The following is a 60,952-nucleotide window of genomic DNA, read 5'->3' as shown; positions in this document are numbered from 1 at the left end:
AACTTCTGCAATTATATTTAAGAATATATCTTCTCGGGGCCGGCGAGGTGGCGCTAGAGATAAGGTGTCTGCCTTGCAAGCACTAGCCAAGGAAGGACCACGGTTCGATCCCCCGGTGTCCCATATGGTCCCCCCAAGCCAGGGGCAATTTCTGAGCGCTTAGCAAGGAGTAACCCCTGAGCATCAAACGGGTGTGGCCCAAAAAAACAAACAAACAACAAAAAAACAAACAAACAAAAAACAAAGAAGAATAAATCTTCTCATGCTGGAGCGATAGCACAGTGGTAGAGGTTTGCCTTGCACTCGGCCAATCCAGGATGAACCTGGTTCAATCTCCAGCATCTCATATGGTCCCCCTAGCCAGGAGCAATTTCTGAGCACATAGCCAGGAATAATCCCTGAGCATCACTAGATGTGGCCCAAACAGACCTTCTCCCAAAGAATATATCTTCTTTGCTTTTTTTGTTTTTGTGTTTTGGGGGGCCACACCCAGCGGTGCTCAAGGGTTACTCCTGGCTATCTGCTCAGAAATAGCTCCTGGCAGGCTCAGTGGACCATATGGGACGCCGGGATTCGAACCAATCACCTTAGGTCCTGGATCGGCTGCTTGCAAGGCAAACACCGCTGTGCTATCTCTCCAGCCCCATATGTCTTCTTTGTTTCTCCATTGGAACATAAGTTGTTCTGGAATTCAGGGGTTCATACAAAGCAGGCACTAAATAAGCACTAAGTCAAATAAATTTGGGCCTGAAACTGGAGATAAAGCTCATGGCACAGTGTCTACTTTTTATGTATGAGGTCCTGGAATAGATCTCCAACAGTAACAATAAGATATCTCTTTGTGCTTCTCACACTCAAATAATTACTGCTAGCAAATAACCTGAAAGAAACTGGCTCTGGAGTTTGATCAACCCTGTCCCTGGGGAAATAAAAATCACGTTTCAATTAGTTGAGCAGAATCTCTTTAATTGAAAGGTATTTGCACCTGCCACTCTTGAACACAAAGAAGTCAATGAATTCTTGACACTTTCTCAGGAGTTTGTAAAGGTGCTTGAGGCATATCAACCACACTGGCACAGTCAACTTATTCTAGTGACACGATTTCTTTATAAAGTGGATTGGTAAGTAAGTACATAGCTGAACTCCCTTGCTTACTGTGAGTTAGTTGTCTTTTGTGCCATTCATCCTTAATTCCAATAAGCAGAATGTCCACACCATAAAACCAACCTCTTGATGACCATCCCCTTGGGCTGGAGTCATACCCATCTCTATAGCTGAACCCAAGGTTGAATGCAGAGTCCAAGAATCTGTTGCCTGTAGAAAAGCACTTGCTTTGATCTTCACCTTGTGCACTTTCAGAATAGTAAGGAGCTCATTAAGATGTTAACTTTTGCTCTCAGAAGGTCATTTCTTTAGTTCTGTTCAGAGTCCAATTGGTTGAGTAACTTTATGATTAGGCTGTTGAGTTGCTTAAGGTCATCTATGTCCTTTTTCTCAGCTGTGAGTCTTCTTGATACATCATCCATCTGGTTTCCAGTTTGAACTTCAAAATGGAAAACAGACCATGGTGCATTAGTTTCCAACAGAGTCCATTGGAAGGTCTTCTTGAAAATACCCTGATCCAGAATTCCATACAGTCCAGAACCCCAGGAGAAAAATTGCTGAAGATTAGAGTCTACTATCAGATAAATTATTTTTTTTACAAACTAGGTGTCATCCTAAATTTTAGCAGAATACTGGCAAATATTTTTGCTTATGAACTACCAAAGGAAATGACCAGCATGCCTGAATATCTCCAGAGAAAGAACTAGAATGTCTCATTTTGAGATTTATTCCCAGAAAAAATGATTCTTTTTCCTCATTTTGTAAATAAGTTTTTCGGGGGGTGGTGGTGATGGTGTGTGTGACTGTGTGTGTGTGTGTGTGTGTGTGTGTGTGTGTGTGTGTGTTTTAATTAAAAAGAAAGAACACTGTTGGCCTACAATGACTATATAATAACTTCCATTCAGACCACCAAAAGCAGGAGGACAATATTTGCCAAGTAGACAAAGTCCCTGGTAATACAATAATTTAGGGAATTTTGAGAAAATTTATCAGAGTTAAAATATGTCTAAGAAATTTAATTAAAAAGGACAAGCAGCAGGAGGGTGTTTGCCTTTCATTTAAAGTAATATATATATATATAGTTTTGTTTTTGGGTCACACCTGGCAGTGCTCAGGGGTTACTCCTGGCTCCACACTCAGAAATCGCTCCTGGCAGACTCGGGGGATCATATGGGATGCCGAGATTCAAAATCACCATCCTTTTGCATGCAAGGCAAATACCTTCATGCTATCTCTCCAGCCCCTCACTTAAAGTAATATTTAATAACATTCCAAGCATCTAGGATTCTCTGGAACATACATCTTGTCCACTGACAACTGCTTTCAGGGCTAAAAACCTCCACATAATAATCTATTCTTTAAGTCTGTTGGTCCTTTTTAGATTAAAGAATGTAGTCAATATAAAAACAGTCTTATTTATCTTGTAGAAAAATGTTAGAATTATTAGGGGCCAGAGCAATAGGTAAGGTACTTGCCTTACTTGTGGCTAACCTAGGTTTGATTTCCTGTATCCCATACAGTCCCCTAGGCCTATCAAGGGTGTTCCCTGAGCAGATCTAGGAGTAAACCATGAGCACTGCCAAGTGTAACCCAAAAAATAAAAACAAATGTCAGAATTATAGCTTGGGTTTGATTGTCAGCACATACACACACATAAACACACTTAAAGTTGTCAAACACGCACACTGGACACATACAAAACCAGAATTATAAAGGATCCAGGTTCTGCACTTCAATAAAAAAAAAATGCAAACTCTCTTCCTTTCAGCAAAGTTTTCTGGTTCAAGATGAGCATAAATCAGGTTCATTCCTAGCTGCCCGTGGCAACTCTGGTCTTGCATTGAATTTGCAAGACTCTGGTCTTGCATTTGAATCTTCTGCATGCTCCCCCTCTCCCCCACAATACTTTATTCTTAGTTCTTAGGTTGTGGAGGGCAGTAGAACTCAAGGCTAATTTCTCAAAGTGTGACTCCCAAATTTGCCACCTGATTAGCCAGCCACACATAGATAAATAGAGTGGTCCTTAGTCTTTCATTAGGATAACAGAAATATCTGAGTCTACCCTGAGCTATAGAAAGAGGATTTAAGGTAATAAATTAGGGTGTTTGGCACATTGTTCAATGAAACTTTGTACTTTTTAGTCACCTCTTCTTTGTTTTTTTCCTTAATATGACTTTGCCCTGAAATATAAAACTTTAGAAGCTAATATAAAATAATCTAATATTTTACAAAAAGGGTAATAAAAATGTACAAGAATCTCTGGCGTCCATAAGTGTGGTGTGAGCCCTGATTCAACATGTCTACATGCTATGTGACTTGGACATGCTATTTCATCTTGCTCAGCCTCCCTTTCAACATTGACAAAAGCAGAATAGCAAGAAGTCCAACACTAAAGAGGGCATAAGGACTTGTGGCAAACAGACATCAAGTGCTTAAAAATATTTCCCAGGACAGTCAGGCCCCATCTGGTGCATTTTTAATGATCATTGCCCTGGAGTTTAATTACAGAGGCTTCCTCTCTCTCTCTCTCTCTCTCTCTCTCTCTCTCTCTCTCTCTCTCTCTCTCTCTCTCTCTCTCTCTCTCTCTCTCTCTCTCTCTCTCCTCTCTCTCTCTCTCTCTCTCTCTCTCCCTCTCTCTCTCTCTCTCTCTCTCTCTCTCACACACACACACACACACACACACAATGTTCTTTTGAGTGACTCCTCTTGCGTACAGGCACATCACTGGTTCCCTACTGGTTCTACTGGTTAACCTACGGTTCAACTCAGCCATTGTTCATAGAGGCCTTGATCCTGATCTAATATTTCCTAATCATCATCTATGTGTTCTCTCAAGTCTTGCAGTCTAGGTTTAACCCTTCTCTTATTGAAGGTTAGCTATGCTAGAGTATTCTTGCTGGGAGAGAAAATGGGTAAGATCTGTTGGGGGTATTGGTATAAGGAAGTGGTGACATATCTTGTGAACCAATCAGGAGTCTCCAGCATCTACAGCAGCCAAAGGGTGGGGGCTGCTGAGGGATTGAGGGGTGACACTTGGGATACAGAGAATCTAGCTGGGATGGGAGGACCTGAGTAGACCTGGGTCACCATTCATAAACATAACCGGGACAAGGCAGAAGAGCTTCCAAAGCAAGCTGCCAGCCCAGTCAGTCACACCCAGAAGACACTGGTTTTCTTATAGCTTCAAACCCGCCTCCCAGGGCCTCTCCTGTAGTGACAGCTGGGGAAGAATTTGAAACCTGATGGTGACTGATGTGACAAAAATGAATTGGTGGTGAAATGGATGTGGGTGGAGACCCGAAATTAGACAAAGCCCATCAGAGACTTAAAGTGAGAAACCAACATGCTAGAACATTTCACTAGCAGATTTGAGAACCATGTGAACACAAGGAGTGACAGATGTGACCCATGTCCTTACCTATGAGACTGATCACAAAGGAGACCAGTGCCAGGCTGACAATCAACACAAGGATCAGCCCCACAAGAAGCAGGCCAGATCTTCTGTGTCCTGAGCTTCTTCTAACAGGGATTTTCTCCTCTAGAGCTGACACAAAAAACAAATAGCAAAGATGACAAAACTTATCAGCACTTATGAAACACCCCCATTATTAAGGATGGGAGAAAGGGGCACACCCATTTCATTCTGTTTACGAGTGTCACTGGGCTGGGTGCACTTTGGTATTAATTTGAATCTGCTGACTCCAGTTCATCCTTCTAGTTGATTTACAAAGGTCTCTCAAGATGGTGGCAACACTAAAAAGGGAGACTTGGATATTTCCTTGGGGTGTGAGTGGGAAGGAGGAAGAGAATAAAGAAGTCCAGGAATAAATGCTTTACTTCTAGCGGGGATGGTTTTAATCCCTGGTACCACATGGTCCCCTGTGCCTTTCAAGAGTCACCTTAGCACTGAACCTAGAGTAATCACTAAGCACTTCTGGGTGTTACCCAAGAAAAGGTAAGGGGTGAGAGTGATAAAGGCTCTGCAGCCCTCCACTCAGTGTTCCCTCCTAAGTAGCAGGTCAAACATTGTGGTATTTGATAGGAACCTTCTTTCCATGGAGAAATGTACATAGAGCTGCCTACATCTTCTGAAACAAACAAGATGGCCCAAGTCAACCTATAGAAGTAAAGTCAAGACAACTTATAGAAGTGGCCATATATGATCAGGTCCCCAGACCCCAGGTATTCCCACCCATTTGGGAAGAAGTGTGGGAGAGACTGGGAGAGATGGGAAGGGCAAACCCCTGAAAAGAGGAGAAACAGATTGTGATGCTGTTGGTCTTTAGTTGGCCCCTCCCAGTGACTGTGGCTATGTTTTGCCCCTTCCTTTGACACTTTGAAGACCAACAATTTATGCTTTACTGTAGTTATTTCCTGCTCTCCAGGAAATTCTTCTGGAAAAGACACAGGAATTAGGAAACCATGCCTCAAGTTTCCCTTACACTTAATCAATAAGTATTTTAAAATATATAAATGTGTAGAATTTTTTTCTAAGTAGGCAATTGTTAAAGTAGATTTTATTTTCTGAGACAATCTGGCACCAGCAGTGATTTGAAAGCCCCCCAAAAGCAGACCAAGAGGATTCCCAAATTCCTGCAAGCTCCATCCTTCTCCAGGCAAAGAAACTTAGTACCTTCTCAGAACCCAGAGCTAGATTTTCCTGAGGAACCAGCAAACTCTGATTTGATAAAGATCCAGAAGTCAAAAACACAAACTGTCCAATGACCAAAGAGCATTTCCCAAGCACAGAGGTTGCTAATGCCACATTTCCCACCACTACCACACCCACAGAGTCAGATTAACCCTTGCAAAGCCACCTTGAAGCTAGGAAGCACCCCAAATCTGAGAGGGGCACACATACAGAAGAGCTGCTGTGATCCACCAGGACTGAGGGTGAGTTTGTGCAAGTCGTTTAAGGAATTCACAACGTAAAGTTTTCTCTCTTCAAGAATGCCATCAGAGCCACTGTCCTGGAAAGAATGGTTCATTATTCCTGGGGAAAAAGAAGAGAGAGAGATAGAAGAGAGAGGGGGGGCTAAGTCCATATTTTACATGTGAGAGGTAAATTTGATCACCAGAATTACATAGTCCCCCCAAAACCATAGGGAGTAGCCTTCAAGCACCACCAGGTGTGTCCCCCCCCTCCGCCCCTCCCAAAAAACACATGCTGGGTGGGGCAGCTCATCTTTAGACGAATCATAGCCAGCCAGTAGCTACATAAGCACAAAAGGAACCACCCATAAATATTGTTTTCTACTCAAGGTTAGAAAGGCTTAGATTGTGTCCATCAGAAAATGCTCCCTTCTATGGAAGCCTTGGCCACTATTCTTTTTCTTCTGCCTGCCAGGAATTTCCTAGTCAAGCATGTTGCTGAATTTCAAGACTTGCATACCCTTTATGCCCAGTCTTATCTGAACATGTGCTTTTCTCCGTGTGCATGTTGCATATGTGCATATCTGCATATGTGACTTCCTTATTGTCTTGATTCTGTCTACAAATTTCTTGGGTCTGTTTTTATTTTAGGATTGATTTTATTTTCTCTTTCATTACATGGTTTATAGTCTGACGAAATGTCTACAAACCCTAGTACAAGATGATTATGGACACAGGGAAAGATAAAATTAAGCTAGTCAGCTTGAGGCCATAATGATCCTGAGAGCAAAGACTATAACTATGAACATTCTAATTGCATGAGGTGTTAGCACAAAGCTGTAATTTTTATGTTCTCTCTTATTATGGTATATTAGTTCCTGCAACCAAACACGGGCATCCTTTAGCCATGAGGTGCTCACTATGAGTCCCCAAGAAAAAAATCTTAGCATATTAGAATGCTTCAAAGAGGGAACCTAAAGCCACATAGATGCTGGACTCCAGAATCTCTGAGATCTCTTGCCCCTGAGCTTCCATAGATTAAGGTCACTTGCAGAATAAATAATTTTGGAATTGAGATGATAACACAACTTTTTTTTCTCAGGGGAGAGCGCGAACGCAGACCCTCACTACCACAAATTATGCAGACGAGTTTCCCACATTTGGGGAAATCGCAGGGGTCAGCACATCCGAAGTGCAATGGGTGAGCCTCGCTCTGGGGAAACCACCTTCGTGATCATGGTATCTCCCCTGCCAGGTAAGTATGATAACATAACTTTTAACACTGGAAAATCAGGGCCCGAGTGGTAACACAAAAGTAGGGAATTTGCCTTGCACATAGCCGACCCATGACCGACACTGGTTTGAATCCTGGCATCCTGTATTGTCCCCTGAGCCTGCCAGGAAGTACTTCTGAGCGCAGAGCCAGGAAAAAAACCCTGAGCATTGTCAAAAATAGAAATGAATGAATAAATAAATAAACAAACAAACACTGGAAAATTAAAATGGCCTAAAATTTTTGGGGTTGACTTGGTTCTATTTCGTTTTGGGGTCACAGTCAACAATGCTCAGGACTTGCTTGGGATCAAATCCGGGTTTATCATATGCAAAGTAAGCCTTGGCCTCTCTTTTATATCCCCAGCTTCTAGAATAGTTTTGTTGTGCACAACAAAAAATGTGCAAACACTTTACTCTAAAAAAAAAAAGAAAAAAAGAAGTCCTGGGGCTGGAACGATAGTACAATTGGTAGGGTACCTTGCCTTGCACGCAGCCAACCTGGGTTGGATTCCCAGTATCTCATATGGTTCCCCGAACCTATAAGGGGTGATTTCTGAGCTCAGAGACAGGAGTAACCTTGAGTGTTGCCGGGTATGACCTCAAAAAACAAATAAACAAAATAATAATTATATAAATAAAATTCTAGGGGCCAGAGCAATGGCACAAGTGGTAGGGCATCTGCCTTGTATGTGCTAACCTAGGACAAATCCCCCAGCTTCCCATGTGGTCCCCCAAGCCAGGAGCAATTTTTGAATGCATAGCCAGAAGTAACCCCTGAGCGTCACTAGATGTGGCCCAAAAATAAAAAAAAAAAATCTAAAAATAGAAGACTTAAGGTGGTTGCACAGAGTAGGGTGCCTTTTTTTTTTTTTTTTTACACATGATTGTTCTGGGTTTGATCCCTGGCACTATATATGCACACACACACACACACACACACACACACACACACACACACACACACACACACACACCATTGCTCAACACTACCAGTAGTATTTCTTGTACCAGAGCCAGGAGTAAACCCTCAGCACAGCTAGATATGGTGAAAAAAAAAGAAAAGAAAAGAAAAGAAAGGAAAGGAAAAAATTGGAAGGAAGGAAGGTAGGAAGGAAAGAGGGAAGGAAGGAAGGAAGGAAGAGAGGGAGGGAGGGAGGGAGGGAAGGAGGAGAGAGGGAGGGAGGGAAAGAAAAGAAGAAAAGGAAGGAAGGAAGAAAGAAAGGAAGAAAAGAAGAAAAACAATCTACAATAAGCTGTATAAGTGGGGAGCAGTTCCACTAGCATTACGGGGGTAAAGGAGGGAGATAAGGATGCATGCTGGGAACAGGGGTGGAGAAAAGACAAAACTGGTGGTGGGAATGCCCCTCATTCATTGTCACTATGTGCCTTAAATATTACTGTGAAAGGTTTGTAATTCACCTTTACCACAATAAAAATTAAAAAAGAAAAGAAAAAGGAAAGAGAGAGAAGAAAGAAAGAACGAGAAAGAGAGAGAAAGAAAGAAAGAAAGAAAGAAAGAAAGAAAGAAAGAAAGAAAGAAAGAAAGAAAGAAAGAAAGAAAAAGAGAAAGAAAGACAGACAGAAAGAAAGAAAGAAAGAAAGAAAGAAAGAAAGAAGAGAAAGAAAGAAACAAAAATAAAGAAAGAAAGAAAGAAAGAAAGAAAGAAAGAAAGAAAGAAAGAAAGAAAGAAAGAAAGAAAGAAAGAAAGAAAGAAAGAAAGAAAGAAGAGAAAGAAAGAAAAGAGAAAAGAAGAAAGGGATGGAAGGAAAGAAAAAGGGAAAAGAGGTTCAAGAAAGAAAAAAATTCCAAAGTCTAAGAAAATGTTTTCTCTTCCATGATTATCTCCTTTTATAAAATGAACCTAGTTGTGGTAGAGTATTCTTTGATCAGAAAAGTAAATTAAGATTATTCTAGATTAGCCTTTGCATAAATGAGGAACTGGCACTCACAAGGTAAAAATCCTACTTTTGCCAGTAGTAGTGCTAGAACCAAGCCTTTTGCTTTTGAGTTGCTTGTGCTGCCTGTATTCCCACAGGTCCTTTTAAATCTTTCAGGATTAATCTCAAATCTCACTTTCTCTAAAAATCCCCACTCTTTCCTTCCCATGAAAGAATCTTGAACATTCGTCTGTCAGACCAATCATAATACCTTCTTGCATTTGTTGCATAGACTCTCCTCAATAGATTGAAAAAAATTTTTGGCTTTTTTTTTTTTTTGAGGAGGGGGGGTCATCACACTCAGCAGTGCTTAGAGGTTATTCCTGGCTCTGTACTCAAAAGTTTCTCCTAGCAGGCTCAGGGGACCATATGAGATGCCGGGATTCGAACCAGGTCTGTCCTGTGTTGGCCAAGTGCAAAGCAAACACCCTACTGTGCTATCTCTCTGGCCCCAGACTGAAACATTTCTGTTGTTTGATATCTTTTGGCTTGGGAGTCACACGCCCAGCTATGCTCTGAGCTTACTTTAAACTATATGTTCGGGAATTATTCCTGGCAATACTTGAGGAACCATATATGGTACTGAAAATTGAACTACAGTTGGCCACAAGCAAGACAAGCACTTTACCTGCTCTACTGTGTCTCCAGATCTTTGACTAAAAAATTCTTTAGGGTCAGGCACCCATTCTAATCTTCAGATGCTCAGTCCTGAGTTTGAAGCCAGTGACATATCGAATTGGAAAACCTAAAATATTGTATTAAAGATTTAAATATTACCATGTTCAAGAGCATTTGAGGCAGCAAATTATATGCACATTGACTGAAATAAAATGGGCCAAAATCTTCATATGATTGGACATTTAACTCAATGGTAGAGTATGTGTCTCGCTTGGATGAGACCCTGCCTCTGATCTCTTGCACAGCAAAAAAAAAAAAAAAAAAAAAAAAGGGCCAGCAGATAGACAGCATTAGGGCATTTGCCTTGCGTGCTGCCAACCCAGGACTGACCGAAGATGGTTCAATTCTTAGCATCCCATATGGTCCCTGGAGCCTGCCAGGGTGATTTCTGAGCTCAGAGCCTGAGTGTTGCCTGGTGTGACCCAAAAACCAAAATAAATAAATAAATAAATAAATAAATAAATAAAAAACTTTATGATCTTTATCTGAATTTTAAAGTCAATGCAAAGGTCTAAGTTTGACTACATGGAGTTGTTTGCTATTTTTATCTCATTAACATCTAAGAATTTTTCTTTAACCCCCAAAGGATGTAGAAAAATATGATAATAAAAACCACATCAGAAAAGGAGGGAAAGTACCTTGAGTACCAAAAGAAGATTCAAACAAAGATATCAATCACTGACTAAACAGCTGAACTACAGATCTAAAGTATTAAAGCCCAATAAACTAACAATTTCCTATGAATATCTAGAAGTTCCTAGTACAAAATGTATTCCCAAGGGCCTAGGATGTGGCTCAAGGATAGAACACATGCCTTGCATGCTGAGAACTGGCTTTAATTCCTTACAAAAGAGTAAGATTTAAAAATGCTACCCCTCCTTGGGGCCAGAGTGATGGCACAGTTTAGAGAGTTTGCCTTGCATGCCACCAACCCAGGACAGACCTGGGTTTGATTCCCGGCATCCCATATGGTCCTTGAGCCTGCCAGGAACGATTTCTGAGTGCAGAGCCAGGTATGGCCCAAAACCCTAAATAAATAAATAAATAAATAAATAAATAAATAAATAAATAAATAAATAAATAAATAAAATATATCCCCAAATCCTAGCAAATGAAAATGAGTTTAATAGCCAATATTTTATTTTTTCGACTTTATTTTTGTTTTGTATACTAATGTTTATATAAAAGAACATGTAATTTTCTAGGTATTTATGAAAGGATGTTACTGAAGCAATAAAGTATTGACATTACTAAATTTTAGATATATGCTAATGAGCATTCCTAAGTGAATGATTTGAAGTGACCCCCAAAGCCCACAAAAATGAAACATGAAGTAACATGGGACTTTTGAGATCAACCCAATCTTACCCTTCTAAGGTCCAGAAAGGCTGGCTAATGTTTAGTCACAGACTTCTACCTCATTTTTTTAGAAATATATTATAATCTTTTATACCTTATTATCCTAAATACTAATATTTGATGCAGAATAAAACTTATATGTGTCACATCATAGATTCATGCTGCCAAAGGCAGTTTCTATTTCAGGCACAGTGACTGATACAAGGTTCATTCTGGGATCTCTGACTTAATATCCATAAGCTTTAGCTTCCCCTTTAGGAATGTAATTACTATCACTTAAATGTCATACCGAGGCTTAATCAACATTGACACAAACTTGCTAGAAAATCATAGCCACAAACACTGACTTAAGAACAGTGCGGCTAATAAAAATCTCCAAATTACTGGCCGTGCTACTGACTCAAAAGGTGACTCAAAGCAACATCAAATCCAGAGCACCAAGAAAACCATTTAGAAAGAGCTATGAATTGCCCTACAAGGCAATGCCTTCCATTGGGTGGAAGACATAGAGATGAACATAGATACAATTTTAATGTCTTCATCAGTGAAATGCAGCATGCAAAATAAAGAATAGAAAAAACTAGTTGAGATGTAAGAAGCCTGCAAATGACTGCAAGTAAAGTCATGTGGCCTGAAACCAGGCAGGCAGCTGTCAGATCCCAGTTGTTACTATCTTTGGCATCTCTTCCTGAGGGCATGTTGGCACAATCAGCAGGACTGGAAAGGCCACAGGGTTGCTAAATTTTGCATCCTACTGACTAACTCAACTCCTGTGTACAAATATTTCACCAAGTAATCCTGACCAAGCAGCATCCTTTTGACAGGTCCCTTTCTGATAGTTGGAGCTGAAACATGTAAGTAACTTTCTATTCCCTCAGTTTAAATTAATGCTAGCAGCGGATTACTTTTTGCTGTTAAGAAGATGATAACAAATAAAGTTCTCGATGAAAAACTGCTTTGCTTTTTAAAATTTTTTCCCATAGATGCTTGGTATGAAATCACAGAAATTATTCATGCCAGTGTTGCCTGCCACAAGATCAGAATTGTCATAATAAGGATTAATTCAAAGCTAATGGGAGGCTTTATTAGGTGAGTCATGGTGATTTGTTCTTTAATTCCATTTCAGAGTCAGTGCCTCTTCACATTCAGGAAACAATTTTTTTAAATCAAGACTAAATCATTTCTATTAAAAATTAAAAGTATAGGGGCTGGAGAGATAGTATAATGGGTAAGGCTCTTGGCTTGCACCAGCTGACCTGGATTTGATCTCCAGCATCTTGTATGGTCCCCGGAGCACCACCAGAGTAATTCCTGAGTGCAGAGCCATTAGCAACCCCTGAGCATAATATGATATCAACCCAAAACATTTTTAAACATCAATTAATTTTTTAAAAGTTAAAAGCACAGAGCACATGCGACAAAATACAAAATACAAAATACAAAAAAACTCAGGAATCAGAATTCAGTCTTGGTAGAGTAATAACATGCAAATTACTTACAAAGTGTGAACTTCGCCTCCTCAGTTGCCAAGGAAAAAAACAAAATAAAATAAGCTTTTTAGAAGCAACTATAATAAAACTTATAAGTATGAGCTAGTAGATCTTCTCTGCCTTCCTTCAGCACACGTCCACCCCTACCTGGCCCATTGACTCAGCATGTAACCCTTGGTCTATATTTAGTGTCATTCAGCTAAGCAGTTTAAGAGACAAAATGCTGACTTCTTAAAATAATGGCTAATATTTTTAGTGAATATGCTATTAAAACTATGATGTGGGAAGGGGAGGAAAAAAAACACCATCTCCTGATTCAATTGGTGACTGATAAGTTTGTAATTGGATGGAAGATATTGTCCTTATTTGACCAAGACCATTGTCAGCTGTCACAGTTCCAGGAATTTTCCATGGAATGCTCTTATATATAAATATCCTGGAGCCAGATCGGGCTGCCACCTGACAACAAACTTGTACAGGACTTAGAGCAACCAGAGAACTGCAATAGACAAGGACAGATTAAGGTGGCACAGATCCTTGGGGGGTGATGGCAGATTGGAGGACTTCTAGGGTTTCCAGCAGCTGCCCACTCCCCCACAGAACTATGGCTAACAACAACAACAACAACAACAACAACAAAGACACAAGGGCTGTGGGTAACGGATGCCCTTTGTCTCATCTGCTTCCTTTCTTCTTTGAAGGAAGGTTTCATTATTGGAGTTTATATCCTCTGCCTTTGACAGGAATGTCAGTCTTTCTCTTATGTGATGCTATCACACCCATGCCAAGGAGCTTCTGCCCCCTGGTGTACATAGACGATGCTACAGTGAGGAGGAGCTGTGAATTCCCAAAAGCCCTTGATTCCAGAATCCCAGACAACAGGAGACTAAAGATTAGGTGATAAACTATAGGCAATCCTGTCAAATCCTTTCCACTGCCATGATTAACAGAACATTATTCATCCTGGGAGCATGTTAGATGTCAATTAGAAAAAACTCTGGGGTTGGAGAGATAGCACAGTGGTAGGGCGTTTGCCTTGCAAGTGGCTGACCCAGGACGGTGGTTCAAATCCCAGCATCCTGGGACCGTTGAGGTGGCACTAGAGGTAAGGTTTCTGTCTTGCAAGCGCTAGCCAAAGAAGGATCGCTGTTCGATCCCCCGGTGTCCCATATGGTCCCCCCAAGCCAGGGACAATTTCTGAGCGCTTAGCCAGGAGTAACCCCTGAGCATCAAATGGGTGTGGCCCAAAAAACAAAAACAAACAAACAAAAATCCCAGCATCCCATCTGGTCCCCCGTGCCTGCCAGGAGCAATTTCTGAGCAGAGCCAGAAGTAACCTCTGAGCGCTGCCGGGTGTGACCCAAAACAAAAACAAAAAAAAAAAAGGAAAAGGAAGGAAGGACGGAAGGAAGGAAGAAGGAAGGAAGGAAGGAAGGAAGGAAAGGAAGGAAGGAAGGAAGGAAGGAAGGAAGGAAGGAAGGAAGCAAGGAAGGGGTGGGAGGGAGGGAGGGAGGGAGGGAGGGAGGGGAGGGAAAGGAGGGAGGGAGGGAGGGAGGAGAAAGAAGGAAGGATGGAAGGAAGGGAAGGAAGGGATAGGAAGGAAGGAAGGGAAGGAAGGAAGGAAAGGAGAGAGAGAAAGAAAGAAGAAGAAAGAAAGAAAGAAAGAATGAAGAAAGAAAGAAAGAAAGAGAAGAAAGAAAGAAAGAAAGAAAGAAAGAAGAAGAAAAGGAAAGTAAGGAAGGAAGGAAGGAGAAGGAAGGAAGGAAGGAAGGAAGGAAGGAAGGAAGGAAAGGAAGGAAGGAAGGAAGGAAGGAAGGAAGGAAGGAAGGAAGGAAGGAAGAAAGGAAAGAAAGAAGAAAGAGAAAGTAAGTTTACTCTAGCTCAAAAGAGAGTACAAGGGTTAGAGTGCTTGCTTTGCCTGTGGCCTGACCTGGGGTTCAATTCCCAGCACTGCATATAGTCCTCCAAACATCATCAAGGGGTCATTCCTGAACAAAGCCAGAAATAGATCCAGAGCACTGCATGGTGTAGCCCAAGTCGTACAGGAAGGAAGGAAGGAAGAAGGAAGGAAGGAAGGAAGGAAGGAAGGAAGGAAGGAAGGAAGGAAGGAAGGAAGGAAGGAAGGAAGGAAGGGAAGAGGAAGGAAGGAAGGAAGGAAGTGAGGAATGAAGGAAGGAAGGAAGGAAGGAAGGAAGGAAGGGAGGGGGAGGGGAGGGAAGGGAAGGGAAGGGGAGGGGGAGGGGGAAGGGAAGGGGAGGGGAGGGGAAGGGGAAGGGAAGGGAGGGTAGGGGAGGGAAGGGAAGGGAGGGAGGGAAGGGAAGAAAACGATTGCTTCACAAAATTTTATGTTTATATTCAGTATACATTACAGCTTACTTGGGGAGAAAAAAAACCTGGTCATTTTCTTTAGCTTCTCTGTTACCAATTCATGAAGACAAATATAATTTGTAACACTTTCCTCAGACTCACTATACATTAAGCACAGATTCAAATGCTACAAAATAATAAATCTCTAAGGGGCAGGTGGGTTCAATCAATACAGGTTCAATCCCCAATTACCATAACGGTCGCCCAAGGTTGTCAAGAGTGATTCCTGAGCACAGACTCAGGAGTAACCCACTGAGCCCCACTGAGTGTGGCCCCCCCCACTTCTGAAAAACAAAGTGTCAGCATTTTCTTTTTCACCATTGTGTCCAATTTTTTTGCTTTTTGTTTGATTTTGTTTGGGGAACCACATTCATTTGGGTTTGGGGGCTACTCCAAACTCTGTTGGTAGAGGGCGACAGGGCTAGAAGATGATCTCAGGTAGGGGTCCACAAACTTTTTAAACAGGGGGCCAGTTTACTGTCCCTCAGACCATTGGAGGGTCTGACTATAGTAAAAACAAAACTTATGAACAAATTCTTATGCACACTGCTTATATCTTATTTTGCAATGAAGAAACAAAACAGATACAAATACAATATGTGACCCGCGGGCCATAGTTTGAGGACCACTGATTCTCAGGCCTCCCACATGCAAAGCAATGCACTCAGCCCTTTGAGTTATCACTCTGGCCCTATGCCTACTTTTAAAATAGTATCTTCCAAATACCTGACATGTCTTAAAGACCTATCCTTTCCCGAAATTACATAAAATATATCCTTAGAGAAAGCAATAAAATAGCTTCTATTTGGACAACTATATAATTCTCCTTCAAAGATGAAGAAAATGTAGTTCGGAGGGGCCGGGTAAGGTGGCGCTGGAGGTAAGGTGTCCTGCCTTGCAAGCGCTAGCCAAGGAAGGACCGTGGTTCGATCCCCCGGCGTCCCATATGGTCCCCCCCCCAAGCCAGGGGCGATTTCTGAGCACATAGCCAGGAGTAACCCCTGAGCGTCAACTGGGTGTGGCCCAAAAACCAAAAAAAAAAAAAAAAAAAAGAAAATGTAGTTCAAGAAATTATATGAAACTCAAATTCTAAGTGATAGGGCTGATATATAAAATTAAATCTCACACCAAGGTTTAATTCAAGGGATAAGAGAGATGACTCGATGGGCTGAGCACATGCTTTGTACTCAGGAGGCCCGGGTTCAGTGCCCTGTACCTGAATGCTACCAGAAGAAACCCTGGAGATACGCAAGCAAAGACATAGGAATAGCCCTCAGTGTAGGTATACCCCAACTCCAAAGCAAGATCAACCATATTTTATAGTGAAGGGAAGTAGTTGATATTTTTGTTGGTTGTTTGGGGGCTTTGTTGTTGTTGTTGGATTGTTTTTTGTTGATGTTATTTTGTTTGTTTTTTCATTGAGGTTCTCAGTAGTGCTGAAGCTATTCCTGGTTTTGTGCTCTGAAGTGAATGAACCCTAGCAGTGCTTAAGGGAACCTCTGTAGTGTCAAAAATTCAAACTGGGGGTTGGCCACATGTAAGGCAAGTACCTTAACCTCTTTACTATCTCTCTGTTCCCTAACCTCAAATTTATTTGTACAGTTTGTGAGGAGTCAAACAGTTGATGAGCAAAGTGAGATACTGTTTGGAGAGCTGTTTGTGAGCAAAGTAAGATATCCCACCTTACTTGGGGCTGGGCAGAGAGAACCAATTTAGCTTTGGTTTGGGGGAGTCACACCCAGTGATTGCTCCTAAGGTTGGAACAGTGTCAGGAGTGGGATCCAGGTCATCCAGCAGCAGTTAGGGGCATCCAGAGCTGCACCAAACAATGTCTGTGAATCAAATGGTACTAAGGTTTGCAATAGCACCTGCAAAGCAACACCTTGATCCAGAGACTACCTCTTTGACCCCACTTTTCATCTTTTATCCTTAAAGCAAAATGTTTTTCCGATTTTTCTTGTTTATTGTGTAGGTAGGTACTAATGTAGAACTCTCACAGGTAAAGAAGCATGAATTAACTTCTGAGAAAGTGAGATATACCTGTATTCTCAAACTGATCGAGAGCCATTTTAAGTATTTCTTGCCTTTTCTTTCATTTTTATCTCACCTTATCCAGATTCAACTCCAGGAAGTTCAGAATCAAAAGACTCGAGTCAGTCATAAGTTGCTTGATTCAAAACTAATGATTACCTTAATATAAAAACAATTTTAAATGAGGGGCCATTAAGGTTTCTTCCGAAGCAGCAAGGCTAACCAAGAACCATGCAGTGAGCTGCTGTATCATCACATAGTTTTACTTTCAAGGAACTCATTCCCAGTAGTCCTTGTCTGGCAATTACCCATCAATTGTATGAATAAAAAGGCACTCATCTATGAATTTAATATGCAGACTAGCACTTACTTATCTGCTCTTCCTCCCCAAACTCCAGGCACAAAGATAATTAAAATAAAAGTCTAGTGTAGGAAAGAGAGCCTCCCTTGCTGACAGACCCAGAATAGAATGTCCCCCCAGAATCACCAGACATAGCCTAGTAAACCTTCAACCATCATGCAATTTCTGGTGGCCTGAGACCAGCCCCCACAACCATTAGGCCCAAGCAGTGCCCCATCCCCATGCCCAAGTATTGAACTTCCCGACTCTTTATGACCATTATGTGACCCCAGGACCTCATGAGCACTGCTTGAAAGGCCTCCGGATTCATTCCCCCCTTGAAAAATGGACCTAAATGATCAAAACATTAAACAAGGGTCTGGAGTGATGATACAGCAGGTAAGGCACTTGCCTTGCATCCAGCCAACCAAGGCTTAAACACCAGCATTCCATATGGTTCCTCAAGTACACCCAGAAATAATTTCTGAGTGCAAAGCCAGGAGTAACATCTGAGCATTGCCATGAATGATCCAAAAACAAACAAACAAAAAAAATAATATTTAACAGGATTTAAACCAATATTACTTTTTTTTTTTTTTTTTTTTTTTTTGGTTTTTGGGCCACACCAGCGTTGCTCAGGGGTGACTCCTGGCTGTCTGCTCAGAAATAGCTCCTGGCAGACACGGGGGACCATATGGGACACCGGGATTCGAACCAACCACCTTTGGTCCTGGATTGGCTGCTTGCAAGGCAAATGCCACAGTGCTATCTCTCTGGGCCCCAATATTACATTTTTTATATTCAATATTTCCCTCTCTACACTGAATAAAGAGTTGGTGATTTATACATGTCCCAGCAGACCCTAGCTGATGTCTGACCTTGTAGAATTGAGACAGATTCAGGAACTGGAAGCCACGGTGAAGCATGAAGTTTAATAACAGTAGGCAATTTAGCAGTAGACAAATATGAAAACAATAGATAAAAGGGAGCACTATTTGTTACATAAGTCATCTCATAAGAAAAATACATGACTGGGCCATCGAACTAAGACACTGGGTTCTGGATGTAACAGAACCCAGTCCCATCGCCAGCACCACATATAGTCTCTTAGAGATTCCCATGTATAAAACTAGTAATAAGCTCTGCATACTGCGAGGTATGGCCCAAAGCCCCATTCCCAATCCCCCCAAAAAAGAAAAAAAGAAGTCTTGATATAAATAAAACCCAAATACCTAGTTTCTCATAGTTTTATATAAAAAAAAAATGTGTGAATATGCAAGGGGAAGATAGGATGATCGAGAATTTTAAAGTATTTTCCAGATTGAGGAGCACACCATAGCACAATATTATATAATTTAGAGAACTAGAAATAGCAATTCTGAAAGTATTTTGGTTTTTTTTTGTTTTGTTTTGTTTTTGGATCACACCTGGCTGTGCTAAGGGGTTACTCCTGGCTCTACACTCAGAAATCACTCCTGGCAGGCTCAGGGGACCATATGGGATGCTGGGATTCGAACCACTGTCCTTTTGTATGCAAGGCAAATGCCCTACCTCCATGCCATCTCTCCTGCCCCACAATTCTGAAAGTCTTAAAAAAAAAAAGAAAAAAAAAGAAAGAAACCAGGGGCCGGAGAGCACAGCAGAAGGGCGTTTACTTGCATGCAGAAGGATTGTGTTCGAATCCCGGCATCCCACATGGTCCCAAGCCTACCAGGGGCGATTTCTGAGTCTTGAGCTAGGAGCAACCCGAGCAATGCCGGATGTGACCCAAAAACAAAAATAAAGATATAAATAAAATAAAATAAATTGAAAAAACAAGCCAGACACACTAAAACATCCGATATGATAACCTTGTAATTAGAACCATGACAAAATTTTCTAATTTTTCTTTCTTTGGGGCAAAAGGGGTCATACCCAGTGATGCTCAGGGTTTACTCCTGGATCTGCACTCAGGAATCATTTCAGGCTGTGCTTGGGGAAATTCCTAGTTTTATTTTCTACCTAGAATTTTATATCCCAAGTCACACTATCTCTTAGATATATGGTCTCAAAACATCTGAGCTCCTGAGTAGTACTACTCAGGAGTAGTAATTTCCAGAGTTACAGAAGATTGGTTTCATTTTAACAAAAAATAAGGCATAAGGCCCAGGTATATGGGTTTCACTAACCTAGGTCGGATCATGGTTTGATTCCCCCGGAATCCCGTATGGTCCCCCCCAAGCTAGGAGCGATTTCTGAGCACATAGCCAGGAGTAACCCGAGCGTCACTGGGTGTGGCCCAAAAAGCAAAATAAAAAGTCCAAGTCCTTAAAATGTCACTTATATTCTAATCTATGAATTTAAAATTTTAGATAACACCTGGTGGAGGGTTCTAATTCACTGGAAATAGATAACACAAATCAGAGCTCAGGTTTTTATTTGTTCTCTCAGCTGTTATTCCCATATGGCAGCTAATGATTTGCAATTATGGGATACATCAGATTATCAAATTACTAAAGCTGGAAGGTATGTTAAATATCTTTGATAATTTTGGGGAGAATTGTTTTTTTTGGTTTTTGGGCCACATCTGGTGACTCAGGAGATACTCCTGGCTTTACACTCAGAAATCACTCCTGGCTTGGGGAACCATATGGGATGCTGGGGGATTGAACCACGGTTCATCCTGGGTCAGCTGTGTACAAGGCAAACACCCTACCACTGCACCATCTGTGGCCGTATCTTTCATAATTTTTGATGCCTCTTTCTACAACATATACTGTCCCCTACTCATATTTCATTACCATCTTCCACACTAATAACTTGGTGGGCAGGGCAGGATTTGGACCACATCTGGCAGTGCTCAGAGCTTTGCACTCAGAATTTATGGTGGAGCTCAAATGACCATATGGGATATCAAAGATTGAACTTGAGTTGGACATATGCAAGGCATCGAGCACCTTATGTTCTATCCAGCCTCCAGAATGTACAAATTCTAAATTACATGTTGCGTGTAATCTTGACAGTTTCCTAAAAAAATTCCAATGAGCTGCTAAAATAAGTTTCCATAGTTAAAAAAAAAAAAAATCACCTCAGGGGCCAGTGACTTTTTGTAAAGGGTTAAGACAAATAAATGCCTTACATAAAGCCAGTCCTGGCTCAATGTCCAGGACATTTCCAAAACATTGCAGAATACATTGCTGTTGTGCTCCCAGCACCAGGATTCCTGGGAGGGGTCCATGGCCACAAATTTATAAACACCTCCAAACCAGTCAAAAGTCACTTTACAAAAAGCACAGAGCTAGCTCAATAAGCACCCATTGCATACATATAACTGGAGTTATTATCCCTCCATGTGACCCGCTGAGGATCACTGGAAACAATCCCTGAGTAGAGCCAGTAGCCCCTGAAGTCCCCAAATACAAACCCAATAGATTGCTATCCTTTTCCCCACACATATGTTCATGTTTCTAAACTACACCCTCATCTGGATTCATTCTAGGGCCACACAAAGTGTGCTCAGGGGGCTACATCTGGGCTGGTGATGGGCTTCAGAAAAAAAACTTCCTGCATGCAAAGCAAGCACCGTAGACCATGGATCAACCTCTCTAGTTGCTGGCTTCAATATTAGAGCTCTATCAGATACATTTTCCTCCCATTAGAAAAGAAGCACTTTTTTGAGTGAAAAGATCTTTATTTCAAAGTAAAGCACAAAAAGTCACATACAGAAGATATAATTAGTGTCCCCATTTGTGGGCAAATGTGGCAAACAGGCAAGTGTTGATTGAACACTAACTCCCTCCAAAAGACGGACTCGATTTGTAAGATCTGGTATGATTCCTTTTGTTGATTTCAATAACAAAAGTATTAGTATTTAGATGTAAAATTACAGGGACTTTCCCAGAACTAGTTCCCCCAAATGAGCTGAGAGCCCATTTGTTTAAAATCTTAAATTTACATTATATTGGACCTATTATTGTAACCACAGTGTAAGAAGTTCAGATCTTTTTTTTTTTTTTTGCTTTTGAGTCACACCTAGCTGTGCTCAGGGGTTACTCCTGGCTCTATGCTCAGAAATCACTCCTGGCAAGCTCGGGAGACCATATGGGATACCAAGGATTGAACCCAGGTCAGCTGCATGCAAGGCAAATGCCCTACCGCTGTGCTATCATTCCAGTCCCTCAGAATTGTATTTAATAGATTTTTAATCAAGAAAAATAGCCTATTTTGCATTTATCATAAATAGGAAATGACCAAACATTACAAACACTTTATCATGTTTACTGATTATATTTACAGAATATTCAATCATTGTAACCCTCCATTTGCAATATTTTTACATAAATATAACCCGTGCTACAAAATCTATGTTGACCCAAGATAAAAATTGTTTTACAGAGTTTAAATATATTAGAAGTTACAAAAAAAATAAAATAAAAACTGGAAATTAGAGTAGTCTTCAAGTGCAGAAAATCTAGAAGAATTCTCCCACGTCTGCTCTCTTATCTCTACATTTGCTTCGAGCTTTTGTTCGGGCTTTAAAAGCTGCAGAATTATACAAATGCTAAAATGAAAAGAAAATATTCAGGTGAGCCCAAAACTTGAAATCCTTAAACAAATAAATCATAAAGGAAGAAATTAAAACCTAGGGGCTATACTTTGCAATGATCCTGGGGACCCTGGGGATACGACCAGTAAAGGGAGTCAAGGATCCCCTGAGCTCCAGGGATCACAACATCTGACTCATCTCTCCAGCCCTAAAAGTTTATGAATCGTACCACAGGAACCAAGGAGATAGCACAAGAGCTGAAGTGCAGGCTGTGAGACCCCTGAGCACTGTACCCAAGCCTCCAAGTACAGCTGTGTATGGGGCCCCTAAACCTAAAACAAAATCAACCAACCATGCTGTCTATGAAAAGTGAAATTCCATTGTATATAAAAGGAAAATTTTAATTGTAAAACCTAATGCTTTCAATTACTTGAGTTATGTGCTTTCATTCAATACTTCAAATGAAGAATAAAAAAAATAATAGCTTTAGAAGTTGGTAATACAGATCAAACTTATAATTTGGCTTGTATTTTGAAAATTTATCAGAAAAAAACTCAAGTCACATCCACTCAGATGGAAAAGGATCAATAATAACAAATGTTTCTAACCTAGAAATTAGAACCATCAAACAATGCCCCACTATGAGAATTTATAGTCATTCTGTAGAAAAGTTTGGTGGATGCTTAAATTTTTTTTTTTTTTTTTTTTTTTTTTTAAATTTTTATTTTTAATTATGAGAACAAGGGTGCAAAGTAAGAGGACAAGGTAAAGTTACAGTGGAAGGACAATCACCCATAACATAATTCTCAGAAGTCCCCTTGCTGATATATTAACTTTGAAATTTCAGCCAAAGAACATTAAGATAAATAACACAGAATCCATGTACAATTACTTTGTCCCTCAAGTCCCCAGATTGTAATACATTATAATATTTCTTAACAGTACACAAGGCAATCTAAAGCCATAAAACTTACGTAACTCGGATGCTTAAATTTTTATCTGGTTTTGGTTCTCTAGTATTTAAATATGGCTGTTCTTTTGAGTCAAATCAAGTGGTGGTGGGGCAAATCCCAACTCTGGGACCTGGGCTCTTAGGGAGTAAACCAGGCCTCCTATATACAAAGCATTCACTTATCACTGTGAGCTATTTCCCAACCCTGTAGCTTAAAATTTAAAAATAAAATGGCTATGTAACTCAGTAATTTCACTCCAAGGTATTCAGCTCAATGAAATAAGAAGCTACAATTAGCTTATTGTTATGAGGAATATTATCTGGCCATACTATCTGAGCTGTGCTTAGGGATTAGTGCTGGTCTGTGCAGAGGGACAGAGTGCCATGATCAGCCATGATCAAGCCAGGTTCAATGCAAGAACATAAACCCCTGTACTACCTACCTCTCTCTGATCCCAAACATGGTATTCAATAAAGTACCCCCCCCCACTTTTAATACACAAATGTTTATAATAGTGATCTTCACGGAGTCCCAAAATATTAAACATTAAAATATTAAAGCTGAAATGTAAAACTACACAAATGGAAACAATATAAAAACAATTCATGCTAAGAGGGTAAAACTTTTAATACACAATTCAATCAAGTCCAGCTATTATGCCTAAATGAAACATCACAAGCCCCCCCACCTGCCCCACTCCAGCCACCCAAACTCACAGCTAAAAATCAGTATGGTAGACTCAAACTTCCAAGTCTACTTTGCTTTAATACACCTACCCTTTCAAAACGAGGAATCTTCATTGTTTTAAGTGTTGCAGCATCAAGCATCACAGGTGGTCCGAGTTCAAATACATTGCGAAGGAATTCATTTGACTTGAGTAAAAGAAAAAGGGAATAGGCTGTTTTGTTTTTCATATTCTTTTATAAAGTGAAATTTAATGGATGTTACGTGAACCTGATAAATATGAACTTAGGTCATGTATTTTCTACTTCTCTTATTTTTAATCTTTGACTACATAGGGTGTTCAGGGTAACAACAAAATGCTGGGGATGGAACTCGGGGCTCCCACATTCAAAGCACATATTTCAGCTCTTTGAGCTCTCTGCCCTCCCTGCCACTTTGTTTTTCATGAGATAAAGTATTTCTAGATTCCTTGAATCCAAGATCATGCCACACTACTTGCTTTCAAACAAGAGACTTATATAATGCAAAAATAAAATAAAAATTTTAATTGTGCTCTCAAAAATTAAATCTACTTAATCCATATCCTGTTGAGAGCATTCTATATATTCAATGAACTCAAAAACTGAATAAGTGAACCAACTGCTCCCTAATTTAAAAGCAAACATCTATTATCCACTTACCTGCAAGTGATACTGCATCCCAGATCCAAGAACCTCCTTAAAGGTATCATAGGTATGTTTTTTGACCCAGCAATCAATGTACATCCTTTCAGGACCAAATTTAACCGTTTCTGTTGGAAAATCCCGTTCCTAGACAATCAAAGAAAAAGATGTATAAAATGATTTAAAACAGCCTAAGGAGATCCTACATGAACTCAACTTTCTAAAAAAGCCACAGAATAAGATTAGAATTTTTACATGACAGTAAGATACTCAGAATGTTATAATAGAGCCTGTAAAACAAAAATTCTTTGATGAAAGAACTCAACATATCAGACCATAACTGTCTTATCATCTTCATCTACCCAATTCCTTTCTGTCTCAGCAAAATGTATGATTACAGACTGGTGTGTGGTTTGGGCCAGTAATTCAACCTGTCTGGGTATGCTCTATTGCCTGCCAAATGGAGCCACCCATACCAATACCAGAGGGTTATTTTAAGTGTGAGACAGAGCATCCATGGAAGACAGTCAAGTCTGCTATAGCAGTGCAAAAAGAAAAGATTATAGGACCAGAGTAATAGAACAATTAGCAGGGCATTTGCCTTACACGTAGCCAAACCAGATTCAATTCCCAAAATTCCTTATGGTTCACCAAGAGTAATTCTTGCATGCAGGACCAGGAGTAACCCCTAAGGATAGACAGGTGGGACCCAAAATCAAACCAAAAAGCAGTCCTTATTTCGTAAAACCTAAGACACCAGGAATGAACTCATGCATACTTCTCTACTTCTCTTTCCTAAATCAGAGATTTAGATTCATACCCTTTGCCCCCTTTCATAAGTCACTATGTATTCAAATAGGCCTCACTGGTTCCTTCTATTAAACTGCCTCAAGTACCTGAAACAATACAAGTATCGCCCCTATCCCCATAATCTAGGGATCAATTATCTTCCCTTCCCACAATATACATATGGGAAAAAAAGAGTCAAACACACCATCTATTCCAGGGTCTCAAACTCAATTTACCTGGGGGCCACAGGAGGCAAAGTCAGGGCGAGGCAGGGCCGCATAAGGGATTTCGCTTACCGAATATTCGCAATAAAAAATCGCAAAAAATCGCATCAAACATTTGCATACCCCGAACAGAACTGCTTGGGGTACGCGAATATTTAGTGTAATTTTTTTCTTACTAATGAGATTTTAATTGCGATTATTCGGTAAGCAAATAATCGAGAATACTGCGATATTTGAAGGCCGGCCACGGGCCACAAAATGTTGTACCGAGGGCCGCAAAGGGACTGCGGGCCGAGAGTTTGAGACACTTGATCTACTCCTACACTTCCCAATACCACCTCAGTCTGGCTTTTTCCCAGCCCTCGAAGATACTGCGATACTTGAAGGCCGGCCACGGGCCACAAAATGTTGTACCGAGGGCCGCAAAGGGACTGCGGGCCGAGAGTTTGAGACACTTGATCTACTCCTACACTTCCCAATACCACCTCAGTCTGGCTTTTTCCCAGCCCTCGAAGATACTATTCTTGCAAAAGTCACAAATGTACTAATCAAATCCAACTGACACTGATCTTACTACATAGCCTAGCTGCATTTGGCCAGATTCAACAGTGGGTTTAGATTCAATTTTGCTAATTACTGTTCTCAAACTATTCTTTTGTTCACAATTTTTCCTTAAAAGATCATATTATTTAAAAATTAACAGAACTGATGGGGGCCAGAGCGATAGCACAGCAGTAGGGCCTTGTACATGGCAGACCCAGGATGGACCTGGGTTCAATCCCCGGCGACCAATGGTCCCCCAAGCCAAGAGCGATTTCTGAGTGCATAGCCAGGAATAGCCTCTAAGCATCACTGGGTGTGCCTCTCCCAAAAAGAAACAAAACCAAAAAAATAACAAAACTGAAATAAAATGTCAAATAAAATATCCCGATCAAAAAAATGGGCAGAGGATCCGAACAGAATACCCAAATACATAGAGATGGGCAGGCCAATGGAGACATGAAAAGATGCCATTCTGTTATAAGGGAGATGTAAATCTTATTTATTAAGCCATCATCTCACAGCTGCAAGAAAGTCTATTCTTCAAGAGAACATGAGATGAAGAGAAGGAAACAAAACCATGAGCCTCATGCTGAGTGAAGCCAGAGAAAAAAAGGACCAATGCACTACATGATTTCATCAGATGTGGCTTGTCAGGAAAACAAATGGATGAACTGAATAAAACAAAACATTTGGACTGTGAGAACAATTAGTGATTGCTAGAAATGAAAAAGAGGAGTAAATCAAGACAAATGTGAGGTGAAAGATGGAACTGGACTTTCAGCAGAGAAGTTAATAGAGTATATCACATGCTGGTTTTTAACGATGTTAAACTGATGATATAATGTAATGTTACAACAAACAAAAATTAACATAATTGTATGTCAAAAGCAACTAATAATTAAATGCTTGCCGACTTAAGGTATATGAACTTATATAAATCACTGGCTTTGGGATGACAATAAGCAGAGCGTCAATATCAGACCTAAACTGGATGTTTCCTGGGGGTGACTAAGACCACTTAGCTGAGAACTGCTGGTTCAGGCTCCCCAATTGGCAGTACTAATACAATTAGCCAACATTAACCACAAATACCTTAGATCCTAAGCATTTCTATCTTCATTTATACTGTTGACTTTTCTTTTAGAAAACTAGATTTATAGTCTGAAGAGATAGTACAGTGAGTATGGCTCTTGCCTTGTACACAGACAACTCAGTTTCAAACCTTGGTATTCCATATGGTCATCTGAGCATCACCAGGAATGATCCCTGAGTACAGAGCCAGGAGTAAACCCCTGAAGAACCACACATGTGGACCAAAAACAAAAACATTAAAACTAGATTTATATCTCATGGCCTTAGATTGCTTTGTATACTGCTAAGAAATGTTATAATGTACTATAATTGGGGGACTTGTGGACAAAGTAATTGTACATGGGTTCTGCCTTATTTTTCTTAATGTTCTTTGACTGTAAGTTCAATATTTAGGCATCAGCAAGGGGATTTCTTTTAAGAACTGTTTATGGGTGATTGTCCTTCCACTGTAACTTTACCTTCTCCTCTTTGCATCATTGTTCTCAAAATCAAAAAAAAAAAAAAAAATCAAAAAAAAAAAAAACTAGATTTATATGAAAGTAGTTCTTAAGTAGGGTACAGACAAGAACACAAAACATTTTCAAATTTGGGTCTGAATGGATCCTCATTTTTAAAAAAAAAATTTCCATTCTAATTTTTTTGTTTTTCAGAGGTGCTCAGGGACCACTCTGAGCTCAGGAATCTTTCTTGGCAAGGCTCAGACAACCATACACGGTGCTGAAGACTTACCCTGGGTCAGCTGCATGCAAGGCAAGCACTTTACCTGCCATACTATCTTCCCAGGCCCCCATTCTAAATTCTGATAAGCTTAACATGATGACTCCTTTTTTTTTTGGGGGGGGGGGGGTTTGGTTTTTGGGCCACACCCAGCGGTGCTCAGGGGTTACTCCTGGCTGTCTGCTCAGAAATAGCTCTCCTGGCAGGTATAGGGACCATATGGGACACCGGGATTCAAACCAACCACCTTTGGTTCTGAATCGGCTGCTTGCAAGGCAAATACCGCTGTGCTATCTCTCCGGGCCCAACATGATGACTCTTGCATGTACATATGCTCCAGTCCTTAAGCATTTCCCAGACTAAGAATATTTCTCAATCTGATCAATTCAGAAAAGTGGGAAAGAAAAAAGAAAAAAGTGGGAAAGGGGTAAGAAAACACAGTACAGCAGGTTCTTGTCTTGTACCACTTGTGGTCTACTGAGTTCCACCAGAAATAATCCACGAGCACAGAGCCAGCAGTAAAACCTGAGTAACCCAGGTATGGCCCCAAAATGAAAAGGTATTAAAACTGGGATTCAGGCCGGAGAGATAGCATGGATGTAAGGTGTTTGCCTTGCATGCAAAAGGATGGTGGTTCAAGTCCTGGCATCCCATATGGTTCCCCGAGCCTGCCAGGAGTGATTTCTGAGCGTAGAACCAGGAGTAACCCCTTAGTGCTGGGGTGTGACCCAAAAACAAACACAAAAAAACCCTGGGATTCACTATAGTAAGACTGCCCATATTCTACAGTACTTTAACTATTCATTCAAATCTCCGTATTTTTGAAAACTGATCTACCATTTAGCTTTAGACAATTATGAGTAAAATTAGAGGAAATTAGGCATCTGACAACAATCTTATTTTAGGTAGTCATGTGCAAATACTGGAATCAATTATTTCAGTTCAGCATTTGTTAGGTAGGGAGAACACAAAAGTTTTTGCTTAATGATACCCAAGAGGAAGGTAAAAAACACTCCTCACAAAATACACTGTATTACATATGTACTGGAATAAGGACAAATATACTAGTGAAATACATTTCTTGTCATTTTTTTAAAGGATCCCCTGGCAGTGCAAGGGTAGAAGGAAGTGACATTACAGGCAGTGCTCAAAACCCAGAGGCTGGGTTTATACTACAAGAAGTGCTACTTCTTGTACCAAATCCCTTGCCATCATCAAACTCCTTTTGATTACAGCCAGCAGTGCTCAGGGTTGTCCTTATGCAATTCTGGGGATGGTACCTGAGTACAAGCAAAGCCTGCACTCAGCCTGATTAAGACCTATCTCTAGCCCCATTTTCTCAGAATTTGTTTTTGTTGGTTTGGGTTTTGATTGACTGATAGACAGATAAATACATACAGTTTATTTAAACAGACAGATAGATGCACTTTCACTTATGTCATTAAAACTTTACTCAGTCTTAAAATGCGGGGCATTGTTATTCTGGTCAAAGGTTCAGTTCAGTCAACAGAATGACCCAAAGTCAGTTCACACTGTCATAAATAAAGGCCTACCTCTACAGCTCTTAAGATGTCCCTGAACACGGACCGCTGCTTGCGCTTGTCCACTTTGGCCCGGTGTTTATTCCCATCTGTAGACAATGCCCGAAGCATCTGAGTCAAGGACTCCATGTCTTCAAAAAAATAGTCCTGCCAGAAAAAAATTTGGTTAAGATTTTGTTGTTTCACCCTGCCCTCTCAGGAACAATCCACCTTTGAAAATATCCAAAGATACTGTCTAGAAGCAATACAAATCCTCTCACTGTTTAGGCACACAGGCAAAGGTAGATACCACATAATAGGCAAAAATTCAATCCAGAATTGCTGGCTGCAAGATAATATTCCTGCAAAAAACAATGAACATTCCCTTTTCAAGTTTATCCTGTTACATTCAACAAATGCCTTTCAATTCCTGAATTCAGAACCTGACTGGAATTTCAGAGCAGTTCAGGGTGAGTCATATACACATTCCAAACTGCTTCTCTCACTGTTGCCCTAGCGACAAAAGCACAAACTGCCAAAGTCACAAGTTCTAACTCCAAAAGTACAGTTACTTAACTAGCAATGTTTTTTAAAGCATCTAACTTTTAACCCACTGGCACTGCTTCAAATAAACAAGACATTTCTATAGTGGCACAACTCAAGTTAAATTATTCAAGTTAAGAAGTCACAAGATTAAAGATAACTATCCTAACAATGAGAATGTATGAGGGAAATAGAAAGCCTGTCTAGTGTACAGGTGGGGGCGGGGTAGGGAGGAGGGAGATTTGGGACTTTGGTGGTGGGAATGTTGCACAGGTGATGGGGGGTGCCCTCTAATATGACTGAAACCCAACCACAATCATGCTTGTAACTAAGGTGTTTAAATATTATTTTAAAAAAAAAAAGGTCACAAGATGTATTACCATTTGCTATCCCCTTGAGGATAATAATGGTTTTCTTTGTTACAGTTTAAGTAATCAAATTCTTTAAGAAATCTCTTTATCCTGGGGCTGGAGTTAAAATGCAGCTGGTAAAGCATTTGGCTTGCTTTAGGCTGATCCAGGTTTGATTCTCCACATGCCATTGAGTTCCTCAAGTCCTCCAGGAATAATTCCAGAATACAGAGCTAGAAATAAGCACTGATCACTGCTGGGTATGGTTTCTCCTGCTACAGACAAATCTCTTTGTCCAGACTATTTCTAATTCTTGGCAATCTATTTATTCTGCTTTCTAAGCAGTCCTCAGAGGGTCCCAGGACCATTCCTGCAATTCTCAGCCTGGGTGGCTGACACCTGATATACTATTGCTCATTACAGCAACAGACTCTAGGGCAGGGGTCTCAAACTCACGGCCCGAGGGCCGTTTGCAGCCCTCCGAGCAACACTTTGTGGCCCTGTCCTAGAGGAATCTTTTTTTTGTTTTGTTTTGTTTTAGTTGTTTGGGTCACACCCCCCAATGTTCAAGGCTTACTACTGACTTTGCACTCAAGGATCACCCCGACTTTGCCTCCTGCGGCCCCCAGGTAAATTGAGTTTGAGACCCCTGTGTCTAGGGTCATCCCCAGTCATGTTCAGGGGACCATGTGGTGCCTTAATTTAAACTGCTCAATTTATTCCTCAACCTCTTAAAATTTACAGTTTAAATAACATTAAAAACTAAAAGATGGGGATCAAGACAGTTCAAAGGACAAGAGTACAGGTTTTACATATAAGAGCCTGGGGTTTGACACCCCAGCACTGCATGATCTGAGCACTGCCAAGAGTGGCCAAACAAGAACCCACTAGGGGCTGAAGCAAGTAGGGCACTTGCCTTGCATGAGGCAAACTAGATTCAATCCCCAAGCACCAACAGGAGTAATTCCTAAGCGCAGAGCTAAGAGTAACCTCTGAGCGCTGCTGGGTGTGACTCAAATACCAACAGGAAGGGTGAGAGGAAAACAGGGAGACATTGGTGGTGGAAATATATACTAAAGGTTGTTGTACATTGATAACTATAACTCAATCAACAACTTTATCTGTGAAAAAATTAGCTGTTATGCATAACCTTGTAACTACAGTATTTAAATTAAAAAAATAAAAATTTTAAGAAGTATGGGGCCAGAGAGATAGCATGGAGGTAAGGCGTTTGCCTTTCATGCAGGTGGTCATCAGTTCGAATCCCGGCACCCCATATGGTCCCCCTGTGCCTGCCAGGAGCAATTTCTGAGCCTGGAGCCAGAAATAACCACTGAGCACTGCCAAGTGTGACCCAAACACACACACACACACACACACACACACACACACACACACACACACACACACACACACACACAAGTAACCCAGTTAATAACCCCAAAACCAGAACACACATTCACAAGCCAGAACATAAGCATTTCCATTCCCACTATATTTAAAAAAAATAGTAACAACAACAAAAAAACCACCTTGTAGGAACCAGAGGGAAAGTACAATAGATACGGTATTTACCATGCACATAGCCAACTCAGATTTAATCTCCAGCATTCCATATGGTCCCGAAAACCAACAAGAGTGATTCCTGAGTGCAGAGCCAGTAGGAGTAAACCAAGCCCTCAGTACCACTGGGTGTGGTCCCAAAACAAAACACACACAAAAAAGTCCCTGTAGTTTTAAATTTTGTCACCAGTGGGAGCCAGAACTATAGTACAGAGTAGGATTTTTGTCTTGGGTTCAAATCACTATGTCCCCAACCCCCAAGTCTGCCAAGATATAATCAGTCCTAAATCCCTCCAATTTTGACCCCTGAGCCCTGACTGAACTCAACTAGATCTAGCCCAAAAAACAAACAAAAATGTTGTCACTAGTGGTTAATTATCATTTAACTTACTCTATTAAGAGCAAGCTTTGCCCGGAGAGATAGCACAGCGGTGTTTGCCTTGCAAGAAGCCAATCCAGGACCAAACGTGGTTGGTTCGAATCCCGGTGTCCCATATGGTCCCCCGTGCCTGCCTGGAGCTATTTCTGAGCAGACAGCCAGGAGTAACCCCTGAGCAATGCTGGGTGTGCCCCCCCCCCCCCCCCCGCAAAAAAAGAGCAAGCTTTGGGCTGGAAAGATAGCTCCAAAAGGATGAGTGCATGTTTTGCAGGCAAGTCTCACTTCATCTACTTCAGCCCAGGGGTAATCCTTGAGCACAATACAAAAAAAAACAAGAGGAGATAATAATAATAATAATAATAATAATAATAATAATAATCCTTTTCAATTCCAGGTATTCTTCAAATTGTATAAATAATCATTCACTCTCAAGGAGTATAAATGTAAGGGGCCCAGGAAATAGCAAACAGTTAACTTTGACAACTTTGACTACACCACCAGCATTCTTCCCTTTACTTATTAGTATTATATTCTATTTCATAATTTAGCTTTATCTTTGTCCTTGAGATTTACATTTTTAAACATCTGAATGAGTTCTCCAGGCTATCTGTTATTAACCCAGAGAATGTAAAGATATGGTTATAATATGCATTAAAACACAAATTTTATAAATTTATAATGTAAAATGTACTATTAACTTTCTATAGGGGAGGGAGCCCTACCAAGTAGTCAAGGGGGCAAGATACTTGGCCAACAGAATAACAGTTCAATCTTAGGGCCACTCAGTGGTTGTTTGGAGCAGGGGAACACATTGCCAGATACACATCAAGACCTATGACCAATAGACCTAGACCTAGACCCTGGGGAGATGTATTTCAAAGGAAACTGAACAGCTATTATTATTTCTACTAGCTAAAGGAATAGAAGATTGATAACTGGAACATTAACAAGCTCAATAAAATAAAACTGATTCTGACCCTTGAATTCAATTTCCTTCTTGAAACTCATTTGCTATTATTGACAGCATGAACTTATTTTCCTATATTCAAGTTATTTTAAACATTTTAAGAGCTCTAGAGCAGAATGTTAAGAAATGGAGCAACCCATGGGCCCGGAGAGATAGCACAGCGGCATTTGCCTTGCAAGCAGCCGATCCAGGACCAAAGGTGGTTGGTTCGAATCCCGGTGTCCCATATGGTCCCCCGTGCCTGCCAGGAGCTATTTCTGAGCAGACAGCCAGGAGTAACCCCTGAGCATTGCCGGATGTGGCCCCCCCCCAAAAAAAGAAATGGAGCAACCCAGAACATTAATATTAATTAACCCTATCTAGAATTACTGTTAAATAAATTTTTCATGCTTTTCTTGGCAGTGAAAGGGTCAAACCGAGAGGCTCAACACACTCTCCTGACAATTGCCCTGAGTCACCATTATACCTGATTTCTCAATAATCCAAAAAAGGTTTCACTTAAATACAATTATTTCTCTTAAATGAAAATGCAGATGGGGCTGGGCGGTGGCGCTAGAGGTAAGGTGCCTGCCTTGCCTGTGCTAGCCTAGGACAGACCGCGGTTCGATCCCCCGGCGTCCCATATGGTCCCCCAAGCCAGGAGCGACTTCTGAGCGCATAGCCAGGAGTAACCCCTGAGCATCACCGGGTGTGGCCCCCCCCCCCAAAAAAAAGAAAGAGAAAATGCAGTTAATAAGTTACCCAAGCTTCATGAGAGAACACAAACAAGGGTTACCACAGATCTTGGTTAGCCTGCAACAAGAGGTTTCCTGCAACCCCCATGTAAAACAGGGTACACAGTTTCAAGCAAAGGGATGGCTAGCTGCTTGTGGCAAACTATCTTATCAGCATTCGTGTGTGGACAGTGGGTAATGCAGAGCACATGCCTAATGCCTGTTTCCATCTATGGCTGAGGGAAGTTAACCCTCAGTAGCTACATTCCCCTAACTCCAAACTGACTTTATGTCTGACAAGTTAACAGGCCTGAGTTTTGCTAATTAATTTGTCCCACATCTGAAGAGTCTACATTGTCCAGAAATACTACTCAACTCCTCTACCTAAATGATGTGAGTCTATATAACCCTCAGATGTACAGAAAGCAAAAACTAAATGTGACAATATTATGTTTCAATGCTACTCGATAATCTCTACTGCTTTATGCTTTTAAAATAACTGTTATCACCACCACAAAGAAGCAGGGTAATCAATCCCTGTATTTTTTCACTGGCTATGCTCCAATGTTAACATCCAATTCTTAATTATAGGACAATTAACAATTAACAGAAAACATGGTCCTTCTGATGCCATCTTTTCCATCCATCATCAGATACTCACACTCTCCATTCCTCGGGCCAATTCAAACAGAAGAGCCAAAGATTCACCCACTGCTATTCTCATGTTTACATCATCAGAAGAGAGAAGGCTTGGAAGTTTGTGGAAATGCCTACAAAATAGTTTGTCATTATGCTGTGAACATAACTATGTCAATAAATGTTCTAAAAACATGAAACTCAAAATACATACACCTCGAGCTTCTTCTTCACTTCATTGATTGGGCAGATGGTCAGTAATAATGTCCATGCAAGAAGCGAGCTGATATGAAGCACTGTATTTGGGGTGCTGCAAATAACATTAGTGTCTTTCTCTTTGAGATAGGCTTTGGTGAAGATATTTTCCAAACATTCCAGAGTTGAATACAGTTCCTAATACATGAGAATATGAAATAAGATTAAGTGCCTTCAATAAGAAATGTACTTACAAGTACAGTAAAAAATTATTCTACTTACAGTGATGTCATCTGTGGCAATAAAACTGCAAACACCAAAGCATGTTGCACACTAAAAACACAAAGAAAATAAGTCATCAATGTTTGCTATTTTTTTTTAATCTACATCTTTTACAATTCAGTAAGAAAACTTTCCAGAGAGGAAGTACAGCAAATAAGGTACTTGCCTCGTTCATGGTCAACCTGGGTTTAATCCCCAGCTCTGAGCACTCCCTCCAATCCCACAAAATTTTTCTGAATCATGTAATTAGGTACCAAACATAGTATGAAAAGAAAGAAAATAGACAGAGTTAAAGAAATTCTAAAGTTAAAGAAATTTTTTGTTTTAGACAAAGCTCTTAAGCAAAAACTACTGAAAACTAGAAGGGCAACTACAGGAAAATTTCATTTAAGTATCTTAGGGCTAAAGAGACAGCACAGGGGTTGGGTATTTGCCTTGCATGTGACCATCCTTGGGTCAATCCCTGGTACCCAATATGATCTTCTGAGTGACACCCTGGTGACCCCTGATCAATTAGGAAGAAGCACTGAACACAGTCCAGTATCACCCCCATATCACCCCCAACACTCAAAAATAATGTCTCTGTTAATAAAAGGTACATGAAATTGCTCATAAAAAGGAGGAAAAAAGAATATCAGCAAGTGTAATTAAATATTTTAAGACAACATAAAAGACTGGAGAGAAGAAATTTTTATGAAGTTACTCTTTGCATACTGGGGAAACAAGCCTCCAAGAGGAGAGACTAGCATGGTCCTCTGACTTTCCTTATCTGGCTACCATAGATAATACATACAAAAGACCTACAGATGGGGCCAGGATGCAGGACTAATGCCTTGAGACCTGGATGACTGTACTAGGCAGTGACAGGAACAAAGGAAAATAAATGTTTTTAAGTAACCAATTCTTCCAAGTTTATCTGAACAGTATCATTTTCTTTAAAAATCACTAATGAGGGGGCCGGAGAGGTGGCGCTATAGGTAAAGTGTCTGCCTTGCCAAGCGCTAGCCAAGGAAGGACCACGGCGTCCCATATGGTCCCCCCCAAGCCAGGGGCAATTTCTGAGCGCTTAGCCAGGAGTAACCCCTGAGTGTGGCCCAAAAAAACAAACAAACAAAAAAAAAAATCACTAATGAAGAAACTAATTTGATCAATACTGAAATTTTCACATTAATTAGTTCTCTTATTACAACATTCAAATTCATGTAAAATTAAGTTCTTCAGATTCATGAAGATTCAAATTCAGTTTTTCAAGTCCATCTAAGACAACCTACCACCTTATTTATTTCTATAAAGTAAAACATGCTGGTGTTATTATTTATAATCACTTAACACACCAAATGAAAAGCAAAACACTGAAACCAGGGCCATGGACATGTATATCTCATGTGAGAAAGAGTCGTTTGTAATTATGGTGCTTAAATAAAGATATTTAAAAAAAAAAAAGTGAGAAAGAGCAACATGGCTATCCTATGAGGCCCAGGGGTTGATCCCTAGCTCCAGAAAGTTCCACCAACTTGCCCCTTAAACTGCCTGGAGTGGTTTCTAATCAAAATACCCACAACCTAGAACCAAGCATTATAAAAGCAACAAAAATCAATTACGAGAACAAATGTTTTTACAAACCCTACCAAATCCACCAACAAATACAAAGCACACGACTTTTTTCAGGAGGATCTGTAGCCCACAGAAATCAAAAAAGTTCTTAGAACACCCCCATTGTATTTTTTGGGGTGCCACACCCTGTGACGCTCAGGGATTACTCCAGGCTGTGCGCTCAGAATTCGCTACTGGCTTGGGGGACCATATGGGATACTAGGGGATGGAACCAAGGCCCATCCTAGATTGGTCGTGTGCAAGGCGAACACCCTACTGCTGAGCTATAGCTTCAGTCTCCACCATTGTATTTTTAGAAAGTTAACCACACAGAATACATTGTTAAAATCATTTCCTATGTTTTACTCAAAAGTATTCTATAATCCCCCCCCCCATGCAACCTATTTCATGGTAACCTATTAGAGTTCAAACTTCATGACGTTCATTCAAAATATGCAGAAATCTGCTTTATATAGGATACTCCATAAAGGTCTCAGATCTAATCATATTAGATCTCTGTAAAATTAAGAAAGTAAAAAGGAAACATTAATGTCTGAAAGTCATGTGTGATAGACCTTTAAAAAAAATTTTTTTTGATCTGTGTGTGCATAGAGAGGAACCCTATCCAGTCCCTCGTCAAATGTGGCTTGTGCTTGCTGCAGTGTCTTCCCCAGCCAACTTCTACACAACATCGCAGGCCGATTCCCTACAGTCTCTCACCCATTCTCAGGTTTATGACTGCAAGACCCTCTAGCCCTCCTTATCAACCCTCCTCTACCCAAACTTCAGACACTAGATATTTTAATTTATATATTTCCAGGTAGACTGGACCTACCACTTCCTTCTCCTAAAAAATATAAAGCTCAAATCTTAGTTGAGGGCAGAAGTGATAGCACAGCAGTAGAGGATTTGCCTTGCATGAAGCCGACAAGGGATGGGCCCCATACCTTCCCGGTCCTGAGACTGCCAAGAGCAATTTCTAATCACAGAGCCAGAAGTAACCTATGATCGCTGCTGGTATGGCCCAAACTCAGTTTGAAACTCAAACTGGTATGGCCCAAAACTCAGTTGAACAAACAAATGAATTAGTTTGCAATATTTTTAATCATACTTAGATAACCTTGCTTGTTTAGGAAAATAAGCTCTAACAGTAGATAATATCTCTAGCCATCTTTTAAACAATCAGTTCAATAGATCACTTCCTTAAACACTCAGAAACTCCAGCATCACCAAATGGAAAGAACAATGGGAAAACTAAGGAACACTTGCAGTTGGAGATATGGAGAGAAATCCTAGCAAATTTCCAAGTCCACCAGAAGAAGAAAAAGGGAAAGGGAAAGAACAAGTAGAGAGGAAGTTAACAGCAGCAAGCTTTACCACTGTCTTGAAGGAAGCTGCTCTACAAGACTTAGAGGGGAAAAGAGTGCTAAACAAAATAGACCCTAACAGAGTAACACCAAGACATATAGTAATCCAATGGCAAAAAAAAAAAAAAAAACAGAGAATAGACTCTTTAAAGCAAAACCTTAAGTATAAAGGAAAGGACATAAGAAACAAACATCACCCATTTGAAACAATCCAGGCAAGAAAAGTGAAATGACATATTCAAGCTACTAAATAAAAGAAACTTTCAACCTAGAGTCCACTAGTCAGCAATTCTCTCATTTACATGGGAGGGTGGGTCAAAAACATTCTGGGACAACAAAGAACTCGCAACATTCACACTAAACAAACTGACTCTAAATAAACTACTCGAAGATCGATTACATAAACCAAATACCCACCTGTAACAGCAACTCTACACAATACAATGGCACAACAGCCCTTTCTGTCAAAAATTTCCTTAAATATCAATGAACTAAACTCTCCAATCAAAAGGCAGAGTAGTGGATTAGATCAGAAAACAAAACCCATATGATAATCTTGTCTTTTGTGGGTTGTGAACAATGAGGAGTGCTAAGAGATTACTTTCAGGTTTATATATGAGGAACAGAGTGGTCACTTGCAAGAACATCCCACTGATTTGTTCTGGGCTCAATACAGTTTCTAAGTGTTTTCTAATCATAAACGTTTGTAGCATGATCTTTCGAAAGCAATACATATCTGTACTTCTTTTCTCTTTATTGATATTTTGTTTTTCCAGATGTACTTTAGTGTATAAAAATAAAGTTTTATGTGCTAAAAAAATAAATAAATGTTATTAACAAAACAAACAAACAAACAAACAAAAAAAAAAAAACAAAACCCAGATATCTGCTAACTGGAGGAAACATATTTAAAACTTAAGGATAGACACACGCTCAGAGTAAAAGGACGGAAAACAATTATACAAGCTATTGGGGGTGGGGGGAGCTGGACAGCCATAATAGTGGCAGACCAAACTGCATTCAACCTCAAGAAAGTACTTAGAGACAAAGATGGACACTATTTATTGATCAGGGGAACAGCAGACCAAAAAAGTACTAACTCTGATCAGCATTTATGCACCAAATGCAGAGTAAAATATGTGAGACTTTTGCTCACAAGCCTAGAGAAACATATGGATGGAAATGTGATAGTAGCAGATTTCAACACACCATTATCCACACTAGACATATCCACTAGGTATCGGATACACTCTGGGAACATTGGGGGAGGGAGGTCAAAAACTGGTGGTGGGATGGGGCTGGAGAGATAGCACAATGGTAGGACATTTGCCTTGCACGTAGCCAACCCAGGACAGACGGTGGTTCAAATCCTGGCATCCCACATGGTCCCCAGTGCCAGCCCAGAGAGATTTCTGAGAGCCAGGATTAACCCGAGCGCTGCTGGGTGTGACCCAAAAGCCAAAAAAAAAAAAAAAAAAAAAGAAAGAAAGAAAAAAGATTGGTGGTGGGATTGCCAATTCATTATATGTCTGAAATACAGCTATGAAGGGCTTTGTAAAGCACAATGGTTTCAATAGAATTAAATTTAAAAACAATTTTTTTTCAGTGGCAGGGTGTTTGCCTTGAACAGCCTGGCTGACTCAGGAAGGACGGTGGTTAGAATCCCGAATCCCATACGATAGTCCCCAGAGCCAGGAGTAACGAAGGAGTACCAAGCCAGGAGTAACCCCTGAGCACGCAGTGGTGTGCCCCCCCCCAAAAAAAAGAAAAGAAAAAATTTTGAAACCACATTTGACAGTGCTTCAAGGCTACTCCCAGTTCAGTGCTCAGAGGACGATGCAAGGCCTATGATGGGCCTGGGGTTCCTACATGTACAGCATATATATTCCAACCCTTTAAGCCAACCACCTCCAGCCCCTGAAATTTTAACTTTTATACTTACAGTTTGCCTAGCCTGGATGCTAGCTGTTCCATCACAAATAATTTTCTTTAAGATAGGTCCAAGAGTTTTTAAAACCTCTTCACTTTCAATTCCAGGGCCCAATTGAATACAAAAAACAGATGCTAATACTGCAGCCGAACGCTGCTCATCGCTCTTACCTATAAATAAGCCAAAATGTACTATTACAGATTATTTTCAGAAGACCTAAGGCAGCAATTTACAAAATGTGTTTAGTTTCAAAATAGCATCTGCATTTATGAAACCTATATAAAAGCACCAGGTTTTAAAATACATTGTTAAGCTCAACTTGAAACAGATCTTACTCAAAGCCCAGCTGGACCTCTGAACCAAATCATTTTATTCCCAACCAGATTTCTTCATTTATAAAACAGAGATGAACACTGCTGAAGGGAGGACCAAGTACATTTCTACAGAATCACATTTCAAGCTGTCTTTCATGCATTTATCAAATGCGCAAGTTGCCTTCAATTCCCCTCTCACAACGCATTTCACAGCAGTATTTCACAACGCAATGCTAAGACTTCAGAGTCCCCCTCCACCTCCACTAAAACTTCCCTTAAATAAGAAGTTAAAAATAATGAGCTTTTGGGCATGAGTTAGTTCAACAGGCCTGGCTGAGTGGGGAGCCCAGGGTCACCTGCCAGCACTACAGCAGATCCTCAAGCAGAGAAAAGAGTAATCCCAAGCTTGACCAGGAATGTCCCCCAAACAAAAAGTAAATTGAATTTAGGTTATTACCTAAATTCAGCTGTAATAATTTTTTTGTTTTAATTTTTGTTTGCTTTGAGGCCATATGCAGTGGTACTCAGGGAGTACCACTCCTGGTTCTATTTTTCAGGAACTGTTCCTTGTATGTTCTGGGGGACCATACAGGATGCTGGGGATTGAACCTGGGTTGATTGCGTGTAAGGAAAACATCCAACCTACTATACTCTTGTTCCAGCCACTGGAATAATTTTTTTATTTTTAATATGGAAACAAGGTCACAATCCTATACTCAGACCACACAATATCAGGGACTTAACTCAGGTCTTCCACATGCAAAGCAAGTGCTCTAATCCTTTAAACTATTCTGTTGGCCGTTACATGTTTGTTTGTGCTTCACCCAACCAGGCTCAGGGTTTACTTCTAGCTCTGTGTTCAGGGATCATGCCTAGCCGCGCTATAGGGAAAACATTCAATAATCATCACCACATATATATCCGTAATAAAACAATGGTAACAATAACTTATGGTGAGAAGGATAGCTTATCAGTGGTCCTCAAACTATGGCCCACGGGCCACATATTGTATTTGTACCTGTTTTGTTTCATTGCAAAATAAGATATATGCAATGTGCATAAGAATTCGTTCATAAGTTTTGTTTTTCCTATAGTCCGACCCTCCAATGGTCTGAGGGACAGTGAACTGGGCCCCTGTTTAAAAAGTTTGAGGACCCCTGGCTTAGATGAAAAGGCTTCTAAATACCCATTTTTTTAAGGGATGTAGGAGACAGAAACAAACAGCAGTATTCCAGTTACTCCTCCTTGCTCTGCACTCAAGGAATTACTCCTGGAAGGCTCAGAGATCACATGGGTTTGATTCAAGGGATTGAACCCAGATCAGCCACAAGTTGGAGATGGGACAGTGCACACACCCGGGAGTGCTCAGAAATTACTTCTGGCTCTGCATTCAAGGATTACTCCCGGAGGGCTCTGGAGACCATATGGGGTATCAAGAGATCAAGCCATGAGTAGACCACATGCAAGGGCAAATGCCCTATGCCCAGTACTACTGCTCCAGGCCAATTCATACAATTTAAGGGAACACATATGCTTTCTCCATTTTTGGTGCTAGAAATATTAAAGTAATGCTTTCCATAGGAAAAAAAACTAAGCTAGCATACCCAATCTTTTTTAATTTGGAGAAAAATAGACAATCTTAAATCTTTCTTCAATCTTTTCTTACACACTGATGAGAAAAAAAAAATCTTTCTTCCCCTGGTGTTTGGGCTACTACCCACCCAGAGATACTCTGGGGGTTATTCCTAGCTCTGCACTTAGAAATTACTCCTAGTGATGCTGGGAGTAAAGGAAGGTTTCTGGGACAAAATCCACATCCACCTTTCACCATTGGCCCCAGATTCACTCCCACCCCTCCCCCCAGGCCTGCCTCCTTGACTGGCATTATTTAACACTATGGTTTAATGGTTGGATTTAATGCACAATACAACTCAACTCATCACTCCGTCACTATCCACTACCCACCACCACTCAACCCCCTGCGGCAGGCTTCCTACTGAAGAGGAGTATGGTGTGTGCACTGATGATGATAAAGACATAAGAATAAACCAGTCTTTTAGTGCATTAACATGTTATCGCAAATAAGATAGCAAATCCCTCTCCTTAGTTCTTTTCCTGTGATTCAAACAAAAGGATATTACCTTTTTTCAGGCAGCGTTCAATGCTATCAGTTAAAGTCATTCTTCTTTCCAGAATAAATTCATAAAGCATTTTTGATGCCAATGCATTTTTAATGCCTTCAAGAGCTGCTGTTCTTGTTTTTGCACTATTTACAGCAAAATATAAAGGAAGATAAAGCTGAAATATACTATCAAACATGCTTTCTAAATAAAACAGCTCAAATTTCCTTCTCATGAAAAAAAAATTCCTTTTCAATATTTTCTTATGTTTTTTTTTTAATCCAGTTGCCATCAAGTTATAATTTTCTTTTACAATTTACCTTACCACACCAAAGATCTTTTTTTTTTGGGGGGGGGGGGAGGGTTGGATCACACTCAACAGTGCACTCCTGGCTCTGCACTCAGAAATCGCTCCTGGCAGGCTCAGGGGACCATGTGGAATGCTAGGGATTAAACCCAGGTCAGTCCCGGATGGCCATCACTCTGGCTCCTACATCGAAGTCCTTTTTTTTGGTTTTTGGGTCAAACCGGTGCCACTCAGGAGTTACTCCTGACTCTGCACTCAGAAGTCACTCCTGGTAGACAAGGGGGGACCATATAGGATACCAAGATTGAACCACTATCAGTCCTGGATCAGATGCTCTACTGCAGTGCTATCTCTCCGGTCCCCACACTAAAGTTCTTAAAGCTACTTTATAGTGTAAATTTTTTTATTTTGCTTTACAGTATTAAATTAAAAATTACCTTGTATTTAGTTTCAATGTATAAAATATGTTGCCCTATACTACAAATTTATGTAACAGATTGTTTTTCCAGTATTATAAAAAATTTCTTAAAGTTCATTCCTACCATCTTCTAGGCTTTTTTGTTTGTATACTTTTATTTGCCATACCCCTCCCCCCCTTATGCTGAGAGGAGGGGGGAAAATGTGTGAGGTGTGTACCAAGGCTACATTCAGTGTGGAATGCTAGTGACTAAAACCTTGGGCCCTGAAAAGGTTGTACATCAGTTCTTTGATCTGTCTCCCAAGCTCCATCTTGTGGGCTTTTGGCAGCTTTGTTTGGCCACACCCAACACTGCTCAGGGTTTATTCCAGGAGTGAGTGAGTGAATGAGTGAGTGAGTGTGTGTGTTACCAGGGATCAAACTAGAGATGCCAAGCAATCCTTAAATCTTTAAATCTTTTAATTTTAAATCAGTTTGAGAGCAATTGTGAAAAATAAAAACTAACTAGCTTTGCCCTTTTTCATATCTGTAGTAAATTCTTGAACAAGAGTCTTTTAAAGCAAAATTCAATTGCCCTTTTAGTTGAAGAATAACTTGAAATTTAGGCTGGAGAAATAGCACAGCAGAAGGGCATTTGCCTTGCATGCAGCCAAACCTGGACAGACCCTGGTTCGATTCTCGGCATCCTATATGGTCCCCTGAGCCTGTCAGGAGTGCAGAGGCAGGAGTAACCGAGTACAGAGGCAGGAGTAACCCCTAAGCACCACTGAGTGTGACCCCCCCCCAAAAAAAAACCTTTATATTTAGTGAATTTGGGGAGCCAGAGAGATAGCATGGAAGTAAGGCATTTGCCTAGCATGCCAAAGGACAGTGGTTCGAATCCCGGCATCCCATATGGTCCCCGAGCCTGTCAGGAGCGATTTCTGAGCGTAGAGCCAGGAGTAACCCCTGACACTGCCGGGTGCAACTCCCCCCAAAAATTTTTTTTCAGTGAATTTGATTTCAATTAAAAACAATAGTTATGTGGCTTTGTGCTAAAACAATGACTAATCTGAGTCAATCTAAATTCTAGTGGCATGCTCCTATACACACAGAAAACCAAAAAAACTAGAAAAAGAAACATTTACTTTAGAATAAATAAATTAACAATCAGAACACACACATTTCATGCACAGCAAAAAGAGGCTGATCCGAATAAATAAATAAATAAATAAATAAATAAATAAATAAATAAATAAATAAATAAATAATAAAAAACTTGTCTCCTACCTCTTATCTAGAGTCAGGTCAATGAGACCCTTCAACTTGTACTCTAGGTCTTCTTGAGTTCCTTCCTCATCAAGAACCTCTGGTCCTAAGGAACAAGAGCCAACCACTATAATTTAAGTAGCTAACAGTGTGTATCATAACTATAAGATTCCTTCACCCAAAACCACCAATCTAAAGTTGCAAATTTATAACCCATACCATCTTCAGCAAAACTGGAAGGATCGCTATAACCACTGCAATGACTCATTGTTTCAATCGATGCATCTTCATCACTGAAAGGTTGAACATTTCGATGCTGGCCACCTAGAAGGCAAAAGGAGATAAACAGTAAAATGACACTGTGCTGCCAAATACATAGATCAGCAGATTTCAATTTACTTTAGAAATAAATTAATCATAGCCCAACCTTACGTAAATAAAGGATGATTAAAGAACATATTTATAATTTAAGTCAACCAATGCTCAAGGTAAAAAAATAAAAAATGTTTTGGGGCTGGAGGTACAGAGGTTGGGTTTCATCCGTGGTCCCATATGGACCTCCAAGCCTGCCAGTAGTGATCCCAGAGCACAGAGCCAGGAGTAAGCCCTGAGAACTGTAAGATGTGTGCCAAAACTCCAAACCCAATAAATATGTTTTAAAACAAGTTAGGCCAGAAAGATAATAGAGGGTAAGACGCTTGCCTTGCCCATGGCCAACCGGAGTTGATCCCCGCATCCCATATGGTGGTCCCCTATACATTGCCAAATAAGTAAATAAGTAAACTTGCATGAAACGTATATGCATGCCTGATACATATACAAAACAGATCCATTCACCTTGTGGCCTAAGTCCCATTACTAAGGGAGCATGCACTCTACCAATTCATCTTAGAGGTTTCCTGACTAATAAGTTTGGTCTTTCAGAATGTCTTACAGGGCCCAGCGTAAAGTACAGAGAGTAGAGCATTTGCCTGACACAAGGCCAGCCAGGGTTATATACCCTGTATGCCATATGGTACCCCAAGCACCACAAGGAGTAGTACCTGAGCACAGGATTATCTACAGAGGCTGGAGTGATGGTATAGTGGATAGGGTGCTTGCTATATATATGCCCAACTCGGAATCAAATACTGATATCTGAATCCCACCATGAGTGATCCCAGAGTATAGAGTGGTCAGTCCTGAGCACCACTAGGTAATACCAATACCCCAAAAAAAGTTGAACCTCATTCAGAAGGTTCCAAGTTAATAAGCCCAATGTAGACTTCAAAAGATATTCTGAGTGCAGTTTTATAAACAAAATAACTTCCCATTTGCGTATACATGTGAAAATCCAGTCAGTGTATCTTTTGCAATAGTTGTTGAAAGATCAATGAACCTCTCGGTAAAAATCAAAGGCATTTCCTACTGCCAGAGAAGGAAATTGCAGAAGGGTATATAAAGACCTGTTGGAAATTCAAGGAAGCCAGTGGTAGAATCTGTTTCAAAAAGACCTCTACTTCCTGCTTTTCCATTGTTCCATCAACAAAGGCAAAATAAACTTAAAAGAATAAAATGAATAAAGCTGGTGGACAAGGAATGGGTGAAGCAATGGTAAAGGTAAGGGAAAACATAAGTGAAGTCACCCTAAAATCTACACAGCATATGCCACCACACACACACCCCTATAAAAGGCCTATTTACACCCTTAATAGGAATGCAATTCCCTGTTGTTTTGAAGTGCAAAAGATCAAAAGATACAAAGGAAAAAATCATAGTATCCAGTCCTATTGCCAAGAACTAAATGTTTGAAAGTCAAAAGTCCCCATGCAGCTTTAAGTCCTAACCAAAATATAGTAAAATTATTGAAATGTTTCCTATCACCTAACAAATATCTACCTTCAAACGAACTAAAGTGCTATTAAGGATCAAGGGGCTGCAGAGATGGTTTCCGAGGTGAAAACTTGACAATATTCTAATATTGAACTCCGGGGATTTCAATCATGATGACTTGAACTCCGGAGATTTCAATCATTATGACTCGAGGTCATTTTACGCAGTTCATTTCAAGATTTCCTATGAGTGGCGGGTGATCTCTAGCAGGAACTTGCGCTAGCAGCGTTTTTCTGCTAACCATATGGTTCGGAGAGAGCCATGAATTCAGTTCAACCTTCACCCATCATCCAACCCACTGAGAAAAAAAAAAAATCTGCAGTCTAGACAAATACAGACAAACAAAACCGTGAACTTGGCACCCTGATGCCAAAGACAAAAAAAAAAAAAAACACCTGCACCCTGATCACCAGTTAGCAGCTGCGCTGCCCTCTGCCCAGCGTGGATGCGGGCTGGGAGGCCGGTAGAACGCTGCACAAAGGGGAATGCGGCGACGGCAGCCAGGGGGAGTGGAGCGCGCCGCGAGCTGAAATGCCTGCAGGTGCCAGAGGGCAGGGACGGAGCCTTAGGGCTGGGGCTGGGGCCTGAGCGCCCTGCACCAGGCCACGTGGGCACGCAGGAGACGCGGCAGGCGGGCGGCAAAAGGCCACACCAGCGGCCCTGCGTCATCCCGCCCGCAGCGCCAGGCCCGGGCCGCGTGACGCCAGAGCGGATCCAGCCCCACTCGGCCTGGCCAGGCTCCCAAGGCACCCGCAGTCAGGGCCAGCACGCACGTCTCTGGCCCCCGCAGCCCCGCCGGAGCTGGAGAGCGCGAGCCACCGCTGCCCCGTGCAGCGCCCACCTCCCCGCAACTTCCAAGCCCGATGCCCTCCCAATCCCAAGGAGAACGAGCCCAGGGACCCCACTCTCCCGCCTCTCCCAGTCCCCCCCCCCCCAGTGGGCGCCAAGAGTCTCAAGCGCGCACGCCAGCCAGCTCCAAATCGCGCGAGCCCGGCGCCGCGGGGCATCCTGGGAATCGTAGTTCCGACAGCCTCGCCGGGCCCCCAGCCGTCGGCAAAGTCCAGGGGGGGGGGAACTACAAGTCCCGCCGTCCCCCAGCATCTCGGGACTCGCCAGACCGGCCGGCAACCGGGATGGATGCCCGCCGCGCGGGGCGAGGAGGAGGAGGCGGCGGAGGAGGATTTTCCCTCCCGCTTTACCTGCTGTCGCCGCCGTCGCAGCAGCTGCCCCGGAGACGCCGCCGCCGCCGCCGCCACTACTGCCGCCGCGGTGCGGAGCGTTCCGCTTCTTGTTCTTCGGCATCGTAGGACGACGCCCGGTGCCGCCTGGAGAGACTCGGGCGGGAGCTTGAGCGAGGATCAGCCGATGGAGCTGCACTTTTTACTCGTGCGTCTGTGCGGCAGGCGGCAGAGAGGCGAGTCTTCTTGGGCTAGCAACAAAGGCGAGAAGCGGCGGGGGGAAGAGTGGGCGGTGGCGGCAGCAAGAATCCCCGTGAAGAGCTGTGAGCGGAAACGATACATGTTTCTCTCTAGCGCGGGAGCCAAGGCGGGGCGGGCGTGGCCACGGCGCCTTAAGTAGCCAGGCCGCTGTGTGACGTCACCGAGGGTGGGCGGGATTCGAACGCTCGCTGGCCAATCCCCGAAGAGTTCTCCACCAGAGCCTGATTCCGGGCCCCACCCACGGCGGCTGCTGTCCACCTATCCCTTGCCCGCAAGTCGACCGTCCCGGGAACGCATCTTAGAGGCCGCGCTGCCAGGTGGGAAATGTATGCCAAGGACGCTCCGCCCGGGCTGGGTTTCTTGACGTCGCTTCTCCGGGCCCTCCCTCTCTCCTCCCACCCCACCCCCGGCCTGGGGGCGGAGACGCCGACTGGGAATTGCCTTGGGAGTAGTCATGGAGCGATGAGCAATGGTGCTGGTATTCCTGATGACGGCTGTCAGCTTCCAACCGGGAACGACGCTCTCTAGCAACGTGGCTGGCTCTCTGTCATCTTGACCTTCCTTGTTCACTCCCAACAACTCTTCGTAGCCCAACCGTTGTCCCCGTCGGAGGCATTTTTATGGTTTTAGTTATCTATACACACACACACACACACACACACACACACACACACTCACACACATATACACACCCATCACCACCACCACCATCCCAATCAGCAATCTAACAATCACAAAACAGTGTGTTGTAAGATGGGTTTGTACTTCATGAGTTACACCCGCACCACAAATCTCCAGCTATTTGGTGTCCGGTTCTCACACACACACACACACACACACACACACACACACACACACACACACACACGAGAGAGTTCTGTGATTGTTCTACTTGCTTGCTTCGGAGGTCAACTTGGGTTATATCGTTTCTGAGAACATAACAGCTGGTATAAACAAATAGGAGCTATTAATACCAACAATCGCAAATATTTGGTGTGTTCCATGGGGCGCCAAGACCTGTCTTCCTTATTAAGTTTGTCATGTACTTGGGACCTGTGATTAGGTCAGTTCAGATTCATTCACTGACTCATCCCTATGGAAGTGACTGATTCGCCTCCCTCCAGTCCTCCAAATTCCTCTCTATTTTCAACTGCCTCTTAACACATTTGCACCTGAAGGTCCCACAAGCACCTCAATCCACTGCCTCTTACAGTATGTTTTCCTCTTTCAGTCTTTGGTCAAAATACCAAACGTCAAACTCATACATCGTTCCCTTTTTGTTGTTGTTGTTGTTCCCCAAACTTTTTTCAATAAACTTCTATATTTGTGTCTTATTCTTCAGTTATATATGACTTAGCTCATGCCTGGTTATTTTAAGGAATGTCCCAATGTCATCACTGTGCCATCCACGATAGTGTTGCCAGATTTGTAACCCTTACTCAACAATTTCACATGCTTTAATAATTGCTCAAAAGAATCCCCAGGTGGTGTGGGAGAGGAATGAAAGGAAAGGTGGTCAGGAAGTAAGACTCTTGCCTTGCATGTAGTGGACCAGTATTCTGTCCCCAACACTGTCTATGGCTCTCCCCAAACAAAGTGCCAGGAATAACTTCTAATAACTCAAATAAACCCCTCCCTCCTTTGGTATTCATTACTAATATATAAAATGCCCAACCCTCTTAGCCTGGTATATACACACCCTTTCCAGTTCCACCATTCACTGCTTGATTTTTTTTTTTCATTTACTGCTACTTTTTTTGTAGCTACACTGGAACACACTTCTGCCCCTATTTTGTCTCTCATGTTGTTTTGTGTGTGTGTGTGTGTGTGTGTGTGTGTGTGTGATTTTTGAGCCACACCTGGTAACGCTCAGAGGTTACTACATGTTATGCGCTCAGAAATCACTCCTGGCTTGGGAGGCCATATGGGACGCTGGGGGATCAAACCATGGTGCATCCTAGGTCATCTGCGTGCAAGACAAACACCCTACCGCCTGCGCCACCACTCCAGCCCATATCTCTTATTTTGTGTTCCCTTAATGCTCACTACCTTACACTATTTTACACATCTCTGAAGACCCAGTTCAGATATCATCTTCAGAAAGCCTCCAACTGGAACTATTTATTCCAACTCATAACTCCTAACATTATTTCTAATACCCTAATGACACTTATTGTGTCCCCAGAGGCCACACTGCCTTTAAAAGATCCCATACAAAGGGCAACATTACAGGATGATTTTTACTTTGTGTAATCCTGAAACAGAAATTAAGAAAAGAGCAAGTAACCCAGAGAAGGTTGTAGGTTGGTGTACTATTCTCTCTGATTCAGCCTTGTATCATGCCTCAGATAAACACGCACTAGAAATTTATGGCCTTTGTACTGATTAAAGTGACCCAAGGTTAGAAGAACATAGAACAGTTATTTTTATAACCCTGGACTTATCCAGAAACAATTTTCCCTATGCTCAGATAGTCATTTTGCTTCTGTAGACCCAGACTCTATATCCAGCTTCCAGTCTTAAAATCCTGTGCCAACAGCTGGGGTACATTCCTTTTATCTGCACCCATTTCTCTCATGTTGGAGATTTTCCTTTGGTAGTCAAGCCATGGCCTACCACATACACACATACAAATACACACACAGACACAGAGACATATATATATATATATATATATATATATATATATATATATATATATTTAGTATTTGAGAGCACATTTGTCACCTCATTGAACTACCAGGTCCCAAGAGCAAGAATCCAGCTTTCATCATCTGTCATTCTTTGTTTGTTTTGGGGCCACACCCAGCAGGGCTCAGGGTTTACTCCTGGCTCTGTGCTCAAAAATCGCTCCTGACAGGTTCAGGCTCAGGGGATATGGAATGCCAGGGATCAAAATCAGACTTGTCCATGTGCAAGTCAAATGCCCTACCGCCTGTCTACCACTTGGCCCCTCATTATCTATATTTCGTTTTTTTGTTTGTTTGGTTTTGGTTTTCTGGTCACACCCATCAGTGCTCATGAGTTACTCCTGGCTCTATGCGCAGAAATTGCTCCTGGCAGGCTCAGGGGACCATATGGGATGCTGGGATTTGAACCACTGTCCTTCTGCATGCAAGGCAAACACCTTACCTCCATGCCATCTCTCCGACCCCATCATCTACCTTTCATGGTACATTCAAATAATGTTTTCTGAGACTAGAAAGATAGTACAGCAGGTAGGCACTTGCCTTGTATATGGCCCACCCAGGTTCAATTCCCAGCAAGACCCACAGGAGTGATCCCTGAACACTGCTGAGTGTGACCCCAAAACAAAAAATGATAATGTTTTCTTTCTAATTATAGATAGTAGATCACAAATGAGCATTTAAGATCTAAGAGCCAAGTCTGCTTTTTGGGGGTCAAAAATAATGCAATGTGTCTCACAGGAATATTTGGCAGTTACATTGTTAGCACCTTCTCAAGTTCAGATGCATTATGAGAGCCATGAGTTCAACTCTGCATATGCAATGTGAAGGCTTCTTTCTTACTCCATCTCCCACTCCCCCCACCCAAGGGGAATGTGATTCATGATCACTAAGTCAGGAATGAACACTGCTGGGTAGGACCCCAAGACCAAAGAAAAATATTATTAAATAATAAATGAATGAACAATATGAACTACTTTCTGACCAATAAACATAGGTAAAACAAAGCTACTTGGGATGTAGGGTATGACTTAGTGGCAATTTCTAACCTTGCAAATGTGAGACCAAGAGTTTGATCCTGACTGTCATCTGTACACACCAAGTACTGTTCCGGGTGGCTCAGTTATAAAAATAACCAGCATCTTAACAGAATGTATGAGCTCCTGAGCACTGGAGCCAGATGCACACAAGCACTACACTTTAAAAGTGGGGGAACCTTGGTGAGGGCTGCAACTAATAATAATAATAATGCACATTATTATTATACATTTTATACATATACAATATATGTATAAATATGTGAATATATATAAATTATATACATATATAACACAAATTATACATTCCCGGGCTCAGAAGATAATTTCCTGGGACATATGTTAGTATTATAGCCAGATTGTGTGGGAGCACCACTGCCAACAACATGTATCCAAACACAACACCTAAAGTGGCTGACTCCTATGAGCACTATCGATGAGTATACATTCATCACAATTGGTGCGGTCACAGTAACTATTAAAGGAGAGGGAAGCAAAGAAGGATTTATATTCAGGTGCTTGAGAGATATAGGCATTTGCCATGCATGCAGTTAACCCTGGTTCCATACCTAACACCACATAGTCCCCAAGCACCACGGGGAGTGATCCCAGCAGCCAGGAGTAAGCCCTAAGCACCTCCAGTTATGGCCCAAAATATCATCAAAAGGGTATGTAGTCCAATATTAAATTTTAGGAACATGTATTTTTGTGAGTTAAATGCTTTACCAAAAATTATACAGGTTTGGAGCTAATGAGATAGTATAAAGGGTAGAGTTGACCTGGGTTCAATCCCAGCATCCCATATGGTCCCTTGAGCCTGCCAGGAGTAATTTCTAAGCATTGAGGTAAGAGTAACCCCTGAGCATTGCCAAGTGTGGTCCAAAAACAAAACAAAAATACATACTTTTTTTGTTTTGTTTTGTTTTGGGTTATACCTGGCAGCGCTCAGGGGTTACTCCTGGCTCTACGCTCAGAAATCGCTCCTGGCAGGCTCAGGGGACCATATGGGATGCCGGGATTTGAACCTTCTGCATGAAAGGCAAGCGCCTTACCTCCATGCTATCTCTCCGGCCCCAGGATTACATTTTTTTAAAGTATTTGGGATCAGACAATTCGAAGGCAAACTAAAAGCACAGGTTTTTACCTAAAATCAGATACACGGTACATAATCTGTAGAATACATTTTTATAAGGCCTAGCTCAAATATTACCTACATCCGGAAGCCTTTGCTGATTGCTTCAGAGGAAAAGCAGGCTAAGCGCAGGGTCCCTGTGCAGTCCAGCAGCACCTTGCATTTCCAGATGCCTCCTTGCTGCTCCAGGCTGCACTGTGCAATTCCAGGCCTTACCATTGGCTTTCCCAGGCATTTGTCTCCTCCCACCCCTTTTTCCTTTCTTTTTTTTCTAATAATATCTTTATGTAAACACCTTGATTTTATAGTTTGTAGTTGGGTTTCAGTCATAAAAAGTACACACACCCCACTTCACCAGTGCAACCTTACCACCACCAATGACCCCTAGCTCCTTCCTCCCCCAACCCCTGCTTATCTTTAAGACAGGCATTGTAGAATACATCTTTTAGGTGACCAGCACAAAACATTATTCTATAGGTTTTGTTACAGGACCAAGAAAATCCAACCCCCGAACAGCCAAATTCAGTCAAATAATTAGCACAGCCTACAAGGCAATACACAACTCAACAAAATCACTTAGTTTCAAAAACAATGGTTAAGAGTCAGCTAATCCTCCAGTAGTCAATTATCAGGATGAATCCAACAATAGACCAAACAAGAACTTAGAGTTCTCTGGGATCTCAGCAGAAATCAAGTGGGTGTTCAGTTACACAACAAAAAGTTGTAACTTTTCCTATTATCCTTATTTCCTAGGGTGCCTCAAACCTTCAATGTTTATGAAGACATTCATAGACATAAGGTAAAAGCACTTCAAGTGAAGTTATTCACTGAAATCAGAGTTGAGGCCTTCTAGAGGAGTCAAAGGAACTGAAACACAACATATGTGGAGTTACTCACCCCATAGACACATTATTATTTAAACTGTTTCCCTTTGCAAAGAATGAAGATGCACTCATCACCCCAGTATGGAGAGAACAGCTGGGCCTCACCTGGAGACTTCAGTGTCATATCTTCATTATGGCGAGTATATTGTGTGGGAGGGGATGGTGTCAAAGAAATCCAGCTGTGCTCAGTCTTTATGTTTCATCCCCCTTTACTCTCCTGCCCTTGGGCAATAGATTAGCTAGGCTCCTCTATCTGCTCCTGGTTGCCATTTGAAACTGAAAAAGGGCTCATCTTGGAGAGCATCAGAAAGCCAAATGCCAGCGTTTGCAATGAAAAACGTTTGTCTCCTGGAGTTCAGTGCAGAGAGGAGCAATGCTCAAATCTAACTCTTCATCCTAGCACCCTCCACTTTCCCAGCACACACATTCTGCATTTTAGGGAATATTTATACAGGTGGGAGAAGCTTAAAATTTTCTTGGGGCTAGAGAGAGTAAGTGGATGGGGCACTTGCCTGGCACTACCAGGTATGACCTACCCCCCTCCAAAAAAACCCACCAGAAACAAATTTCTTGTCTAGGAGCCGGAGAAATAGCACATCGGGAAGGCATTTGCCTTGCATGCTCCCGACCCGGGAGGAACCCGGGAGGGACCCGGGTCGATTTCCGACATCCCATATGGTCCCCCAGCCTGCCAGGGGTGATTTCTGATGCAGAGCCAGGAGTGACCACTGAATGCTGCCGGGTGTGGCCCAAAAACGAATTAATCAACCAATAAATAAAGTTTAAAAAAAAACAAATTTCTTGTTTATTTCTTGAAAGATGGAAGGTGAGTTTGAGACAAATAACATGCAGACATGAACAGGATAATAATGTGCCTTCAGTATATTTCTAAAAACCTGACTTATAATGGGGGGTCTTAGATTCCTTTCCCCATTTTAAGCCAGGAGTAACCTCTGAGTGCTGCCAGGTGTGACCCAAAAAACAAAAAACAAACAAAAAAGAATTGAGTTTTTAAATAAGAATCAAAGGTGGCAGTGGACGACAAAACAAAAATAGCTTTCTCTTAGCCAGAGTTGTTTTTCTATTCAGGAAAGAAGAGTCTATGTCACATTGACGGAAATTGGTCACATGTTGATCTCTCGAAGCAAGAGTCCAAGGTATGTTTAGTTGGGCTCATAAAAAGTCTTGGACAATTTGATTTATGTTGGCACAAGAAATTGTGAATGTAAGTAAGCTGTTGGCATACCATTTGCCTCATGTACTATGAAGCAATGTTGATTTCCTATGCCTTAATTTTAAAATCTCAATTTTTTTATTTGTTTGTTTGATTTTGGACCACATATGGCAGTATCCAGGGATTACTTCTGAGACTCTGCACTCAGGAATCACTCCTGGTGGGCTCAGGGGACCATATTGGATGCTGGGGATTGCACTCAGTTTGGCAGCCTGCAAGGCAAACACCCTACCCACTGTGCTATCACTCAGGCCCCCAAATCTCAAATTTTTTGTTTTTCCAATTTTATACATTGCATCTTCCTTCTTACTCATAGTAAATTGTATTCTATAACACGTTCCTCCATTTACCATTGCATCAAACAGCTTAGATGTGGCAAAAAATATTTTTGATGTTAACCTGAATTTGTGGTCACCGCTGAGATGCTTTCTCACTTTTGATGGAGTCTGTATATTAGGACTTGAGCTCATGATAGATTACAAATAACTTGATAATTCTGGTGTCCACAACTTCCTTGATGGTGTGAGCATAAAAAGTTTATCTTGAATGCTGTTGATCATTGATTGCAGGGAATTTTTTTTATATAGCATTAAGCAGAAGTCACTGTTCTATGACCTGTCATCAGCTCAGTCTTGTCTATCTCCCTATTAAACCATCATCACTTAACAACCCCAGCTCTTTTCAAAACTCTGCCACCTAGTCCCTCTGCATGTCTTAGCTCAGCATGCTCAAAACTCTTGGCTTTGTTCATATTTGGACTCTTTTCACTCCTCTTTGCCAGATCAAAATACAAAATTGGTCTCACCTCAGACATTTGTCACAGCTCTCCCCTCTGTTTGATAGCATAACCCCTGAACATCAAGAGTGAACTTTCAGATCTCAACTCACCTCTCTGAAAAGAGGTGCCCTCCCTCCATCACCTTTCAAAAGTAGCCCACTCACGCAGTCAGTGTTATTCTCAAAAATCACATTCCACTGAAGCACTTCTAGTTCAGCTTTTATTGCCTCTCTTCTTGACTAGGGTATTAGAATAATGAGAAAGGAGAGCTTCTCTATTCCCTGCTTATATCTTCAGTACTAGAACTTAGTAGGCAATCAATTGGTGTTTACTGAGGAGATCAATGAATGTCAGCTTTCTCCCTAAATGACACATCTTACTCCTTCAATTTTAAGTCACTGATCCCAGATGATACCCCCTCAAACCACCTTCCTTTGTCCTCCCCTTTATTTTAGTTTTTGGGCACAGGCAATTGTGCTCAGGGCTAATTCCTGGTTTTGCTCAGGAATCATTCCTGGTGAGGTTTAAGGGATCATATAAGATGTCAAAGGTGGAACTCAGATTGGCCACATGTGAGGCAAGTGCCTTACATGCTGTACTATACTGGGCCTCCTCCCTTCCCTATTTGATATAAATGTTTCTCATCTGTATTCCTACTGTACCTTCCTTATAATAGCATTCTATTGCAGCTATTGCAATTCTAGATTACACCCCAACTTCCCCATCACACACAAAATGGGTAAAGTTAAATTTCATCATCTCTGACTCAGATACTTTTATTTTTTTTGCAAATTAGAAAGAGACATCAAGTGCCCAGCTGGATATGTGTTAATGAGCTGGAATTCTTTCCTTCAGTGGAAACCAGCTAGATAACTATTCATACTAGTAATTCTGTTAGACAATAATTGAATAATTCATGGACAAAATCAATTTCCTCTGTCTTTGAGAAGTTTTCTTAATGGCAAAGAAACTAAGGTGTGACACAGGATGAGATAAATTATGAATAGAATTTCATATCACTTTCAGTGAGAGAGCAGCTGCCTCCATATGGGTTTAATCCCCCATACCATCCTCACAGGGTATGCTCCCCAACAAAAGAGAACCTCCCACAGTATCAAGAGGTCTTCTTATGGTGTACTCTTCACGGTTCTTCCTTTTTCCTGACCCATTTATGGTGGCTTGACACATTAAAGCTGTAGATGTTTTCATGCATGTAAACTGATGAGCTTTCAGGTAATTCTATACCGAAGAAATCATCACAAGATCAGTGTCTACAGCATATTCATCACTTCCACCTGTCCAATCCACCTCCACCCATGCCCCTTCACAACCACCATCTTTTAAGAAGAGTAAAACACAATTTGAGTTTCTTTTCACACATCTTGTGTACTTCTTACAACATTCTTTTGATGAGAAGACTAGTTTTACCATTCTGCAGGTGAAGAAATGAGCTGAAGGAGGTTTTGCAACTCCTCCAATTTCAGGACATTAGTAAACAGTGAGTCTGTGATAAAACCAAGGTCCTGCTGATTCTGAGCTTGTCCTGGACTGAACCTGGTCTCACGAGTTTGCCTGTTTATTCCCAGGAGTTCTGTCACTTATGCAGGCCTGCTCAGACAGTCCAATTTGGTCAAAGTTTTGCTTTGTTTCTCCTTTTCTAGTGCCCTTTGATTTAGTGTGTTCACGCTTGGCAGATTTAGATTTTTCTGGCATTTGTCCTGTACAAAGACTATAGCAGGGCTATATTAACAAATTGTAATATTGTTCAACCAATAATTCGGTTTAAGTGGATTATCAATACTTTAATTATATTGCCTTTTAATTTTTTAAAAATATTTACCAGCCACTTTAATTTTCAACATGACTTGTTTTTATTGTTGTTATTGCTGTTACCACATTTGCACCCAGAGGAAGCTGGGATTTGAAGCAGGACACAGCAACACTCATCTCCAGAGACATACAGAGACATAAACATGGGGCTTTGCTTGTTATGACAGTGTTTGCCTAGGTCAAATGCTCCCCCTTCACAGAGCCTTGTGCCCTCCCCCCACCCCGGGCAGCATGCCCCACTACTTGAGAAGCACTGGTTTAAAACAACTGCCTTGCATGTAGCCAACCTCATTCAACTCTCTGGCACCACAGATGGTGATACCCCAAAAACCACCAGGTGTGATCCATAAATACAGAGCAAAGAGTAAATCTAGAATTAATGGGTGTGCTAAAAATATTTCCCCCAAAAATCACCCTTCCAGCAGTACAAGATAGAAGGTTCTAATACTGGATAGAGTTGCGGGGAGGGGCAACTAATAGTACTCTACACCTCTAGGTACACCAGACTAGGATATAATTATATTGGCACACGAACAATTAGCAAGATAAAAAGAGGTAAACTTTAATTGTGTGAGCTAGGAGACCATAGAAGATGACCCTTTCTTCTGTTATTCCATGGAAGCTGTTTGTGAAAGGGATAATAAAACTGAAAAAAGAACTTGCAATTGAAAGATAAAGGAATTTTTCAGGGCTTATATACTATTCATTTTGATTAAAAAAATAAAAGGACTGGAGCAATACTACAGTGTGTAGGGCACTTGCCCTGAATGCAACCATTCTGGGTTTGATCCCTAGCATCTCATATGGTCCCCAAAACACAGCCAGAAGTAATTTCTGAATGTAGAGCTAGGAATAATCCCTAAGCATACCTCAGTGTGACCTGAAACAAAATAAAGGATGTATATGTATTGCAAGCAGGAATCCTCTGACCTGAGACTGACCCCAAACCACCACAGAGATTGTTTCAATTTTTTGGGAGCTTGATAATTAGACCAAACATTATCTATCTCTATACATCCATTTCTTTCATTTTGATATAGATATCAAATGGATATTCTGGACTTACCTGACTCTGACAATGCAGGGCCCAGGGCTCACTCCAGGAGACATTCACTGGTCTGTGTGCCCAATGTACATGCTTGGCCATCAATGTGATGCCTCTAGACCAGCTATGCTATTGACTACCATGATTATTCTATCAATGCTCTGCTGCTCAGACTCTGCACTCTCTACCTCACCCATAGAGGTTTCCCTTGGCAGTATGGTAATCACCTTTAGAAAATGTTCACAGTCCTTAAACAAACATTCACTGTCTTCTTATATCAGTACTGTGCTAAAACCTTAAAAACAAAGTCAGTAAGGGCCAGAGAGATAGTGCAGGAGTTAAGCTGCTTGCTGTGCAAATGGTTGAGCAGGGTTTGATCCCCTCGGTGCGCCACCAAGAGTGATCCCTAAGCACAAAGCCAGGAGTAAACCCTGAGTACAACCATGTGTGCTTCAACATCTCACCTCACCTCACACCCCAAAAAAAACATAAGTGAGAACAGGATATCTAACCTCATAAAACCTCAGTCTAGCAAGACATTTCAGCACTTAAGTGACCGGATCCGTCCTACCCGCTGGGCCCACCATTAAGGAGATACAGTTACACCTTTCAGGAGTATGTGTGAACAAGAGCCCCTTTATCTTCCTAGAGAGGATGGTTCCAAAATTTCTCTTTCCGATAAGTCCTCTTGCCCCTATGAATTGCCATTTCTTTATCAATTGAAGCAAATTATTCTTGCCTCCTTGTGTTACTGGACTCTCATTAAAATAAAATGAGATCAATATGTAAAGGTTTTTGTGCCTGTTAGCGACTCTAACAAGTATCTCTCTGTGTTAAAACAAGAAAATAAAGAATTGATCTCTGAGGGATATTAAACATCCCTTAATAAGAGAAGGTCTTGAGCGGAATGGTTGCTCAGGGGTAAGAGGTACATGGGGTACCTGAGCGAGGCAGGCACATAGCTAGGTAGGGAACTCTTGGCAATGAGTTTGGGAAAGAGTTAGACTAAGATGTCTTCAGAACAGGAATTATCTTGCCCCACTCAAATGATACAGCCCAGACTTTAAGACCAACTTATGGTTCCAACTCCTGATGGCCCAGGACCCAAGACCCATCAAGTCAAAGACTAGACTCCCTTAAGGAAACAATTTAGCAGGAGCCAAGCTCTCTTAGGACTCTAAATGTGGAAGATAAGTAGGGTTTCATATCCTTTCTCTCAACAATGCCCTGGCCACAAGACTGTTATCTATATAGAATCTGGCTAAGCCAGGACAGTCTATCAAAACCATATAAAATCAGCCTTGCAGCAATGCACATTTCACCCTTGAATTCCCCACATCCAAATAGGAGGCAGTGTCCTTTCTACAGATTCTCTCTGGACATGCTGCTTTTTTGGGAAGGATGGAGTGGGCCAGACCTGATAGAAGGTTTACGCCTGATTCTATGCCCTAGTATCACTCTTGCCTCAGGAGACCATATGCAGTGCCAAGGAACAAATGCATTTCTTTTCTTTCTGTTTTAATAAAAAATGATTTGCTTTACTATTTGTCTCCCTCTGAAATTCTTTTCTGTGGACAGCAAGGCTGAGAAACTGAGGCAGAGTCCAGGATTGAGTTTTCCATTATCCCTGTCTAAGGCCATGACTCCTCGAAAACTCAACTGATAGTGACAAGATCCCCTGCCTTTTAGTTCTGGTTAATCTCAGGCTCACTGGCTCCCCACAACAACGTCAGAAGCCGAGTTTGATCCCTGGTGCTGCAACACCCTTTGAGCACTGACAGTTGTATACCTGGAGCCATAGATTACTGTCAGGTGATGCCCTTGAGCATCACCAAGGAGACAGGAGTCCCCAGCCCTATTGGGCCTGAGCAGCATCATGTTACTGACCATGGCTTTAAACCATTTATCCCAGGCATTCAAGTATTACTAGAGTTCTTGAATATTGCTTTGGAACAATCTCCCAAAACTGAACAAACAAACAAAACAAAACAAGAGAAGATGATTTGGTTACAAGTGGTGAACTGTACTAAGCCCCAAATTAGATTTACCTACAAGGGTTGGTCTTTTATTTTGTCTTGTAATTTTTTTTTTTTTTTTTCTTGTAATTTTTAATGTTTTTCAATATTTATTGCTAGAGAAAAACTGTAAACTAGCAACATTAACTTTAAAACTTTAAATAAAGTGCAGAAAACTGTAGCTTAACAGGTAATCAAGCTAACTCACAAAGGTTAAAATCCTTCAAAATAGTATTCTTCCTCCTCCTCATCTGTTTGTCCAAACAGAGCTTCAGCTGTATCTGATGTGAGGGTATCAGCATAGACATTGTCATCACCACTGAGTTCTCAGATATCATCATCACTGCTGTCGGGTATTGTTTTTGTTTTAGGGTCAGAGCCAGTGGGGCTCAGGCATCACTCCTAGCAGGCTCAGGGGACTAATTGGGATGCCAGAGATCAAACCTGGGGCACCTGCATGCAAGCAAAAAGCCTTACCTGCTGTGCTATTCCTCTGGCCCGAGGATAGGTCATTTGATAGAGTTAAAAAGGGACCTAAAAGTGCTTCTGAAAAAGCTTATTGGCTGATAAATATTTTATGGGAATATCACTAGATACTGGATTCAGAATCATCAAGTCAAAATATTCTAACAGGACTGTAGTGTGTAGGGTGCTTGTCTTAAATGCTGTTGTCCCAGTTTCAATCCCTGACACCACATATGTCTTCTAATCCATGCCAGGAGTGATACCTGGCGCTGAGTCAGGAGTGAGCCCTGAGCATTATTTGGTATTGCTCCAAAACAAAACAAAACAAAATTTAAAAATTAAAAATGCTGTTATCGGGCCCAGAGAGATAGCACAGCGGCGTTTGCCTTGCAAGCAGCCGATCCAGGACTTAAGGTGGTTGGTTCGAATCCCGGTGTCCCATATGG

The 60,952-nt window shown here is 41.4% G+C and overlaps 2 protein-coding genes and 1 non-coding gene across 3 annotated transcripts; all 3 read right to left on the bottom strand.

The window, feature by feature from the left end:
- Positions 1-1,412: 1,412 nt before the first annotated feature.
- Positions 1,413-6,092, bottom strand: LSMEM1 (leucine rich single-pass membrane protein 1). Its single transcript, XM_049783724.1, has 3 exons — positions 5,966-6,092; positions 4,523-4,648; positions 1,413-1,543 (listed from the first exon to the last, which is right to left on the bottom strand). The coding sequence occupies exons 1-3, from the start codon at positions 6,090-6,092 to the stop codon at positions 1,413-1,415; spliced, it is 384 nt and encodes a 127-aa protein (XP_049639681.1).
- Positions 6,093-7,075: 983 nt separating this feature from the next.
- On the bottom strand, positions 7,076-7,239 carry LOC126026667 (U1 spliceosomal RNA). The gene has a single exon (XR_007501896.1). It is a non-coding gene; the product is annotated as a U1 spliceosomal RNA (small nuclear RNA).
- Positions 7,240-21,103: 13,864 nt separating this feature from the next.
- On the bottom strand, positions 21,104-47,489 carry IFRD1 (interferon related developmental regulator 1). The gene is made up of 12 exons (XM_049783378.1): positions 47,160-47,489; positions 44,308-44,412; positions 44,110-44,194; positions 42,137-42,261; positions 39,694-39,851; positions 34,792-34,842; positions 34,529-34,707; positions 34,340-34,448; positions 29,197-29,331; positions 24,297-24,425; positions 23,709-23,804; positions 21,104-21,994 (listed from the first exon to the last, which is right to left on the bottom strand). The coding sequence occupies exons 1-12, from the start codon at positions 47,260-47,262 to the stop codon at positions 21,905-21,907; spliced, it is 1,365 nt and encodes a 454-aa protein (XP_049639335.1). The 5' UTR covers positions 47,263-47,489; the 3' UTR covers positions 21,104-21,904.
- Positions 47,490-60,952: the final 13,463 nt, after the last annotated feature.

This window comes from Suncus etruscus, chromosome 1, assembly GCF_024139225.1.
Source record: "Suncus etruscus isolate mSunEtr1 chromosome 1, mSunEtr1.pri.cur, whole genome shotgun sequence".
In the NCBI taxonomy this organism is placed as follows: domain Eukaryota; kingdom Metazoa; phylum Chordata; class Mammalia; order Eulipotyphla; family Soricidae; genus Suncus; species Suncus etruscus.
The sequence above is the reverse complement of the archived record's forward strand: the minus strand, read 5'-3'. Positions and strand labels throughout refer to the sequence as shown.

Excerpts from the sequence above, each read along its gene's own strand:
- LSMEM1 (XM_049783724.1), bottom strand. The coding sequence starts at position 6,092 with ATGAACCATTCTTTCCAGGACAGTGGCTCTGATGGCATTCTTGAAGAG. Across the intron at positions 4,649-5,965 it reads TGGATCACAGCAGCTCTTCT|CTCTAGAGGAGAAAATCCCT; the intron begins GTATGTGTGCCC and ends TTTTTGTGTCAG. Across the intron at positions 1,544-4,522 it reads CTTTGTGATCAGTCTCATAG|TTCAAACTGGAAACCAGATG; the intron begins GTAAGGACATGG and ends TCCATTTTGAAG.
- IFRD1 (XM_049783378.1), bottom strand. The coding sequence starts at position 47,262 with ATGCCGAAGAACAAGAAGCGGAACGCTCCGCACCGCGGCGGCAGTAGT. Across the intron at positions 42,262-44,109 it reads GACCTGACTCTAGATAAGAG|TGCAAAAACAAGAACAGCAG; the intron begins GTAGGAGACAAG and ends TGCTGTAAATAG. Across the intron at positions 34,843-39,693 it reads GCATCCAGGCTAGGCAAACT|TGTGCAACATGCTTTGGTGT; the intron begins GTAAGTATAAAA and ends TTGTGTTTTTAG.